This window comes from Dipodomys merriami, unplaced genomic scaffold, assembly GCF_024711535.1.
Source record: "Dipodomys merriami isolate MVZ:Mamm:240054 unplaced genomic scaffold, mDipMer1.0.p SCAF_39, whole genome shotgun sequence".
Taxonomy (NCBI): Eukaryota; Metazoa; Chordata; class Mammalia; order Rodentia; family Heteromyidae; genus Dipodomys; species Dipodomys merriami.
In genome coordinates, this window is record NW_027205492.1 from 4,857,225 (window position 1) to 4,918,172 (window position 60,948).

General features: G+C 46.9%; 3 protein-coding genes across 9 annotated transcripts; 2 read left to right on the plus strand and 1 right to left on the minus strand.

The window, feature by feature from the left end:
* Nucleotides 1-19,274: 19,274 nt before the first annotated feature.
* On the minus strand, nucleotides 19,275-35,964 carry Wfdc3 (WAP four-disulfide core domain 3). 6 transcript variants are annotated; one of them, XM_069989861.1, is made up of 7 exons: nucleotides 35,949-35,964; nucleotides 32,175-32,759; nucleotides 29,518-29,649; nucleotides 28,006-28,152; nucleotides 21,139-21,270; nucleotides 20,511-20,696; nucleotides 19,275-19,511 (listed from the first exon to the last, which is right to left on the minus strand). In XM_069989861.1, exons 2-7 carry the CDS (start codon nucleotides 32,266-32,268, stop codon nucleotides 19,495-19,497), a joined length of 708 nt encoding a protein of 235 aa, XP_069845962.1. In that variant the 5' UTR covers nucleotides 32,269-32,759; nucleotides 35,949-35,964; the 3' UTR covers nucleotides 19,275-19,494. The 6 variants fall into 6 exon arrangements, with proteins under 6 accessions (XP_069845962.1, XP_069845961.1, XP_069845963.1 ...); XM_069989860.1 differs by lacking the exon at nucleotides 35,949-35,964 and adding an exon at nucleotides 35,805-35,942; XM_069989862.1 differs by lacking the exons at nucleotides 32,175-32,759; nucleotides 35,949-35,964 and adding an exon at nucleotides 35,810-35,942.
* Nucleotides 35,965-36,153: 189 nt separating this feature from the next.
* On the plus strand, nucleotides 36,154-54,671 carry Dnttip1 (deoxynucleotidyltransferase terminal interacting protein 1). 2 transcript variants are annotated; one of them, XM_069989857.1, is made up of 13 exons: nucleotides 36,154-36,319; nucleotides 36,871-36,941; nucleotides 38,805-38,901; nucleotides 41,180-41,278; nucleotides 48,676-48,744; nucleotides 48,983-49,039; nucleotides 49,303-49,361; nucleotides 50,519-50,567; nucleotides 52,085-52,143; nucleotides 52,236-52,296; nucleotides 52,977-53,048; nucleotides 54,163-54,218; nucleotides 54,329-54,671. In XM_069989857.1, exons 1-13 carry the CDS (start codon nucleotides 36,215-36,217, stop codon nucleotides 54,465-54,467), a joined length of 993 nt encoding a protein of 330 aa, XP_069845958.1. In that variant the 5' UTR covers nucleotides 36,154-36,214; the 3' UTR covers nucleotides 54,468-54,671. The 2 variants fall into 2 exon arrangements, with proteins under 2 accessions (XP_069845958.1, XP_069845959.1); XM_069989858.1 differs by having other exon boundaries at nucleotides 36,155-36,319; nucleotides 50,522-50,567.
* Nucleotides 54,672-55,655: 984 nt separating this feature from the next.
* On the plus strand, nucleotides 55,656-59,476 carry Ube2c (ubiquitin conjugating enzyme E2 C). The gene is made up of 6 exons (XM_069990124.1): nucleotides 55,656-55,811; nucleotides 56,085-56,112; nucleotides 56,666-56,752; nucleotides 58,554-58,758; nucleotides 58,863-58,922; nucleotides 59,229-59,476. The coding sequence occupies exons 1-6, from the start codon at nucleotides 55,711-55,713 to the stop codon at nucleotides 59,285-59,287; spliced, it is 540 nt and encodes a 179-aa protein (XP_069846225.1). The 5' UTR covers nucleotides 55,656-55,710; the 3' UTR covers nucleotides 59,288-59,476.
* The last annotated feature ends 1,472 nt before the right edge of the window (nucleotides 59,477-60,948 follow it).

The following is a 60,948-nucleotide window of genomic DNA, read 5'->3' on the forward strand; positions in this document are numbered from 1 at the left end:
TGACAGTGCAGTAGTTTGAATTTGAGGAAGCTCAGCAAGAGAATTTTCTTAGAAGGCAGACATAGATGCCTTGGTGGGGATGTAGGGCTCAGCTTCTAGGAGATGCTGTTAAATTTACGAAGGGCCTCTCTTCCTGTGGCTGGCTGGGGGACCTTGTCAGCTTCTTATGGTCTCATCTCAATTGCAGGGGGTAAATTCATCGAGCAGTGCTGGAAACACCCAAAGGTGGATGAATGTTCCCAGGAGTGTTCTAGGACCTTTCGATGTTTCCTCAAAACTCATGTGTGCTGCTGGACCGATTGTGGTTTCATCTGTTTATATAACGAGGTAAGATGGACGAGTTTGCACGAGGCTGTAGCTTCATAGATGTTTGTCCTCTACACAGAGACTATTCCTAAATAGAAGCCTGAGGTTTTTCAAATCCAAGAGACAAAAATGAACAGAAAACGACTGACTCTCCAAACCTCGAAAAATTTCCTGGCAAATAAAACCAAGACATCAGCTTAGAGCCTCCAATTGCTGTCATAACACAGTGAATGTTCGCATTGTCCTTTTTGCATAGTAGTTAAGTACTATGAAAAGTATATAGTACTTTCATAGTTTGCTATTTTCCTAACTTTTGTCCATATTGCTAAATACTGCCTCCATAGTCAAATTTTTTTTATGGGCCCATTCGGCTCTGCCAGGTCATTTAATGAATCAACTATTCCCTCGCTCAGAACCAGACAACATATGTTGGTGCATTAAAATATTTCTTTTTTTTTTTTTTTTTTTTTGTCCATGATGGGGCTTGAACTCTGGGCCTGGGTGCTTTCCCTGAGCTCTTCAGCTCAAAGAGAGAGCTCTACCACTTGAACCACAGGACCACTTCCAGTTTTCTAGTGGTTAATTTGAGATAAGAGTCTCACAGACTTTCCGGCCCTGGCTGGCTTTGAACATGAGCCTCAGATCTCAGCCTCCTGAGTAGCTAGGATGACAGGTGTGAGCCACCGGCTCCTGGCTCCATTAAGATATTTCTTCCTGGTTGGGCTGGTGGGTTGAATGTTTATTTCTCAAGAGCTCCCTGGTCTCTAAGACACCTACATGTTTTTTTCTCTTACAGAGACCTTCCACAAAAAAATTGCATAGACTCCACTCTTCGAAAAAAGAATGACACAAACAGGAAGAAAAGTGTATCTCAGACTAGGTGAACAGTGGTACTGACGTTGCAACAGAAGCTTTCCACAGCTGCCATCTTGAGGGAGAAGAATACCAAGATTTGAGTCAGGTGGCTTTTTGACTCCATCCTATCTACCAAGCCATTAGAGTGTCTGCCTGTTCTAAATGGGCTATTATAGATTCAGAGTAGACACAATTGGAGGTAGATATAGTTGTTGAGAAGTAATGTCCCAGAACTCAGAGGGAGACCAAATGCTTCTCAACATAGAAAGCTAGAACCCTAAATTCGCACTGAGCGACCACGTGTGGTAGCTGGGAGATGTTTAAGAACCATCAGAGCAGTTCTGTGGGTCTGCATTGGGGAACATTAGTCTATTTTTCCTGGAGGGAGGGACAGAGAGGACAGAAGAAAACCTTTGATAAATAAACTCATTTACCAACCATGGAGTCTGGCTTTTTTTTTGGGGGGGGGCGGGTAGGAAAGGGCAGTATTGGGGTTTGAATTCAGAATCTGAGTGCTGTCCTTGAGCTGCTTTTTGCCCAAGGCTGGCACTCTACCACTTGACCCACAGTTCCATTTCCTCCTTTTTTTTTTTTTTTTTTTGAAGACAAGAGTCTCATGGACTTTCCATATCTGCCACTGGCTTTGAACCACAATTTCCCCAATCCTCAGATCTCAGCCTTTTGAGTAGAATTACAGGCGTGAACCACTGAAACCTGGCTGGTTTTGTGTGTGTGTGTGTGTGTGTGTGTGTGTGTGTGTGTGTGTGTGTGTGTGTGTGTGTGTGTGTGTGTGTGTGTGTGTGTGTGTGTGTGTGTTTCTTTAATACTAATCCTTGATTGCTCTTGTTGAAACTCCTAATATTGTTTCCATCCTGCAATGTGTACAAGATTACAGTTTTTCTCATCCCTGGGAGTTCATTTCTCATGTATCATTTTAACGTGAAGACTGGCAAGCAGTCTTTTGCATTTCATTTCTAAAGAGCAGCCCTCTGGGAAAGGTGTTCCTTACTGGATGTATTTGTAACCATTCTAAAAGGACTTTACATGAACATGAGATTAATCTGTGAACAGCTGAGAGAGGAGAGGAGCTGAGGTTTTAGCTGGTGGTGGTGATACAATGATGTCACCTGTCAACCTCGGTAGCTCTGGGCTCCAGAGTTTCCTCAGTGCTGGCCAGCGCCAGGGACCTCAGGCTTCAGATGCCCCTCAGCACCAGGTTGTATAGCCCCACTCATTAGTCTGGCACCTGTGGACCTAGCCTTCAGATGTCCCATGCAGACACTTTCTGTAGGCCTATCCAGCAGGCCAAGACAGCTCCCTGTGGTCTTAGGCTGGGACCTTCAGACTGAGCCTCTAAATTTGTCCTGGAACCAGGTAGATACCTTAGCCTCCAGACCCAGGACTGTATTTCCAAATCTGCCTGGATAATTCCAGAGGCCTTGGGCTTTAGGCTGTGTCAGGCTGGCACCCAGAGAATCAGGTTCTAGGTCCATTAAAGGGCCCATCGGGTCCCTAAACCCAGGGCCTAAACTGTTCTCAACACTATATTGGTGTCCATAACCCCAGGCTGAAGGCCTACCTCAGAATCAGGCTTACCCTACTACTCCTAGTTATCAGGCTAATACTTAGGGTTACAGGCTAGCTCCTGCAGAGACAGGATACAGGCCCACATAGCTCTAAGCCATCACCAGTGGCCTGAGGTTGCAGCCTATCCCAGGCCGACTCAGTCCTCCAGGCCTGTCCAATGCTAGACCAGTACCTGTAGCCCAACCTTCCAGGCTGGTTCCTATAAGCATGTACTCCAATAGATGCAGCGTCTAACCCTGCCTGGAGACCCCAGAGCAGGACCCCAGCTCCACGACTACCCTGTGACTTCAAATCAGTCTGACTCCAGAGGCTCCTGCCATGATGGAATGACACCTCTGAAACTGAGATCCTCTGGATCAAAAGAAAAAAAGAGTGAGACTGTGAAGAAGAGGGCTGGGGACAGAGGAGACATTCAGCTCATGGAAGGCCCTGGGCAATCCAATGCCCACTCCCAACCCAGGCCCCACCATCAGAGTGGCCACTCTGAGCGGTGGTGGACAGGAGGAGGTGTAGGCAGGCTCTCACAAGCAGGCCCCAGGCCTCAGGCGATGGACACAGTGAGGAAACATCCTCCCCCGGGCACTCCAGTGCCACGCCACGTACACTTGGTTAAAACTTTTGGAATGAAAGGTTCTGGACAGGAGTGGAGCCTGGCATAGACTCAAGCCCCAGGCATCCCCCAGGAGTTGGTGGAGAACTGGATTCCCTAAAAAAGACAATCTGGTCAGAATTAACCCGTTGTTCTCTGAGAAAGAGAAGTTCCAGTGTGACTGCTGCTCACCACAGTGACCCAGGGCCCAGTGGCAGGATGCCTGCCCTGTGCCCTGACAAGTCCCACCTGGGAGAGCGTCTGTCCTGCCTCCAGGCCAATTCAGGCCTGCCATTGTGTACAACTCTTGTTTCCTCCTCTAACAAGCAGCTCAGTATCCAACCACTATGGGAACCCAGTCCGAGAGGCACAATGGAGAGGAAGCTGCCGAAGCAAGCGTTTGGAAAGGAGCAGAGATCACAGCAAGCAAAGCAGCCATGAAGATGTGTCTGCAAGGAGTCCTTAGCTGGGTTCAGCAAAGAGAAGCCAGCGCAGGTGGGCGGAGCACTTCCATAAAGCTGCCTGTGGTGGACAGATGGACTGATTTGACCTCGACAACAAAATAAGGGACTGCAAGTTCAATGAATAGTCTCTGGCCAGAGAAACAAGGTCAAACACTTAAGTTTCTTCATTTCCAGTGGTTCCTGGTATTTCCAGCTGAGTGGACATCTTTCTGTGACCAGTGGGTGCCACACCACCTTCTGCGGAGTCTGCGTGAGAGATTGTGTTGGACAAAGAGCTTCAAGGAAGCATGCCCCCAGGAAGGGGGTGTTGGTTCAAGGCTTCCCATACACTTGGCTGCACCTTTATAGCCTCTACCTTTATTCTTACTATATTCTTCTTGGCTGTACATTCGTTGTCTTTATTCTCATTTTGGCTATATTTCCATTGATCCGTGAACAGAGCATGTTGTATTTTTCCAGTCCAATAGAGATGGCTTCTCTAAAGTAATAAAGACTAAGGCCAAAGATTAAATGTGGGCAATCCCCCAATCAATCTATCATCTGATGTGACGTTGCCTCCAGAAACTCCTACAACTTCACAAGCGGTTTTGCAGCTCATAAATAGTAGATATAAAGACTTAAAATTTCTAGATATGTCTAATAGACAAAATCAATAAACTAAACTAAGTTAGAAAGAGTTATCCCAGTAGTTTAGAGAGTTCTAAAAAGAAGGGACCTCTGATTATAAAAGAAAAAGAAAGATTCTCCCAACAGTTATGATTAAGTTTAGTCCAACTTACATTATAGGGAATAGATGGTGTTTTCACACAAAATATAAAGTTAGTAACATATTTCCTGAACCAACCAAGAACCATTTCCTTATACAGGAGCTTATAAAGATGAAATTAGTTGGATAAAATTAAAAAGAGTATAATGTAAGTACAGCCCTGTCTTAGGTTTGTTAATTATTAAACATAAAAAAGGCTGAATAGATGACGTATTCTATTAAACAATATGCTAGACTTGTTTCGCACCACTTAGCTTAAACAGTTGGTGGGATAGTCATTAATTTTCATGTAATTCATCAATGCTTTGCCTTTTAAAAAATTGATTACGTGCTTAAATAAACAAAGAATCTATGTCACAATCACACACTGTATAAAAATGTTAATTCTCCTCAATAAAGATACACTCAGATGCAACTCTTTTGAGTCTATGTCTGTTTGTCACTTCGCCGACTCCTTTGCCCACCTATCCCGAGATCCCTGTCCCGTCGGTCCCAGTGCTCCGGCCGAGCTGGTCCGTCGCACTCCAGACTGATTCCCTTGCTTGTGGCCTTTAGAGCATCTCTGGACTTCCATGGGTTCCTGATGCTCCTTGGAACCAATCAGAGGCTCAGGAGCACATGTGGGAGAATAGAGTACTGAGGACCAGGGCCAAGTGCAGGGAGGTGGGGCAGGGACAACCCTAGGGGGCCTTCCACCCTGTGCTGCAGGATCTACCCTCACCACTCTCATGCTTGGCTGGGTCCTTCTGAGCAATGTTCTCCTGAGCTTTGTGCCCTGCTGTTAGTGGCAGTTTCCCCAGGGAGAGCTGGTTCAGAGAGCAGAGCCAGAGAATGGAGCCTCCTGGGGGCCGATGGGGTCATGGACCAAAGGGAGAAAGCAGAGAAATCTGGAGGGGGAAAGAGGAGGAGGGGGAAGGGGGAGGGAGGGAGGGAGGGGAGAGCAGGCTGAGGAGTGGGGGCCAGTGGGGAGCTGCGTGGGTCCTTTGATCACAAGCAGTGGGACTCACACAGGCCGCATCCCCGGGCATTTCATTCTGGTTTATTGGACAGGAACACAGGGTTTCCACAGAGAGAGGGCGTCTGTCCTGGTGATGTGGTGGGCCCTGCAGTGGACGTCTTCCTGCTTCCGCTGTGGGTGGGTTGGGGGCACTGCACCTTGGAATGGTGAACCTGGAGTCCCAGGAAGCTCAGCCCTGGCCACTCACAGGGTGTTGATGCACATGTTCCCACAGAAGGTGGAACAGCACACGTTGCTTGCCTCACAGTCTTCTTGGACTTCACAGGGGTATTTGCACAGATAGATGCTGGTGCGCTTCTCACACCTCTTGATTCCTGAGGAAGGCTCCTGGGTTTCTGAGCTGGTGGTTGTCTGGGTTTCTGGGAAGGGGTGGGAGTTGGGGGATGGGGCCCTCTGCCTGGACAGCATCCTCCTTCCACTGATGCTGCCCCAGCCCCCAGGATGCAGGTCCACTCACAGCACCCCACCACCCCCAGGGGATTCTTCTGGGCCCCTGGCCAAACCCTTGGCATGGGTGGTGTTTAGGTCCTAATGAGCCCTGCTGCCCTTCCTGGACTCTGTCCACACCCCTGTACCCGGGACCTGTCTTCCCTCGTAGACAAGGCCTGGTGAAGGCACCCTGCTCATTCTATACTCACAGCCTGAGAGCTCAGAGCACCCTGAGATGCCTCCCTCCCCCCGCCCAGCCCCATTCCACCTTCTGGACCTGTAGGGTGCGAGGGGAAGATGGACTCAGCATGGTCCTGTCTGCTCTCCGCACTGGCCTGGCCTCCGTGTGCCTGCTCAGCGTGCTCCCTCCCACGCCCTCCTGCTCCCCGCCGTGATGGCATCAGCTTGCCTCCCTATGTCATCCTTTTCCTGTCCAGTGCCCCTTCCCACACCCACAGCATTTCTACGCCTGTGTCTGCCCTGGGAGCCTCTGTGGCTGTTCATAAACCAGAGGACAGTTGTCTTCTTTCCCATCAGCCCTGCTCCATCCACCTCTCACCACAGCGTGTCACCCTTCATTTTGAGTCTCTGGCAGTGGCACAACCTGGAATCTGAACAATGCCATGGGAAATGCTCAGTGTGCAGAAAGGTACGCACTCCCAGGGCCTCCTTAGTCTGGGCTCAGCCCCTTCCTGTATGCCCATCCAGCCCATCATCTACCCTGCATCTGCTCTAATCATGGTGTCCTCTCTGGACCTGTCTAGAGTGGTGTGGTGACTAAAATGGTGAGTGGAGGTCTGGCAAAGGGGGCAAAGATTTTCCTGAGTAGGTGGATATGGAGAGGGATGGAAGAGAGTTTGACCTTAGCTCTTTGCTGCCTCTGCTGGCCAAGCCTAGAAAAAGTAAGAGCCTCCATGTTTCTTGCCCTTTGCCTCCTACTTAACCCCGCCCTGTTTTATGTGGAATTGATCTAAGAGTTGTCACCTCCTCTCTTGTTAACAGAAATTTTTCTGTGGGGCTGGGAAGGTGGCTCAGTGGTAGAGCGCTTGCCTTGCATGCATGAGGCCCTGGGTTCGATTCCTCAGCACCACGTAGGCAAAAAAAAAAAAAAAAAAAAAGCCAGAAGTGGCGCTGTGGCTCAAGTGGTAGAGTGCTGGCCGTGAGCTGAAGAGCTGAGGGACAGCACTCAGGCCCAGAGTTCAGGCCCCACGACCAACCAAAAAAAAAAAAAGAGGGCTGGGAATGTGGCTCAGTGGTAGAGTGCTTGCCTTGCATGCATGAGGCCCTGGGTTTGATTCCTCAGCACCACATAAGCAAGAAGAAAAAAGCCAGAAGTGATGCTGTGGCTCAAGTGGTAGAGTGCTATCCTTGAGCTGAAAAGCTGAGGGACAGCACCCAGGCCCAGAGTTCAGGCCCCACCACCGGACCCAAAAAAGATAAAAGAAAAAAGAAAATTTTTTGTGTGCCAGTAGTAGGGCTTAAACTCAGAGCCTGGGCATTGTCCCTGAGCTATTTTCACTTGAGGCTGATGCTCTGCTACTTGAGTCATACCACCATTATTTGGCTTTTTGATGGTTAATTGGCAATTAGAAATCTTGCAGACTTTTCTACTTTGGCTGGCTTTGAATCTCAATCTTCAAATGTTTGCTTCCTGAGTAGCTAGGATTACAGGTGTGAGCCCCTGTGTCTGACTCAAATAATCTAATTTTAATTGATGTAGACATCACTTCAAAAGCATATAAAAACTGGGCCTAGTTTATCTTACACAAAACTTTTATAAAAATTGATAAAGGGCTGATATTCAACACCATCTATGAAGACCATTACCAATTCTACTCAATGCCCCCAAGGGGTGGGATTGAGGGGGAGGGAAGGCTGGCCAGCATTAAGAATGGCATCAGAGGCTGGGAATGTGGCTCAGTGCTAGAGTGCTTGCCTAGCATGCATGAAGCCCTGGGTGCAGTTCCTTAGTACCATGTAAACAGAAAAAAGCCAGAAGTGGCTCTGTGGTTCAAATGGTAGAGCAAAAAGAAGCTCAGGGTCAATGAGTTCAAGGACCAGGACTGGCACACACACACACACACACACACACACACACACACACACACACACACACACACACAATGGCATCAGTGGCTCGTGCCTGTAATCCTAACTACTCAGGAGGCTAAGATCTGATGATCATGCTTTGAAGCCAGCCCAGGCAGCAAAGTCTGTGAGACTCTTAGGTCCAATAAACTACTCAGAAAAAGCCAGAAGTGACACTGTGGCTCAAGTGGCAGAGCACAAGCCTTCAGCTCAGCAACAGTGCCCAGGCCCTGAGTTTAAGCCCCAGGACTAGAAACAAAAAAAGGAGAATGGCATCAAGTTGAAGAGGAAAAGTACAAATTATTATTTACAGATGATAAGACCAGAAAACACACCAAAGAAATAATGCTCAGCAATGGGAAAGCTAACTAGGTAAAGACTGAGACCAAAAGACATGTGTGCTTCCTTTAGCAACAACCCAAAAGAAATAACCATGAAGTACCTGCCTGATGCACAAGGCTCTGGATTCCATTCCCAGTATAAGAGACAGACAGACAAGAGAGAGAGAGAGAGAGAGACCTCTATATTGATGAGAAACACAACAAGATCAAGATACCGATGGGTTTGGTAAGCCTACTGGGTCCGGTAGTGGACGTGGCTGGGAGGTGCTTGGGTTTCTTCCAGGCCCTCCTAGATCAGAACAGAGACAAAGGCCAACCCCCTCCTTGGCCCTGCACTGGGGCCTCTTCCCTCTCTCCTTCACACAGCCAGGCTTGGTCAAAGCCAGCACTTCTCAGCCAGGACTCAGCCACTCACCCTGATAGCACGATGATGCCCGTGCCATCTCTCCAGGTCCTGCTGGTGCTCAGCCTAACACCACAGCTGGTGCTTGGGAGTCTCAAGCTGTACTTTCTGAGTAGGTTCTGGGTCTGGGCCCAGGGGAAGGAAGCAGGCTCTGTGGAGAGAAGAGGATTCAATAGTCCAGAACATTTTGTTAGAAAAATAGAGAGTCAAAACCTGGGGCTAGGAAGGTGGCTCGGTGGTAGAGTTCAGGCTTCACAACCAACAACAACAACAAAAAAAAAGAGTCCAAAGCTTTATAGTCAGCAAGATTTAGGTCTGATTTAGAGCTGATGTTTGATAACTGCATAACTTTTGGCAAAGTGTCTGGGGCTTAGGTTTTAGCCTCATAATGGATAGAATGCTATGAAGATAGTTGGGAGAAGAACCGAATGATGTATATGGACATAGAGCACTCTTATAAGCCATGGTGAGTGCCTAGAAAGAATTACTGTAAATACTATCGGTTGTCAACAGGACTATTTTTATTTTTCTCTAACCATAGAAAGGAAGCGAGGCACTGGAGAATAAGGAAAACCTGAATCTTTATATCCCATTCTGAAATTCTTACCTTTCTCACGATGAAAGAGCCACTTGAAGAACTCACCTGTTGCTTTCTAACCTAGTGCCTTCAATTAGTTGTGTGGCTTGTGTGTGTGTGTGTGTGTGTGTGAGAGAGAGAGAGAGAGAGAGAGAGAGAGAGAGAGAGAGAGAGAGAGCTGATGTTGAGACTTGAACTCTAGGCCAGGATGCTGTCCCTTAGCTTTTTCGCTCAAGCCTGGCAATGACTGCAGCCACAACTCCACTTCCAGCTTTTTTCTGGATAATTAACAATAAGTCTCATGGACTTCCTGACTGGGCTGGTAGATCTCAGCCTCCTGAGTAGCTAGGATTACAGATGTGAGCCACTGGCTACTGGAGATCTTCATTGTTAACCAAAACTTCCCACTTCATTGTTAACCAAACCTCCCACTTCTTCCTATACACAAACAACCTAGGTTAAGTTGTCTGTAGGATAAATTATTACCAAGAGGCTGTAAGACTTGCTCAAGGCCACACTGTGAGTCAGTACTGACACACACACATACCATATCTACCCTTGAAATGGACCTAAATTCTACAGGGACGTAGCATCTGACCTACAAGGGTGGTGAATAGCCGATGGGTTCAGGATGCTGCTGTACTTTGATCAAGTACATAAATCCTGATGTTCTATTCAGAACTCATCGGAAGACAGTAGCTGAGAACAGAACAGAACAGGATTCTTCTCACTGGAACCACGTAGGGCAGTGTACAGGGAGGTGAGAGCAGTAGGTTCCAGGGCTTTGACTGTTGTTACTCCAGCCTGGTGTTTATGCCTTCACTTCCCTATTCTCCGTTCCAGGGCAGATTTTGGAACCTCCACCCTGCAGATCGAAACCGGAGAACTGTTTCCACTTCTGTACAACACAGGAGGAATGCCCAGAAAATCTTCAGTGCTGCTCTGCTTACTGTGGAATCGTCTGTTCATTAAATAAGTTCCAAGGAATCAAAAAGTGAGGAGCTTCCCCAATGTAGTCTTGATCACCAACTACTAGGATGGTTCTTTTGTCTTTATTGCTCTTGCAAGGTGATGGCATTTTCTAGCAAAGATACTTTCCCTCAGAAGTTCTGATTCAAAGAGCTCTCCTCCACTCCCAATCTACCTTGCACATTCTCTATCACCATGTCTGTGAATCTCCTCCTCTGTACACACCCACAAATGCTCCTCCCACTTCAACCCCACAATCTACCTTTACCCCTGGGCCTGCCTGGAACACTATATCTGGACATACAAGAGTCACCAAACCCCAAAGGAAATATCTGTCCTCTAGTCTTACTTGTTCTCGATTCACCAAGTGTTATCTAGAGCTCCCCAGTGTTCTTAGGATCTGGAAGTCCAGCTCCAGAGAAGCTGTGGCTGATTGTTTAGATATTGCCACTAACTCTGAGTCTTCTAAAGAGAGAGTACTCTGGGACAGAGAAAGACCATCTGAGGGCTGAGGAGATGTGTGGCCCCCAGTCTGGGGTGTGAGTACATCTTCCCATCACCTTTAGCCAGACAACTCCTGTCTTCTGCCTTTCTCTTTCTGATGAATTAAAATGGGAATGGTTTGTTCCTGCCTTTTGAAGCCCAGATAAATTGTCAGAAAATCCACAGCTGGAGATTCCTCCAAAGAGCTTCTTGAGAGTTTTAACTGTCTTGTTCTCTCTTGTAGTCCTTGCCCTGAGCAACAGAGTACCCTACATGTAAGAAAGATGTAGAGAACTGAGCACCGGTGGCTCATGCCTATAATCCTAGCTACTCAGGAGACTGAGATCTGAGGATCGGTTCAAAACCAGTCCAGGCAGGAATGTGCATGAGACTCTTATTTCCAATAAACTACTCATAAAACCAGAAGTGGCACTGTGGCTCAAGTGGTAGAGCACTTGCCTTGAGCTAAAGAGCTCAAGGTCAGAGCCCAGGCCCAGAGTTCAAGCCCCATGACAGACAAAAAAAAAAAAGAAAAAGAAAAATGTAGATGAGTGTGGGTCTAATGCTAACTTCCCAGACTCAAATCTTGGCTCTTCTAGTTTGTTGTTTTAGTTTTGTGTTTGACTCAGGGCCTCATGCTTATGAGGCAGCAACTCTACCACTTGAGCCTTGTCCCAAGTTTGTTTGTTTGTTTGTTTTTTGCTTTAACTTTCCAATAGGTTCTTCAGTTTCTTGTCCAAGGCTGGCCTTGGACTGTAATCCTCCTGCCTATGCCGATGGGTTAGCTTGGATTGCAGACACCGTGCTACCATGTCTGCCTTATTTGTTGAAATGGAGTCTCACTAAGTTTTTGGCTGGAATGACCTCAAACCAAAACCCTACTAATCTCTGCCTCTTGAGCAGCTGGGATTACAGGTGTGTACCACCATGACCAGCCCTCTGATTCTACCATTTCTTAGCTGAGTGACCTCACACAAATTAACCTCTCTGGGTACCAGCTTCCTCATCAAGAGGGAAACAGTAATAGTGAGGTTGAAATGAGCAGACCATAGAAGCTTTATTGTTTGTCCCATAGTAATTGATCAGTACATTTTAGTGGTTATACAAGCACTGCATTGGAAAGAAGAGGTAAAGGAAGATGACCCTCGGTTGTCAGTCCTCTTGAGGCTCTGCCTTCCAGGCTGCCAGAGGTTCCAGCCTCATAGTCTACTTTCAGTGGTGGGAGGAACATAAAGTAACAATTGTAACTCCAAGAATAAAATTGCTCTCGCTAACATTTGAAAATACTTTTCTTCTACAGGATCAAGCAAGAGAGATCCGGGAGGCATTACGTCTGACCACTGAGGCACATTCCCCCCAAGCCTGCTGTAAGTATGGGGTTCGCCTGGCTCTCTTGGTGTGAGGTCTCCTGGAGATGCTCCTTTTCCCCTTCCAGCTTCTCCAGGAACAACCCATGTCCACACAAGGTCAGATTCACTTTCCTGATGCACAGACTGCTCATCCTCCCTTATTTCCTTCCAGCTTCTGATTTTGCATCCCTGGGAAGGGCGCAGTCTAAGGGAGTGGTGGAACACAGAACAGAACAGGGAAGGGAAACAGAGCCATGGCCCGAGGGGAGCAGAGGGAAGGCTCTGACAAGGAACAATATCGTCCGGCCTCCAGGTTGACGTGCCCTGGAGGCAAATTAAGACCTTCATGCTCCGTGGGACCTTGGATAGCTCACTGTACCTGTCTGAGCAGCTAACTCCTGGGGTGAAAAGCAAAGAAACATCATGCCTTGGAGGGTCACAGGTGGAAGAACTTAGTCACTGCAAAGACTGGACCAAGATTAGAAGCTGCCAGCAACTCACATAATGACATCACTCTTTCCAGATTCCAGAAGTTTCTTCTTTCTTTAGAAGATTGGGGGGGGGCCTATTTTCTTACTTTATTGGGGTTACAAAAATGATAAACAGCCAGGTGCTGGTGCTTTACACCTGTAATCCTAGATACTCAGGAAGCTGAGATCTGAGGATAGAGGCTCAAAGACAGCCCTGGTAGAAGTCTGTAAGATTCTTTTTTCGAATGATAAAATTACCACCAATCAATACTCATTCCTCTCTTCTGTGATACTAATTTCCTCATGACCCCTGACCTGCCGCAGGAGGGACTATCCAGAAAAATCTACAAGCTCCAGAAACTGACCAAATGTGGTTCAAGTTTACCTGAATGAGGCTGCCCTCCTTCATACACACAGGTCAGTCTGTTCAAAATTCAGTCATCATGGCTGGGAAGGTGGCTCAGTGGTAGAGTGCTTGCCTTGCATGCCTGAGGCCCTGGGTTCGATTCCCCAGCGCCACATAAGCAAAAAGAAAAAAAGCTGGAAGTGGTGTTGTGGCTCAAGTGGTAGAGCGCTAGCCTTGAGCTGAAGAACTGAGGGACAGCACCCAAGCCCAGAGTTCAGGCCCCATGACCAGACCCAAAAAAAAAAAAAAAAATTCAGTCATCACTAGACACTGGTGGCTCATGCCTGTAATCCTAGCTACTTTGATCCTAGATCTGAGGATCATGGTTTAAAACTTGTCTGGACAGGAAAGACCAGGATACTCTTTTGTTGTTGTTGTTGTTGGTCATGGGGCTTGAACTCTGGGCCTGGGAGCTGTCCCTCAGCTCTTCAGCTCAAGGCTAGCGCTCTAACATACCCGCACCCAGCCAGGAAACTCTTATCTCCAAATTACCACCAAAAAACCAAAAGTAGAATTGTGGCTAAAGCAGTAAAGCATTACACTAGCCTTGAGCAAAAAGCTAAAGGAGAATACCTAGGTTTGAATTCAAACCCAGGACCAACACACACACACACACACACACACACACACACACACACACACACACACACACACAAACACACACACAAACACACACACACACACAGAGCCATGGAGATTTGATGTGTATTGGGGTGATACAGACCAGCTCCCCCTTCGTTAGACTTCCTGCTTATTAGAAGCTGCAGTTTTTTTTCAAAGACTGAACTGCAAGCACTCCCCTCCAAAATACTCTGGTCTCAAACTCAGCCCAAGAAACCTGCTATTTGCCAGAGATGGGGGGGGGGGACAAAAACCTGCTGCACTAACTCTACACACCTGGACTAAAACCTCAGTATGTGGCTCCAGGGAAAATCAAGACATGGCAAACTGGTGATCTATAAAAGAAATAAAGGGAGACGTTCCCACTCAGGGCAGCACAGTGGGGCCAATGTGTACTGTGAGCCCCGGAAGGCTGGCAGTCATCAGCAATATCACTGTCCATAGCCAGGAGCCAAGCAGCCGAGCAGCCGAGCAGCCAAGCAGCCAAACAAGGCTAAACCTGGGTCCCTCAACCACAGGCAAGATAGCACAAGACAATCCAGATTCCCTGTCCAGGTGAGGCCCCTCTGGCCTCACTATCCACAGAACACTGTCCACTGTCCACAGAACACCCAGCCACAATCACCTGAGACAAGGAGTTGTGACCCCACAAGAGGACGCATCCTCACCAGAGTGTAGCCTGACCTCTGGTGGTGCACAGAAGCTACCCACTCCCAGTTTTTGCCGCCCACAGGCCTGAAACAGGCCTGCCCACCTACCCACCCCCAGGAACTGGTATAGAGCACTAGCAGCCCCTTCCTGCCATAAGCAAAAATCAAACCAAGCAAAAAAAGCTAAGCAGAAGAATCTAATAGTGATCAAAACATTACATTTCAAGAAATAGCAATAGCAATCCAGCTGCAAGACAAGAAGGGACTGCAGAGGGCTGGGGTATAGCTTAGTGGCAAAGCCCTTGCCTAGCAAGTACAAAGTCGTGGGTTTGATCCCCAGTACCTCCCCCCCAAAAAAGAAGGACTGCAGAAAGAATGGAGGTCTTGTTCTCTGACAAAGATTAAAAGACTTTTGAAGCACTTGGCCAAGATCATAGAGAACAAGACAAACAACTATTACAGAGTTCCAGAGCCTAATTAAACTTAAAAAACATACGAATGAGTATTTAAGGAAATAGAATCCCTTTACAATTAAAGAAGAAAAAAAAAACTGTCCATACTGTATTGTTGAATGACAAGCAAAAGTCTATTATGGTTGGAGCTGGGAAGGTGGCTCAGTGGTAGAGTGCTTGCCTTGCATGCCTGAGGCCCTGGGTTCTATTCCTCAGCACCACATAAAGCAAAATGAAAAAAGCCGGAAGCGGCTCTGTGGCTCAAGTGGTAGAGCGTTAGCCTTGAGCTGAAGAGCTGAGGGACAGCGCCCAGGCCCAGAGTTCAGGCCCCATGACCGGAAAAAAAAAAAAAGAAAGAAAAAAGCCGGAAGTGGCGCTGTGGCTCAAGTGGTAGGGCACTAGCCTTGAACTGAAGAGCTGAGGGACAGTGCTCAGGCCCAGAGTTCAGGCTCCACAACTGGAAAAATTAAATATAAAAAAAAAAAAGTCTATTATGGAACAGTAGCAACAGAATGCCTCTGGGGATTTCTACCCATACCAACATCTGCATGGTAGGGTATCCCCTATCACCAGTTAAACACAGTTTGCACGTGTCTCAAGGCTCAATGTGTTACACTGAATCCCCATTATGAAGTATTAATAGAATAAAACTTAATCTATTGTTAGAAGTGGACCGCTGGGAGGTAAAGAGGATTACGTAAAGTCATTAGGGTAGATTCCACATGAATGAATCCCAGTGCCTTTATAAGACAAGAGAGATTCCGTACAGACACACAGACACATGTATGTTCTCTGTCTCTTGTTATGTGACACCTCAGGTCTCTGCCGGGAAGATAGCCATCATCAAATGTGGCCCTTTGACCCTCAGAATTATGTGCCAAAGCTGATGCTGCTTCTGTTTTTTCTGCTTTTTCTTCTTCTTCTTCTTCTTCTTCTTCTTTTCTTCTTCTTCTTCTTCTTCTTCTTCTTCTACTACTACTACTACTACTTTGGGTTTGTTGAGGGGCTTGAACTCTGTGCCTGGGCACTATCCCTCAGCTCTTCAGCTCAAGGCTAGCACTCTACCACTTGAGCCACAGCGCCACTTCCAGTTTTCTGGTGGTTAATTGGAGATAATAGTCTCAGACATTCCTGTCCAGGATGGCTTTGAATGGCAATCCTCAGATCTCAGCCTCTTAAGTAGCTAGAATTATAGGCTTGAGCTGCCAGTGCCTGGCTTTACTTTTCTTTATAAAGTAGCCTGCCTTTGGTTTTTTTCTTATAGTAATGAAAAATGGACTAATACATAGAACTGAAGAAATTCTGGAAAGATGCTCATTGGTCTGTTAACAATTTTTACCCGTTGCTGGAAAGATCTTTGAACTTTTCTGTATTGTTTAAATGCCTTAGCAATGGCTACACATCCTTTTTCAAAAAAATTAAACTGGAGGCTGGCAATGTGCTTAGTGGCAGAGTGCTTGCCTAGTAGCATGCATGAAGCCCTGGGTTCAATTCCTCAGTACCACATAAACAGAAAAAGCCAGAATTGGATCTATGGCTCAAGTGACAGAGTGCTAGCCTTGAGCAAAAAGAAGTTCAGGGACAGTGCCCAAGCCCTGAGTTCAAGCTCCAGGAGTGTGGGGAAAAAAACATAAAAACTGAAAAGTTAAAATGGTGAAGGAAGGTGGGCTGGGAAGGTGGCTCAGTGGTAGAGCACTTCCCTTGCATGCCTGAGGCCCTGGGTTCAATTCCTCAACACCACATAAGCAAAAAGAAAAAAGCCGGAAGTGGTGCTGTGGCTCAAGTGGTAGAGCGCTAGCCTTGAGCTGAAGAGCTGAGGGACAGCACCCAGGCCCAGAGTTCAGGCCCATGACCGGACCCCAAAAAAAAAAAATGGTGAAGGAAGAAAGAAAAAAATCTTCATGATTCAAAACATATAAACAGCTCTGAAATAAATAAATAAATAAATAAATAAATAAATAAAGCAAAAGAGGAATAAAGGAAAGGTAAAGAAAGGATAAACATAAAATTTAGGCTCCAGAATCTGTGTTCTTAGCTTAGTTACCAATACAAAGATAAAACCATCAGATCTAGAGAGCACCTACTACAGAGAGAGCAAGACAGGTGATTCTTATCTTCCCTGATTTTCCCTTCTCACCTTAGCTCATGGAACATGTTCATGCTCTTGAGTTCCACAAGTTCTTTCTGACCATGCAGACTGTATAAGAAACACAGCTACAACCTGAAGAATAATGTCCCCAAGATAGATATTACCAAAACCAGACACATGCCATGTGGAAAGAGAGGACATGATTCTTAGTTTATTAAATGTAATTCAGTAGGGAAATTCCAACAATACATGTTTAACTAGGCTCCAAGAATTTAATTTTAGGTTCTGGGAAGGTGGCTCAGTGGTAGAGTGCTTGACCCCATGCATGAGGCCCTGGGTTCAATTCCTCAGCACCACATAAGCAGAAAAAGCTGGAAGTGGTGCTGTGGCTCAAGTGGTAGAGCGCTAGCCTTGAGCTGAAGAGCTTAGCGACAGTGCCCAGGCCCAGAGTTCAGGCCCCACAACTGGCAAAAAAAAAAAAAAAGGAGGAGGAGGAGGAGGAGAAGGAGGAGGAGGAGGAGGAGGAGGAGGAGGAGGAGGAGGAGGAGGAGGAGGAGGAGGAGGAGGAGGAGGAGGAATTTAATTTTATTCACTGGTCAATGACTTAGAGGCTTCAAGCATTTAATTGTATTTACTGTATTGGTCTACAAGTTGGACCTCTGCTGCCCTCTGGTGGCTCTGAGAATAAGAGCCATTTGCATCCCAGTATGTAACAATTTCATTCATGGCTGAGCAAGATTCTGTGTGTATATGTACCACTTTGTTTATCCACTTATCTGTTGGTGGACATCTAGGCTGATTCTATAACTTGGTTATTGTGAACAGTGCTGTGATAAACTTCTGTATACAAGTACCTTTCCAATAAACCAACTTTGATTCTTCTGGGTATATACATATGGTAAGGCTGTATCACATAAAAATTCTAGCTACTCAGAAGGAGATTTAAGGATTGTGGTTTGAAGCCAGCCTGTAGAGGAAAGCCTTGAGACTCTTTTTTGTCGGTTGTGGGGCCTGAACTCTGGGCCTGGGCCCTGTCCCTCAGCTCTTCAGCTCAAGGCTAGTGCTCTACCACTTAAGTCACAGCGCCACTTCTAGATTTTTCTGCTTATGTGGTGTTGAGAAATCAAACCCAGGGTCTCATGCATGCAACGCAAGCACTCTACCACTGAGCCTCCTTTCCAGTCCAGCCATGAGACTTATTTTCTCCACTAAAGTACCAAAAAAAAAAAAAGCCAGAAGTGGCACTGTGCATCGAGTGGTAGAGCACTAGCCTTGAGAAAAAGAAGCTCAGGTCAGAGCCTCGGCTCTGAGCTCAAGCACTGTGACTGGTACAAAAATAAAAACTAAGAATTCTGTTTTCCGGTGCCAGTGGCTCATACCTATAAACTCAGCTACTCAGGTAGCTGAGATCTGAAGATCACAGTATAAAACAAGACGAGGACAGGCAACAGTGGCTCACACCTGTCATCCTAGCTACTCAGGAGGCTGAGATCTGAGGATCTCAGTTCAAAGCCACCTGGGCAGGAAAGTCTGTGAGACTCTTAATCTCCAATTAACCACCAGAAAACTGGAAGTGGCACTGTAGCTCAAATGTAGAGCACTTGCCTTGAGCTGAAATGCTCAAGGCCAGCACCCAGGCCCAGATTTCAAGCCCCACAAACGGGGGGCGAGGGGGAAACAGTCCAGAAATTTTTCAAAAATTAAAAAAAAAAATGTGGGACTGGGAATGTGACTTAGTGATTAGAGTACTTGCCTAGCATGCATGAAGCTCCAGGTTCGATTCCTCAGTACACATAAACGGAAAGGGCTGGAAGTGGCTCTGTGGCTCAAGTGGTAGAGTGCTAGCCTTGAGCAAAAGAAGATCAGAGACAGTGCCCAGGCCCTGAGTTCAAGCCCCAGGACTGGCAAAGACACACACACACACACACACACACACACACACACAGATGACACAAAAGATCTCCAAGATCTAGCATGAGACTTACCTGTGTATATAAAAGAAGAACCAAGGGCTAGTGCCTCCTGGGAAAACCTCCTGTCCTAGAACAAGGGCTGGCCCTCAGACTTCAAGGTACAAGCATTGCCACTCACGCTTGTGCCACCTCCAACTCATATTCTCCAATAAAAGAAAGTTATCAAGCCCAAAAAGAAGGCGCTCTCCCGGTACCCCTGGAGTTTTAGGAAGATCTGTGGCCAGTGACCCTAGGGCTAACTTCAATCCATCTCTCCTCATGGCCATCCCCCGCTTTCAGTGGGCTCAGAAAAAATGGATCACCCATCCTTGCTCAGTCTGTGTCAATCCCACAGCCTATGTAGACCCACCAGCTCCCACCTCACCCGTGCCCCCAGACCTCACAGAACAGAGAGTCCACATCAGTCTTTATTGGGAAAGAGAAGCATCAGCACCTACTGCAAATACCAGGCCACTTCCTGTGCTCCAGGCAACAGCAGGAAGGGAAGCAGGGCCAAGAAGACCATGAGTGCCCCCTGGGAGTGTCACAAGCCCTGGGACACCACCCTCTCCTGGCTGCCAGCACAGGACTTCTGGGGTCTCTACAGAAGACCCAGACAAGTCAGGACCACTAGGTTTCCCGGGCCTCTGCAAGTAGAAGAAACCTCATGTTACAACCATATCCTCCTGGCTCCATCCCTCCCACAGCCTTCCCCTCCACCCTGGAAAGCCCTGGTATGCATCTCTGTCAAAAGACTTGAATGGGCTGGGTGTCGGTGGCTCACGCCTGTAATCCTAGCTACTCAAGATGCTGAGATGTGAGGATCGCAGTTCAAAGCCAGCCCGGAAAGACTGTGAGACTCTTATCTCCAATAAACCACCAGAAAACTGGAAGTGGCGCTATGGCTCAAGATGATGGCTCAGCTGAAGGGCTGAGGCCCAGAGTTCAAGCTCCATGACCCACAAAAAAAAAAAAAGACTTGAGGGCTGGGAAGGTGGCTCAGTGGTAGAGCGCTTGCCTTGCATGCATGAGGCCCTGGGTTCAATTCCTCAGCACCACATAAGCAAAAAGAAAAAAGCCGGAAGTGGTGCTGTGGCTCAAGTGGTAGAGTGCTAGCCTTGAGCTGAAGAGCTGAGGGACAGCGCCCAGGCCCAGAGTTCAGGCCCCATGACCGGACCCAAAAAAAAAAAAAAAAAAAAAAAAAGACTTGAATGGCTGCCAGCTTCCTAAACTACCTGATCCAAACTGGCATTGAAAATCCTTGTCACCTAGAAGTCACCCTTCCCTCTCCTGATATAAAAACACAAGTGCGGCTGCCCCCTTCCATGCCCTGCCTCCATCCCTCCCTGTCCAAACATGTCACTTACACTCCTGTCTTCTGGGCCTTTGCTAACAATCACATGACCTGTCCTGCAGGTTCTCGGTGCTATCCCAGGATTACAATTAGTCTAGCTTACCCGCAAGTCGCACCCTCTTTAAACACGTCCAAGCCCATAGTGTCTATCTAATGGTTCTGATTTCCTCATAGGATCTTTGCCCTATACTAGACTCTCCTTGACCTTCAACATCCCCTTCTCCATACCTAAGCCAGCCCTGAGACCGGCCAACTCTAGATCTGGTTGGTGATGACAATGATCTATACCCACCGCGTTCCAAATCAGAGCTGATAGTCCCATTGGAGTCTACAGTCCCATTGGATGGCAGGGCCAGCGGGACACAGAAGCGGCCGCAGCCTGATTTGCAGCACTTTTCCCCGGGTTGGCAGTGTTCATCCATGAAGCAGCCAACAATACACAGGCCTACCAGAATGTTCGGACAAGCGCCATCTCGCCCTGTGGGGAAAACAGGCCTGGGTAAGCAGACAGGTCATTGGCCACATGTCCCAGGGATCCTGTGGAGAATGTAGACCCAGGAGTTCCAGGTGAGTCGATCTCTGACTCCTAACACAATCCTCACCAATCTATGGACATCCCCAAACCCCTGAACCAAGAGTTTTCAAAGGGTATCCCAAAGGGAACTCCCTAGAGGCGCTTCCAAGACTGCTAGCGCCCCAGGCTCAGGGGTAGAGCTAGGTTGAGAGAGGGGGCCAGGTCCTTCCCCTCTCCTCGGCTTAGACTGAGTGTCATTCGTACATCCGCTGCCCTACAGGTGGTCTTGCACCCTTCTCTGTGCTCCGTGACACCTTGCATGCATCTCCTCCCATCAAACCTTACAGGATGGTCCTTGGCTTGCAATGGAACAAGCGTGCTAGACACTCAGTGGAAGCCGACCTACCTCCTTTAATGTCCCCACGGCATGCCTGACCACAGCCAGTGCTGCAGCACTTGTGCCCCGGGGGGCAGGACTCATCTCTGTCACACAGCTCCTGACACGGAAGGGGGTCCGCAGGACATCCGCCACCAACCTCTGCCACAGAATCAAAATAAGAGGTGCAAATCCGCAAAGTGAAGTATATTTTTCGCATCTGATGTGTACGCAGATGTATAGCTTTCAAGTTCAATGTATAAGCAATGTACTCTGATATTTTCTATTCTTTTTTGTCTTCGTGTGTGTGTGTGTGTGTGTGTGTGTGTGTGTGTGTGTGTGTGTGTGTGTGTGTGTGTGTGTGTGTCAGTTCTAGGGCTTGAACTGAGGGTCTGGGCACCATCTCTGAGCTCTTTTGATAAAGGCTACCACTTTACTACTTGAGCCATAGCTCCACTTCTGGCTTTTTATGTTTCAGTGGAGATAAGAGTCTCATAGGCTTTCCTGCCACTCACAGCTTCAAACCACAATCCTCAGATCTCAGCCTCCAAAGTAGCTAGGATTATAGGTATGAGCCTCCAGCACCTGACTTTTCTATTTTAATGCTGGCCATGAACTACTAACTTATTTCTGTCCTCACATTTCAGAGCTAGGTGCTGGTGGTTCACACCTGCACTCCTAGTCCATGAAACTCTTATCTCCAATTAACCAGCAAAAACACAAGAGACGGAGCCCATGACTCATGTGGTAGAGTACCACACTTGGGTAAAAACAGCCTAGGGACAGTGCCCAGACCCTGAGTTCATGCCCAAGTACCAGTACACACACACACACACACACACACACACACACACACACACACACACACACACACGCAGAGGAACAGTTTCAGTTTCAGCTCTATCCCACTAGAGCAACCACCCTAATGCCAACTCCACATTTATTCTCTCTGACTGGCATTCTCCTGGGCTTCATGCCCTGATGAAGTCCTCTTTCATACTGTCTAACCCAGGGGCCACCGGCCACCATGAAGATGCCACAAAGCAGTTTCAGCTGGACTGTATAGATGATTCTCCATCTTCCTTGTGGCTGTGTGGGTTGCTGAGGCTCATCTGGGTATTCCAACGCCACTCAAGCCCCACTGGAGCTCCACGTCCAGAGCAGATGAGTGACTAGCAGATGAGTGACTAGCAGATGAGTGACTAGCTATACCATGTAGGAACATGGTCTGCCCCGCTGAGCCTAGGCAACCCACACAACTGCAAGCAAGAGAAAACCGTTGTTGTCTTAAGCCACAAAATGTGGGGATGTTTTCTTACGCAGCAATAGGTAGGTACATGGAACCGTTATGAACAGAACCCCAGGTTTGTTCTGAGAGACAATGATTCCAGCTAAAATGGGGATTCACTTCCTCATAATTCCCTACAACCAGGGGCAACCAAGGACCAAGACACTGGGGAGATTTTTGCATTCCCCTCCCTCTTCCTTCTTCTAGTACAAAGGTGGACTTACTATGGAAAGGCAGAACAGCAGGGCGTGGTTGGGAAGGTGGCTCAGTGGTAGAGTGCTTGCCTAGCATGCATGAAGCCTTGGGTTCAATTCCTCAGTATCACATACACAGAAAAATCCAGAAGTGGTGCTATAGCTCAAAGTGGTAGAATGCTAGCTTTGAGCAAAAGCAGCTCCGAAACAGTGCCCAGGCCCTACAACCAATACTAAAAAAAAAAAAAGAAAAAAGGAAGGGAGGGAGGAAGGGAGGGAGGGAGGGAGGGAGGGAGGGAGGGAGGGAGGGAGGAAGGGAGGGAGGAAGGAAGGAAGGGAAGGAGGGACGGAGACAGGGAGGGAGGGAAAGAAAGAGCAGCCTTCATTGAGCCAGGAATCACTCAGTATGAGGACAAAAGAATGAGTAAGGCAAAAGAAAGGGCTTCATCTTTGTTAGCATCATTGTTCGCAAAATGAGCTCCCTTCCCATAGCTTAGCACGCTCCTTCACCTTTCCACAGGTTAGCATGCTCCCTTCCTAGGCAACACTAGGCCCATGTAGTAAAGGCTGTAAATAATCAGCCTCCAACCCCCTTTACCTTGGGATGGCACTCCTCTGGGGCAGCTAACACCATATAAGGCAACAAGAGCCCCTTAGAGTGATCTTCAGGTCTGGGCAGCTGTGGCCCCTTATTGACTATTTGGACAGCAGCCATAAATCCTAGTCTACCATGGCAGAACTCCTGGCCTTCAGCTCCACCGTGGTCTCCACCCCCTAGCCCCTTCTAGCCGCTCCTAAACCTCCTAGGTCATATAGGTCAACTGAGACAATGGCTGGTGCTTCTTCTTTCTTGTGAGAAGAGGTCTTGCCGGCCCCTTTCCTGGTAAGAAACCTTTCCTTTGTTCTCTGTACCTGGATGTCTGCATGGTTTTCTGGCAAAGTCCAAATAATCTAACAATCCTAGAGCTGCCACGACAGTCCTGATTCCAACTTCAGGGTTTCTTGTTATGTGAGAACAATGAAACCTTCATTGATTAATTTCTTCACACAGCCAAACACATTCCAGATGTGCCTGCTCACCATCCCCAAGAAGATAAAGAAACCCAGAGGAAAGCAGAACTGTCCCAGAACTAGAGTGAGGCAATGGCACGGCAGGGCAAAACGCCTTCTGATCTACAATGAAGCACTTTCTACTATACCATCCTTAGAACACACTCAGGAGCAGGCACACCCACAGACAGCACACTCAAAACACCTCCCACCTTGAGTCACTGTCTCAGTGTTGATTTCAAGAGGTGATAGGCAATTAAAAGTTTGGTAGAAAACAAAAACCAGAACTGGTCTAGTGCCTCTCAGGAACAATCTAAGAATGAGGCCCTATGACTGGCTCCAGGAAGTCTACCATGATGGAAAATTCAAGTGTTCAAGACTCTAATGAGACGCGTGCAGCTGGACAGGAATAACCTGGCATCCTGGGTTTTCCTGTGCTGGCATGTCTTCAATATTCTGTCATTGTGAGATCACATCCAAACCATGTGTCCTGAATTCTTATTTGGAAAATGTAGTCACTGCAACCACTTGCAGTGGTATCCCCTGTACCGCTTCATCTGCTTGAAAAATACTGATATACATTTGACAAAGAACACTGTGTGTGTGTGTGTGTGTGTGTGTGCACGCGCGCACACACACACACCTTATGAATAACAAATGGGAGGAGGGGGCAGAAAGTCCCTCCCAACTGTCTACCTGCCACCCAAGTAGGTTCAGAGACCACACAGCCAACAAGCAGAAAAGCTAAGACTCAGACCACCATTCAGACCAGAGCTTCCTCCTGAGCCAGATCCCAGTGTAAGCACTGACTATAGCAAACCTCTGGCAATGTCAGAGGTTACAGAGAATAGTAACTGTTCATAGCCCAGGAAGAAGAGATTCCTAGCAATCAGTCCCATTGAGTGGGTGCCAGCCCTTTCTTAGGACTGGAGCTATAGAAACTGTAGCAGTAGTTAACTACTAAGTGCTATTATTGCCAGTCTCATCTCTCACCAGGCTAGGGATCCTGTTCTGCCAGTGAGCTCCAAGAGATCTACCGGACATCACTAACCCTCCATGCTGCCTAACCCAGCTCCCAGGGAAAGTTCCATCTGGGCTGGCCAGGAGCCAGAGCAGCTCACAAAGATTCTGTGCCTGGTGCCAACCTCACCCTCAGCCTCCACAGTTCAGCCATCCTCTTCAAACAATGGGAAGACTGTACTAGGCACAAAAACATGGTGAGTGACTGCCTGAGACAGATTCTCAGGCTTTGGTTCCAGAATCCCGCCTCAAGAGTCCTGGCAGAAGTACAACCTGCTATTCTCTCTGAGCACAGGCTGCCCCAGTCTGGCACAGCCAGCCCCTGTGGGTACTGGGAAGAGGCATGCCATCTGTGGAGGCCTGTCTGGAAGACAAAAGGTTGTTTTGGGCTGTGGAGTTTCAGAAATTAGATGATCAGTGAGGAGAAAAAAATTCTGGTTCTTAGGCAGGTACCGTTGGCTCATGTCTGTAATCCTAGCTACTCAGGAGGCTGAGATCTGAGGATTGCAGTTCAAAGACAGCCTGGGCAGGAAAGTCCGTGAAACTCTTATCTCCAATAAACCACCAGAAAACCGGAAGTGGCGCTGTAGCTCAAGTGGTAGAGCGCTTGCCTTGAGCTGAAGAGCTGAGGGACAGTGCTCAGGCCCAGAGTTCAAGGCCCACAACTGACAAAAAAAAAAAAAAGAATTCTGGATCTGAATTTAAAGGATTGAGCCAGTTGTCATAATCCCCGCACTCTGGACATCAAGAAAGGAAGATCAGGAGTTCAAGACCAGCTTAGATTATCAGCCAGTCCTGCTCTCAAGTAAAAGAGAAAAGAACAAAATTATACTCCTGATGCCTCCGTCTTAGAAAGAGGGAATAAGCTAATGTATATTGATATTTTCTGGGGTGACTCTTTCCACCTCACAGGATGGAGCCAGAGAGCCATACCCAGGAACCTTCTGGAATCTCAGGCTGGAACCCACATCTCAGACCCACGCTTCTCTACTCTGGCATACAGCCACATAGACTGAGATGACAGGACAGCTACAGTTGCTTCAGAAAACAGAATGGAAGCTGAGCACTGATGGCTCACACCTGTCATCCTGGCTACTTAGGAGGCTTGAGAGCTGAGGATCATGGTCCAAAGCCAGCCCACGCAGCAAAGTCCTTGACACTCTTATCTCCAGTTGGTTATTGGTTAGCTTTACTTTATTTTGACAAACAATAATTAAGTGCCTGCTATCTCTGAAGAAAAAAAAAATACACAAATTGACTATGGTAGCTCAGGCCTGTAATCCTAGTGACTTGAAAGACTATTAGGAGAAACACAATTCAAAGCTAGCCTGGGCATAAGTTTGCAGGACCCCATCTCAACCAATAAAAAGCTAGGCACAGTTGTATGTGCCTGACATTCCAGCTATGACAGGATACATAAATAGGTGGATTGTGGTCCAGGCCTACCAAAAAGCTGAAAGTACAGGTATGGCTCAAGGGGTAGAGCAATAGTCTTGAGCAAAAAAGCCAAGTGAACACATGAGGCTCTGAGTTCACCCCAGTACTGGCACACACACAAAAGTTATTTCTCCCTCTAGACAACGAGATCACAAAAGCAGGGACAGGAACTACTGTGTCACCACAGCGTTCCCATAGCTCATTACTGCATCTGGCATAGAGTAAGAACCCAGTACATACTTGGTGAAAAAATAAAACTTTTACATGGACAATCAGGTCATGAGGACTCTGAGAGAAAAAAAGAAGTAATGTCTTTAAATGCCTCTCTACCCAAGTCCATTTCCACCACACAAGTGGCCATCTTGGGTGTATATAGAAGCTCCAGAATGGCAGAAGCTGGTGAATGGGGATGGTTCTATTTTCACATCTCCTTGCATATTCTTGTGCTATGACTTTAATGGAGGTATTGCAACGGACAGTGAGGATTGGGAACAGCCCACTAACTTTCAAACCTGCTGACATTCTCTTCTACTACATGCCACAAATCAACCTAATCTGATGTATTCTTTCCATGTTGTCCTCTTCTTTCTCCTCCTCCTCCCCCTCCTCTTCCTTCCTCTTCATTCCCCCCTTCTCTTCTTCCTCCTCCTCCTCTTCTTCCTCTTCCTCCTCCTTTTCTTCCCCCTCCTCTGGTCTCCCCCCTCCTCCTCCTCCTCCTCCTCCTCCTCCTCCTCCTCCTCCTCCTCCTCCTCCTCCTCCTCCTCCTCCTCCTCCTCCTCCTCCTCCTCCTCCTCCTCCTCCTCCTCCTCCTCCTCCTCCTCCTCCTCCTCCTCCTCCTCCTCCTCCTCCTCCTCCTCCTCCTCCTCCTCCTCCTCCTCCTCCTCCTCCTCCTCCTCCTCCTCCTCCTCCTCCTCCTCCTCCTCCTCCTCCGCCTCCTCCGCCTCCTCCGCCTCCTCCGCCTCCGCCTCCTTCTTCCAGTTCTGGAATTTGAACTAAATACCTTGTGCTTGCTAGGCAGGCATCTTTACCACTTAAACCCTACCCCATCCCTATTGCCTTCCTTTTTGCCTGTCCTGGGGCTTGACCTCAGGGCCTGGACTCTGTCCCTCAGCCTCTTTGTACTCAAGGTTATCCACTCTACCATTGGAGCCACAGCTCCACTTCTGGTTTTTAGGTAGTTAATTGGAGCTAGGAGTCTGGCAATCTTTCCTGCCTGGACTGGCTTTGAACTGTAATCCTCAGATCTCAGATCTCAGCCTCCTGAGCCACCAGTGCCCAGCTCCTTTAAATAGTGTCTCACTTCCTTCCTGGGCAGGCCTGAACCATAATCCACCTATTTACATATCCTGTCATAGCTGGAATGTCAGGCACATACAACTGTGCCTAGCTTTTTATTGGTTGAGATAGGGTCCTGCAAACTTATGCCCAGGCTAGCTTTGAATTGTGTTTCTCCTAATAGTCTTCCATGTCACTAGGATTACAGGCCTGAGCTACTATAGTCAACTTGTATATTTTTTTTTCTCAGAAGATAGCAGGCACTGAATTATTGTTTCTCAAAATAAGGTAAAGCCGGGCTGGGAAGGTAGCTCAGTGGTAGAATGCTTGCCTTGCATGCCTGAGGCCCTAGGTTCAATTCCTCAGCACCACATAAGCAAAAAAAGAAAAAAGCCGGAAGTGACGCTATGGCTCAAGTGGTAGAGCGCTAGCCTTGAGCTGACGAGCTGAGGGACAGCACCCAGGCCCAGAGTTCAGGCCCCACGACCGGACCCAAAAACATAAATAAATAAATAAAAAGAAAGTAAAGCCAACCAACAGAGCATGGTTTGCTGACCTGGCACAAAATAGCTTCTTTCTTTCTCAAATATACAAGCAAATTAGACTACGGAGTGCAGGGATGAGGTTTCTTACCTGGTTTCTGTTTGAAGACTGGCATTACACATCTCTTATTGCAACCAAAAGTGCAACATTTTTTTCTACCTGGGCATGTCTCATCAGTGGTACACACTTTAGAACAGGATGGTTTTTGAATGACCTTAGGACACTCTCCTTTCTTCCCTATTACAAAAACAAAGACAGCAACAGAAAGGAGATAGCAGTACCAGGTGCCAGAGAACCCACTGACAGACAAGAGAGAATCAGGGAAGCAAGCCCTAGATACACTTAGCCTCCAACCCTAGGGCTAAAGCCGAAGCCATGGTAACAGTAATAGTCAACATTTATCATTACATTTACAATGTTTATCTTTTTGTAAGAACATCTCAACTTGATCCTCACAAATATCTTTATTTTATGTAAGAGGAAATTTAAGCTAAAAACTTAGGATTTGAACTAGATGTAGCTCAGTGGTAGAGTGCTGTCTATCATGAATAAGAAGATAGATTCAATCCCTACAGCGTAAGAGGAAAAAAAAAAAGAATTTGGGTGAATCATGCCAGAGTGCCGAAGAAAAGCATCTCACAGCACCATTTTAAAAAATTAAATTAAAGATTCAGATGGGTGCTGGTGGCTTGCTGAGATCTGAAGATCAAGGTTTGAAGCCAGCCACAGCAGGAAAGCCCATGAGACTCTTATTTCTAATTAACCAGCAAAAAACAGAAAGCAGAGGTACAGCTTAAGAGGTAGAGAATAAACCTTGAGGAAAAATAGCTAAAGGGCAGCACCCAGACCCTGACTTTCAGCCCCAATACAAACACATAAATAAATAAATAAATAAATAGATAAGATTTTAAAAGAGCTGTTTAAAAAAAGGAAAGAGCTATTTGAGGCCAGGTGCCAGTTGTCCACACCTGTAATCCGAGCTACTCAGTAGGCTGAGACCTAAGGATCACAGTTCAAAACCGGCGTGGGCAGAAAAGTTCAAAAGAATCTTTTTTTCAGTTAACCAGCATAAAGCCAGATGTGGCTCAAGTGGTAGAGCGCCATCCTTGAGCAAAAAGCTAAGGCCCAGTCCCTGAGTTCAAGCCCCAGTACTGGTGTGCACGCACGCATATATAGACATACGTGCGTGTGCGCACGCGCGCACACACACACACAGATTTAAGAAATGATGTTTAAGGGTAAAATTTTACCTGGTCTAAGCTATTTCCCTTCTTCCCTCCTCCTCCCTGAGCTGGGGTTGAATCTCAGGGTTCACACATGTTAGACAAGCACTCTGCTGAAACATATGTATAACCTGCTGACTTAAACAGGGTTCCATAGCTCCCAGGCCCCATCTTCAAGCCCCATGACCAACATAAATAAATAAATAAATACCAAAAAGAAAAAAAGAAAGAAAGAAGAAGACGCCTCAAAAGGGAAAAAGAAGAACTGCTCTAGGTAAGCTGAATTCAAAGGCCGAACTAGGAAATAGAGAGCTCTCTGGTTCTACCTAAAGACAAGGACAGAGTGCATGCTGGGATTCTGGTTCTTATGCCAACATACCCTTGGGAATATCTCCTCGGCAGACCCAGCCACAGCCTGTGCTGCAGCACTTCTGCCCAGCAGGACACCAGTCATCGCCACGGCACAGCTGTTCGCATGGATTCTTATCAGGAGGGCATTCTCCCTCTTTCACTACAAGAGATATCACAAAAGATTAGCATGATTGGCTAGACAGTCAAAAAATGGAGGACAAATAAACTTCAAGGACCTCAAATATCCTACAACCTCTTTCTCCTACCACAACCCATCAACTACTGCAGAACCAGCATGTTTCAAATGCAGAGAGGGCAGGGATACGAGGATCCTCTTCTCATTTAATGAGCTCTAAAGAATAGTTGCAAACTCTATCTAGTAAGTCCTGTCTCCTCAGCCAGAGAGGAAGGCTAAAGTCAAGATTACCCTGGCAGCATGAACTTAAGAAACTCCTGTAGGGCTGGGAAGGTGGCTCAGTGGTAGAGTGCTTGCCTTGCATGCATGAGGCCCTGGGTTCGATTCCTCAACAACACATAAGCAGGAAAAAAAAGCCAGAAGTGGTGCTGTGGCTCAAGTGGTAGAGTGCTAGCCTTGAGCTGAAGAGCTGAAGGACAGCACCCAGGCCCAGAGTTCAGGCCCTCAACCAGACCCCCCCCCCCAAAAAAAAAAAAGAAAGAAAAAGAAAAGAAACTTCTGTAGCCGGGCGCCGGTGGCTCACACCTGTAATCCTAGCTACTCAGGAGGCTGAGATCTGAGGATTGCAGTTCAAAGCCAACCCGGGCCGAAAAGTCCATGAGATTCCTTTCTCCAATAAACCACTCAGAAAAGCAGAAGTGGCACAGTCGCCCAAGTGGTAGAGCACTCGCCTTGAGCTGAAGAGCTGAGGGACAACGTTCAGGCCCAGAGTTCAAGCCCCATGACCAACAAAAAAGGAAAGAAAAGAAACTCCTTCTGTAAGGAGCACTGAAACAGCCAGGCCCCAATGGCTAATGCCTGTAATCCTAACTACTTAGGAGGTTGAGTAGCTGAGGGTTGAGGTTCAAAGCCAGACCTGGCAGAAAAGTCTGTGAAACTCATCTCCAGTTAACCACTAAAAAGCCAGAAGTGGAGTTGAGGCTAAAGTGGTATAGTACCAGCCAAAAGCAAAACGAAACAAACAACACACACACAAAAAAAAAAAACTAAGCAAATGCAAGAAGCCCAGAGTGTTAATCCCTAGTATCAGCACAAAAACAAAAAACAAAAACAAAACAAAAAACACCAAAAACAAAACCAAAACCAAAACCCTAACTCCTCAACTCCTCACTCAGACCCGTAAGTTAACTAAAAGGAGGAGGTATCCTGGCCCCCTCCTTGTTTGTTTGTTTTTTTCACTCAGAACATTTTTAATAATGCACATTTAAAAAAAGTATTCATCATTCAAATTGTTCTGCAATCCAAAACATTTTAGAAAACAAAAGCCAATGTAAAAAGACAGATTAAAACAAGTAGAACAGTACAGGTTTTATATGGCTCAGATTTTACAGGTTTCTTACTGCATCATCAGTGTCAGAAATCTGTTCCTTCAGGTGCCTCCATTGCTCCGGATTTAAAGAAATACCTTTTCTTCCTGGCTTCATTTTGCCTTCTTGATCCATCCAATATTCTCTAATATCAATTAGAACTTTCCCTTTAAAGTCCCGAACACTTAACGTATCTCATTTTCCCAATCGGAAACATGTTATCATCTCTGCTGCTGCTGCTCTGCTTAGAAGATGCCAGAGCTCTCAAAGTCTCACCTGTCTTTTGCTTTTTTATGGGCTTTTCTGTAGTAACTTGCTTTTTCCTCTTTAACGTTTTGTCAACTTCACTGTTAGAATCACTGCCAGAAGAGCTTGAAGAAACAAGTTCCTTTGATTTAGGCATTGCTCCGCTCTGGCACACCGACAGGCTCCAGCTCACTCCACCCCGTTTTGTATCTGTCTCCTTTGTTTTTTTGTTTTGTTTTGTTTTGTTTTGTTTTGCGATTAGGATTTCTTTTTTATTATTATTAAATATATTTTTTTATTGTAAAGATACTGTACAGAGGGGGTCTCCTTTGTTTTGAGTCTCCCGTTTCTACTGTCACTTCGAGTTCCAGGACTAATCAATACCATCTTTATGACCGGGACCAAAACTACCCCCAAAGCCCCGCAGGATAGATCACCTCAAAATGGGAACAATTACTTACAATAATGAGGCTGAATCTTGGGAGCAAGGTACCAGATTGCTCCCCTCAAGTGGTAACAGTAGCAAGTTCTGTGGAACCCCCTTTACAGGATCAGAGTCAAGCTAATGCTCAAGCAGGCCATACTTGGCTAAAGACTGTTAAATTATATGTACTCCTGGCCCTCTGCCCCACTTCTTCCTCTGTTTAAACCTGAAGTTCATGTCAGACGGGTTGACATTTTTACCTCCCCTCTTCCCACACAGAGCCAGTCTGTACCTTAATAGATCTCCTTTCTCTCACTTTCTCCAAGACTTATCTCAAATCGGCATATTGGGGCAAGTAATGATGCTGACATGTTGGGACCCTGGGCCTCTGGCCTAGGTCTCTGGTTACCCTGAGAATCTATTCCTGCAATCCTCTTATAGAGATGGTCACTCCCCCCCCCCCCCAGCAACTTTCTGTTACTGTTACCCAGAGAGGATAAATGATAGCTTACCATGCTCTCCTGCAGCTACCCAGGATGCCAGGGACCCAAGAGCAAGAGCCTTCAGAAGGAAGAGGCAGCTTAACATCCTGATGATACTGAGCATTGAGATGAGGGCTCAGTTCAGGCCAGAGCTGGACACCTTGTCCACAGTATCACTCGAGGAAAAGGCAGGACTGGAGATTACCTTAAACCAGTCCTAAAGGCTTCCCTTATGCAACTGTCTCCAATAATGCCTTCTCTCTTGTCAAGAAGAGTGATTGGTTGCTGGTGTGTGGGAAAATTCCTGGCACTACCAGAAGGATAGGAGGGGTCAAACTCTAATGTAATATATATGTAACACTGTTGGATAATGATGAGAAACTTTGTGCAAAGCTGGAAACATTAAGATAACCATTGGACAAAGGATCAGAGAGAGAGAGAGAGAGAGAGAGAGAGAGAGAAAGAGAGAGAGAACGTGCAATAAAGGCCTTTGGAGGGATTCAGATACAGCCAAAAGGACAGTGGGAAGGGCTAGACATACAAGTTTATAAGAAAAAAAATAAGCTAATAAAATAACCAAAGTACAACATTGCAACTTCTGCTCAACCTGGCAACCTAGAAAAGACAGGAGGGATCACTTAGAGACTATTACACACACATACACACACACACACACACACACACACACACACACACACACGTTAGGGTTTTTCAGAATCAATACAAATGTACCAAAAACCTACATCTGTCCCTTTTAGATTACAAGAGCTATAAATCAAATAGTCTTATCCATATATGTACCACTTTATCTATTCTTCCTCTTTTTATTTATCTCTTCTGCTCATGTCCTTGGTCGGCTATGATATTTAATGGTGTCCGCTGGGACTGCTGAGATTAAAGAGCCAGGTATATTCCAAGCATAAGGCTAAAGTCTCCATAAAACAGCAGAGTTTGGTGCTAGAAAGTTGACCACAATGTCATAAGGCTAATGTTGAAGCATGGAGATAATATTTGTTGATTGCCTAATACATGTTTTATAAACATTCTTCTAACCCATACAATAATCTCTATCTTTACATGACACTATGTTAAAAACGAACTTTAAAATGTTGGTGGGGGAGAAAGGGATGGTAGGGGAAAAAACAAAAGAGGAGGCAACAATGCTTGATAGGAAATGTACTCATTACCTTATTCATGTAACTGTAACCCGTCTGTACAATATTTTTACAATAGGGCTGGGAAGGTGGCTCAGTGGTAGAGTGCTTGCCTTGCATGCATGAGGCCCTGGGTTCAATTCCTCAGCACCACATAAGCAGAAAAAACTGGAAGTGGCGCTGTGGCTCAAATGGTAGAGCACTAGACTTGAGCTGAAGAACTGAGGGACAGCGCCCAGGCCCAAAGTTCAGGCCCCACAACCGACAAAAATATATACATATTTTTTAACAATAAAAAGCATAAAAAATAATCTGGGCCTGGGAGTGCTTGCCTTGTATGCGTGAGGCCCTGGGTTCGATTCCTTAGAACCACATAAGCAGAAAAAACTAGAGGTGATACTGTGGCTCAAGTGCTAGCCTTGAGCTGAAGAGCTGAGGGACAGCGCCCAGGCCCAGAGTTCAGGCCCCACGACTGACAAAAAAATAATAATAATAATCTCTATCTTTTATTCCATTGGTTGTAGGGTTTGAACTCAGGGCTTGGGCACTGAGCTTGTTTGCTTAAGGCTAGTGCTCTACCACATTGAACCACAGCTCCACTTCTGGTTTTTGAGTGATTAACTGAAGAGTCTCTCAGGAGCCTGGCATTGGTGGCTCATGCCTGTAATCCTAGCTACTCAGGAGGCTGAGATCTGAGGATCAGGGTTCAAAGACAGCCTGGGCAGGAAAGTCCGTGAGACTCTTATCTCCAGTTAACAATCAGAAAACCGGAAGTGGTGCTGTGGCTCAAGTGGTAGAGCGCTGGCCTTGAGGTGAAGAGCTGGGGGACAGCACCTAGGCCCAGAGTTCAAGCCCCATGACTGACAAAAAAAGAACAAGAAGAAGAAGTTAATAATAACAACAACAATAAAAAAAAAGATGATGCCGGGCGCTGGTGGCTCACGCCTGTAATCCTAGCTACTCAGGAGGCTGAGATCTGAGGATCGTGGTTCAAAGCCAGCACGGGCAGGAGAGACCGTGAGACTCCTATCTCCAATAAACCACCAGAAAACCGGAAGTGGCGCTGTAGCTCAAGTGGTAGAGCGCTTGCCTTGAGCTGAAGAGCTGAGGGACAGCACCCAGGCCCAGAGTTCAAGCCCCACGGCCGACAAAAAAAAAAAAAAAAAAAAAAAAAAAAAAAGATGACATTGATCAAAATGCATTGTACTCATAATCTGACTTGTGGAATTGAAACCTCTTTGTACTACTTAAAATAAATTTAAATTTAAAAAATAAAAAATGAGGGTCTGGGAAGGTGGCTCAGTGGTAGAGTGCTTGCCTTGCATGCATGAGGCCCTGGGTTCGATTCCTCAGCACCACATAAGCAGAGAAAACCAGAAGTGGGGCTGAGGCTCAAGTGGTACAGCGGTAGTCTACAGCTGAAGAGCTGAAGCACAGCGCCCAGGCCCAGAGTTCAGAACCTACGAACCACAAAAAAAAAAAAAAAAAAAAAAAGAATGCCCATAAGTGGCGACCACTGGAAGTTACTGTTACAGTAGCAAGATACTATTATTTGAGGTTTTATTTGTGCCATGGTTTTAAGCATGAGTTAACTCACTGTAATACTATCAACCAGGATTTCTATTTATAGTTGGGGAAACTGAGGCACAGAAAATCTAAGAAACCTGACTCAAGGCACACAGCTATTAAGTAGTGAAAACAAATGCGGGTGACCCAGTTCCATAGATCATGTTTTTATTTTTGCAATGCTGGGATCCAACCTTTGTGCATGCTGGACAAGTGGCCTGCACTAAGCTATACCCCCAGTTCTTAGCTTTAAGACAGTTTCTCCTTATGTAGCTCAGGCTGACTTTGAACTCTCTATTCCCTCCGTATCCCCTTCCCTAGAACTACAGTACCACCTGTTCTTAGCCACCATATCATATCTTTCCAACTGCAGAACTTGCTACTATCAATTATGAACTGCTAGGAGTAACTAACTCAACCACCCATAAATGAATCTAACTCTATTCAAGGACATCTTAGCTCTGAGAGAAGGCAGAAAAGGGGAACTCTGGGGACCACCACAGTTGTTAACCTTTCAGCACTAGCCCAGCCACAATCACCCATCTAGGTAAGTAACCCCAATTCCCAAGGAGCAAGGCAAGTTCCCCAACCAAGATCCAAGCTTCATTCTGATGTCTTCAGAAACAAGAGGCAGCACCCAAGAGCCTTGAGAGGCAGGTAGGTCATAGGTGGTTCACACCTGTAATTCTAGCTACTTAGGAGGCTTAGATCTGAGGATCACAACTGGAAGCCAGGGAGAGCCAGGGCTTGAGCAGGAAAGTCCGGGAGACTCTTTTCCCCCGATTAATTGCCAAGAAGGCCCGAAGTGAGCCTGTGGCTCAAGTGGTGGGGTGCTAACCTGGAGCAAAAAGCTAAGGGAGAGCGCTCAGGCCCTGAGTTCAAACCCCAGGACCAACACACACACACTCAGCCCTGAGAGCCCGTTCAGGATGGTACAGACCGGACCTCCCCTTGTTGGATCTCCTGTGGATTCGAAACTGCAGTTTTCAAATGATTGAACTGCTGACATTCCCATCCAAAATACTCTGGTCCCTCACAGGGCCCGAGGAAACCTGTTGTTCCTCCTCGCCATACAGAAATTTACCGCGGGGCCTTGAGCCTGGCCGGGAACAGCCGGGTACGCAGCCATGCCAAACACCCCAGCTCCGCCCCCAAGGCGCCGCCCTCCTGGGAGGAAGCCCCAACCACCTACTCACACCCAAGCGAGCAGAGGCGGTTCGGTTCCCATGGTAACGCCGCAGCTCTCCGCGTCGCGCTTCCGGGCCGAGGAGAGGCGCGCCCCGATGACGTCACTGCGCCACTTTCCGGCCGGTGGCAGAGTCGAGCTGAAGTTGTGGGGTCGAGGACGCCATGGGGGCCACGGGCGACGCTGAGCAGCCGCGGGGACCCGGCGGGACAGAGCGGGGCAGCCTCGAGCTGGGGGATGCGGGCGCAGCCGGGCAGCTGGTTCTCACGGTGAGGGCGCCCCCGGTGAGACCTGGGCTCGGGCCGGGCAGGGCCTCGGGGCTCCCGGGACCCTGGCCCGCGGGCGAAAGAACGCGGCGGCTGCTGCGGCGGCTGCCGCCCAAGGATTGCGGTTTTCGCAGTCCGACGACCCGGGTGCAGATTCTGGTGTCGAATTCCCGGCTAAGTGGTGTGGGCCTGCCCCGACCAGCCCTGAACTCCAGGTTTCTTATCTCTAAAACGGAGATGATTAACACCCATCTCACGAAATTGTAGGGATAGGGTAATACACACCGGTAAAGCTCTCGGTACATCACCTGCCACAGAATAGACCACTGCTAATCATTGGTTCCCTTCCTCCTGCCAGTCCAGAAAAGGCAGGAAAAGTCCTCATTTCCTCCTCCCTGGCAAGGCCTTCAAACCTCTGTTTTCCCGGTTATCCCAATGTAGGAGAGGTGGCAAAGATCTGGGAAGCGGGAATGCCAAGGTTTAACCCATAGCCACTCTCCGTCCCACCCCAGGGTCACGGGCCTCGGTGACCTTTGCTGTCTTGATCCCCACAGAACCCTTGGAACATAATGATAAAGCACCGACAGGTGCAGCGAAGGGGCCGCCGCTCACAGATGACGACCAGGTAAGGCTGGCCCCGAGTGGGACTTATATCTCAGACATTGACTTGGATTGGAGTTTTGCAGCCCCACTATGCAAGGCTGAGATCGGCAGCCCAGAGGGAGCACTGGACTGAAATAGAGAGAGAGAGACGACTCAGGTTCTGTAACTTCATGTGACAGTGAGCAAGTCACCTACCCTTATGAACTACTCATCTACAAAATTGGGGTAGTGGTAGATTTAACAATATGAAAAATCCCTAACTGTGGGAGAGCTATAATCAATAACCAAGGTGGAACTAAAGCCCTCTATGAACAAGAGCCTTGGAAAAGTTCAAATCTGAACATCCTCATACACTGCATACAAAATAGCGTAGTGAGCATGAGGAAGTGCCAGTGTTCATGCTTTCCTTCCATTCCCCTTAAGCATTCTTCAAGGAAATAAGGAGGATTCGGTCTAATTAGGAAGGAAACACCGTGTGACCCTACTTCCGACTGCTTACTTCATTGTTACCCTTGGCTTGTTAGTCAAGGCTAATAAAAGCAAGGTGGCTGTAATGCTTGGGACTTTCCCAGCATAACAGTCTGCAGGGCCACTCATGTATCCCACACCTAACATCTGCTGGCTCTGCAGTGTGGAGATTAAGAGTATCCTTGGAGTCAGACAGCTGTAAGTTGTTTGGTTTGGCTTGGTCTTGTGATACTGGGATTTCAACTCATGGCTTACTAGGCAGGGGCTCTCCCACTTGAGACATGTTCCCATCCCTCAGATAGTCATCTTCTAATATAGAAGATTTATTAACAAGTTCTTTAACCTCTCTGAGCCTCTGTTTTCTCAGCTGCAAAATGGGGCTAATAATAATAACCAGCTTAGGGAGGGGAGAGAGCATAAAAAAATAGGCCTTTGGGCAGAGTGTTGATGGCTCACGTCTGTAATCCTAGCTTCTGAGGATGCTAAGATAAAAGTGTGAAACCAGCCCAGGCAGACAAATCCAAGAGATTCTTATCTCCTACTAGCCAGCAAAAAGCCAGAAGTAGAAATTTGGCTCAAATAGTAGAACAGCAGCATTAAGTAATAAAGCCAAGCAATTGTGCAAAGCCTTGAGTTCGAGCTCCAGTATTGGCTGGTTATATTTAATCAGGATAAGGATTAAATGAATGTTCACTGTAAATATTAAAATATAGTTTTCTGTAAAAATACATTTCATAAAACTAAAAATAATAGTTACTTCATAAGAGAATAGTGATTTGCATAAAAAGTTAGCACATAGCCAGTTTTTAGTGAAAATTGTCTGGTATTACTGTTAAAAAAATCCTGTGTCAGGGCTGGCAACGTGGCTCAGTGATAAAGTGCTTGCCTTGCACGCATAAGGCCCTGGGTTTGATTCCTCAGCACCACATAATCAGAAAAAGCCAGAAGTGGCACTGTGGCTCAAGTGGTAGAGTGCTAGACTTGAACTGAAGAGCTGAGGGACAGAGCCCAAGCCCAGAGTTCCGGCCCCACGACCAGCCAAAAAAAAAAAAAAAAAAAAAATCCTGTGTCAATAATTGAGCAAAGTCAGGTGCCAGTGGCTCACACCTGTGATCCTAGCTACTCAGGAGGCTGAGATCTGAGGATCCCAGCTCAATGCCAAACTGGGCAGGAAAGACTGTGAGACTCTTACCACCAAAAAACCACCAGAAAACCAGAAGTGGCACTGTGGCTCAAGTGGTAGAGTGCTTGCCTTGAGCTGAAGAGCTCAGGAACAGTGCCCAGGCCCATAGTTCAAGCACCACAACCAACATAATAATAATAATAATAATAATAGTAATATAATAATAATAATAGAGCAAATTGGGAAAGGATATGTTTGAGATACGTCCCCTGATTCTGTCTCCTTGTTGACCAGTTTCACAGATCCTGCCATCTCCATGGATCTCCTCCGAGCTGTCCTGCAGCCTAGTATCAATGAAGAGATCCAGACTGTCTTCAACAAGTACATGAAGGTAAGAGGGCCATAGAACTAAAAACGAACGTGAATTTGAGATTTGATCTCCAGCACTGGGGGAGGGGATGGAGGAAGCTAAGGGATAGCTCCTAAGCCCTGAGTTAAAGCCCCAGTAATGGAAAAAAAAATTTTTTTAAATTAAAAAGCAAGCCACGGGCTGGGAAGGTGGCTCAGTGGTAGAGCGCTTGCCTTGCATGCATGAGGCCCTGGGTTCAATTCCTCAGCACCACATAAGCAGGGGGAAAAAAGCCAGAAGTGGTGCTGTGGCTCAAGTGGTAGAGTGCTAGCCTTGAGGTGAAGAGCTAAGGGACAGCGCCCAGGCCCAGAGTTCAGGCCCCACAACTGGACCCAAAAAAAAAAAAAGCAAGCCAGCACTGAAACTTGTTAAAATTGGTTTGGGAAACAGGGAAGGGAGAGTGATAGATGGGGTGAGATTAATGAGAATGTATTACAAATATATGGAAATACAACAATGAAATCCTCTTCTGTATAACTAATATAAGCTAATTTTTAAAACTTGGTGTGACAGTAACCCCTATAATCCAGCTACTAAGGAGGTAGAGAAATGCAATTTTGCAATTTGAGGTAAGTCCTGGGAAAGTTAGCACAAGGCCATAAATGCAAAACAAAACTAAAAATGAACAGGGACTAGTGCTGACTCAAGTGTTAGTATCGCTTGTGTGGCAATAAAGATTTTTTTTGTTGGTCATGGGGCCTGAACTCTGCCTGGGCACTGTCCTTTAGCTCTTCAGCTCAAGGCTATGGCTCTACCACTTGAGCCACAGCGCCACTTCCAGCTTTTTCTGCTTATGTGGTGCTGTAGAATCAAACCCAGGGCCTCATACATGCAAGGCAAGTACTCTACCACTGACCCACTTTCCTAGTCCCATAAAGAATTTTTTTAAGCTGGGCGCCGGTGACTCATGCCTGTAATCCTAGCTACTGAGGAGGCTAAGATGTGAGGATCACGGTTCAAAGCCAGCCTAGGCAGAAAAGTCTGTGAGACTCTTACCTCCAATTAACCACTAGAAAACTGGAAGTGGTGCTGTGGCTCAAGTGGTAGAGTACTTGCTTTGAGCTGAAGAGTATAGAGATAGCGCCCAAGCCCAGAGTTCAAGCCCCACGACTGACAAAAAAAGAAAGAAAAAAGAATGTTCTTTAATACAGATTGTTTCAAAAATCAGAGCTAAACGTCATTAAAATTCATTTTCCAGAAATACCACTGTTAGCAGTTACTATTAGTCCAGCAGAATTGTGTTAGCATGCATATGTGTTTGTTTTTTAAGATTATTTTACACATACTGTTTCGCAACTTAATTTATTTCAGTTAATATATTTTTGTCGTGTTTCTAGTTCACATCATAATGGCTCATCCTGTCTCATTTATAGTAGTTACAGAGTAGTATGTTTTATGGATGTACATGTACCATCTAGTACCTGGGACATTCAGACTGTCTCCAGTTTTTCTCCATTACAAACAATTCTACAGTGAATGCTATAAATGTGCATCTTTGTTCACTTGTGCAGATATTTCTGGAAGATAATTCCTTGAAGTGGGATTAGCGGGTAACAGGAAAACGAAATATTCTGCAGGAAGTTTGTGTTGGTTTACATTTCTACAACAGTGTTAGAAAACGTTTTATTCATGATCGGACTTCATTCTTGGATCTAATAACTTAATCACCAGTGCAATATTCCTATGCTATCCTTACTATAGTGTGTTTTTATACCTGTGCATATGTGTGTGCACATGCACTGATACTAGGGTTTGAATTCAAAGCCTTGTGCTCTTACTTGGTTTTTTTGCCCAAGGCTGGAGCTCTACTATTTGAACCACAACTCCACTTCTAGCTTCTTGGCAGTTAATTGGAAATAAGCATTTGGGGCTGGGAAGGTGGCTCAGTGGTAGAGTGCTTGCCTAGCATGCATGAAACCCTGGGTTCAATTCCTCAGCACCGCATAAATCAAAAGGCCAGAAGTGGCACTGTGGCTCACATGGTAGAGCACTAGCCTTGAATTGAAGAGCTGAGGCACAGTGCCCAAGCCCAAAACTCAGCCTGGGCACTGTCCCTCAGCTCTTCAGCTCAAGGCAAGCACTCTACCACTTAAGCCACAGTGCCACTTCCAACTTTTTCTGCTTATGTGGTGCTGAGGAATCAAACCCAGGGCCTCATACATGCAAGACAAGCACTCTACCACTGAGCCACCTTCCCAGTCCCTTGGTTTTTTTCTTTTGATTGATGCAAATGACCTTATCCTCTTGTTTACTTCCCTAGTTCTTCCAGAAGGCGGCACTGAATGTGCGAGACAATGTTGGAGAAGAGGTTGACACAGAGCAGCTGATCCAGGAAGCCTGTCGGAGCTGCCTGGAGCAGGTGAGACCAAAGGAATCAGCAGACATAGACCTAAAGCTAAGAAAGGTGATCCAGCAGTTTATACACTAAGATTGGAAGGCAAACAAATTCATGAAGCAGTCCCTATTTAAAAAAAAAGAAGAAGAAGAAAAGAAAGAGAAAGAAATTTGATCTTTTCGTCATTGTTATTTGGAGGACTGCCCAGCAGGCTTGGGCTGCTTGCTGACAGAGAACCAAAGATAAGTAACTATTGTGAGCTAGGAATGGTGATAAATGCAATATTTATATCTCAAAAAAAAAAAAAATCCATAGGCCAGGCACCAGTGGCTCATGCCTGTATTCCTAGCTACTCAGGAGGCTGAGATCTGAGGATCGCAGTTCAAAGCCAGCCCAGGCAGGAAAGTCCATGAGACTGTTATCTCCAATTAACCACCAGAAAACTGGAAGTGGTGCTGTAGCTCAAGTGGTAGAGTGCTCGTCTTGACCTGAAGAGCGCCCAGGCCCAGAGTTCAAGCCCCACGACCAACAATAAAAAAATCCATGGCCAGGGCTGGGAAGGTGGCTCAGTGGTAGAGCACTTGCCTTGCATGCATGAGGCCCTGGATTCAATTCCTCAGCACCACATAAGCAAAAAGAAAAAAGCTGGAAGTGGCACTGTGGCTCAAGTGGTAGAGTGCTAGCCTTGAGCTGAAGAGCTGAGGGACAGAGCCCAGGCCCAGAGTTCAGGCCCCACGACCAGACCGAAAAAAAAAAAATCCATGGCCAGGCACTTGTGGTTTTATACCTGTAAGCCTAGCTACTCAGGAGGCTGAGACATTTCATAGCCAGCTCAGAAAGGAAAGTGCATGAGATTAACCACTTGAAAACCAGAAGTGGCGCTGTTGCTCAAAGTGGCAGAGTACTAGCCTTGAGCAAAATTGCTGGGAAAGCACCTAGGCTCCAAGTTCAAGCCCCACAATGGAAAAAATAAAGCCAGGATGTAGCTCAGCGCTTGCCTAGCAAGTGCATCATCCTGGTTTCAATCCCCAGTACCAAAGAAGAAAAGACAAAAAAAATAATAATCCAGTTAAGGAAAAAAAATTATGCAGCTTGGCTCTATTACAGATTCATATCTATAATCCTACCTACTCAGGAGACAGAGATCTGAGGAATCACAGTTTTAAGCCAGCCGGGGAAATAACTCTGTAAGACTTTTTTGTATATGTGTTTGTCTATGTGCTAGTACTAGGACTTGAATTCAGGGCCTGGGCACTGAGCTTTTTCACTTAAAGCTGATGGTAAACTACTTGAGCCACAGCTCCACTTCATGCTAATTGGAGATAAAAATTCTTGTGAACTTTTTTGCCCTGGCTAGTGTTAGCCTTAAGCAGAAGAGCTAAGGAACAGTGCCCAGGTCCTGAGTTCAAGCACACACAGTCACACAGAAGCAAAAATTTTGTTCATAATAATAGATCATAAGTACACACACACACACACACACACACACACACACACACACACACACACACACACACACACACACACACACGGAGAGGCAACTATATAATATGAATGTACTGATTAAACTCATCAAAATGTATGCATACATACATCAGATCATCACATTGTCTTAAAATATACGGTTTCGGGGCCTGGGAAGGTGGCTCATTGGTAGACTGCTTGCCTTGTACCACATAAGCAGAAAAAGCCAGAAGTAGAGCTATGGCTCAAGTGGTAGAGTGCTAGCCTTGAGCTGAAGAACTGAGAGACAGCACCCAGACCTAGAGTTCAGGCCCCACAACCAACAAAACAAAACAAATATATATATATAAAACTAGAAAAAAATAAAAATTAAAGTAGCAGACCAAAAAAGAAAAAAGTTATTGACTCAAAAGCTGAGATCTGTCTCACTTCTGCAAGTGCTTAGAATCACCTTCAGTTAGTCACAGTTCCTTTGATGTCATGGGGACCAGCACCCTTGCTGCCTGCCTGATGGTCAGGTGTAGTCAGAAAGCATGACATCAAGTCTATAAATGACTGTTCCTGAGACAGTGGAGAACCTGTTTGATGTGTCAGCTGCTGTTATTAATAGGATTGTTGGTATCACCCAAATTGTTTGCTTGACTTTGAAACCATTAGCTGTCAACGATGGAAATTTCTTACCAGGTGCAATGGTGCACGCCTATAATCCCAGCACTTGGGGCTTAGGCACAAGGATCATGAGTGCAAGGCTAGTCTGGACAATACAGAAAAGAATTCTTCGGTATACCATGAGATTTGGAAGGGTACTTAGAAGACCAATGAGATGGAGTAAAAGGTAAAGAAGAAGTTAAAGCTAAGTAACTTGCTCAGTGAATGGTTGTACCTTTCCAGTATCCTGATCCTCCCACCCAGTGTCTACTAGGTAGTGGCCCCTTAGCAATACTGATGTAACTAAGAAGCCAGAGTATGGAACACAGAAGGTTGGTGCTCGGAATCAGAGCACAGGGGGGTAAAAGCCCAAAGAGTTTTGTCCTCATCCATTATGAAACCAATAAAACAAAAAATTTAGAGCAAATTTTTTTGTTGTTGTTCATGTAGGTCACAGGGCTTGAACTCAGGGCCTAGGCACTGCCTGTGAGCTTTTTTGCTCAAGGCTAGCTCTCTACCATTTTGAGCCACAGCTCCACTCTGGTTTTCTGGTGGTTAATTGGAGATAAGAGTTGGGGATGGGGGAGGACTCTCCCACCCAGTCTTTGAACTGAGATCCTCTGATCTCAGCTTCCTGAATAGCCACATCTGTAATCCTAGCTATTCAGGAGACTAAGATCTAAGGATCACAGTTCAAAGCCAGCCCCAGCAGAGAAGACTGTGAGATTCTTATCTCCACTAGAAAACTGGAGTGGTGCTGTTGCTCAAAGTGGTAGAGCACTAGCCTTGAAGACAAAAGCAGAGGGATAGTGTCCAGGCCCCGAGTTCAAGTCCCACGACTGACAACAAGTGTGTGTGTGTATGTGTGTGTGTTCTGTCGCCAACTCTTTAAGTGTTGGTATCTCCGAAGTACAGCCCTCATTTCCCTTCTCTTCTGTGGCTCACACTCCTGAGTTCATTTAGTCCTTTGGCTTAAAAACCAATTTAATTGTTGATACTCATAAATTGATATGGTGGTCCTGAGCTCTGTCTACTCTCCTGATCCATTCTTCTCCCAGCAGTCAAACTAATTTCTGAAAAAATGAGATTGTTTGATCTGGGAAGGTGGCTCAGTTGGTAGAGTGCTTGACTTGCATGCATGAGGCCCTGGGCTTGATTCCTCAGCACCATATAAGCAGAAAAAACTGGAAGTGGCGCTGTGGCTCAAGTGGTAGAGTGCTAGCCTTAAGCTGAAGAGGTGAGGGACAGCACCTAGACCCAGAATTCAGGTCCCATGACTGACCAAAAAGAGAGAGAGAGAGAGGTTATATCATTCTAAAACCCTCCAGTAACTTCCCATTGCAGACAGAATAAAATGCTGAGGCCCCACTTTGATGCTCTGAACCCTGCCTGAACCATCTGCCTGCCTCTAACGACTTCCTTGCAGCCTGCCACTTCATTGTTAGTTATTTCAGCCATTGTAGACTTGTTTCTGCAACTGCAGCACACCTTGTGTAGGGCCCTCACACTGTGTCATCATCTTACATCTAAAGCAGCTCCTAGCCAGGCTCAGGGCCTGTAATCCTAGCTACTCAGGAGGCTGAGATCTGAGGATGGCAGTTCAAAGCCAGCCCAAGGCAGAAAAGTTCAATGTGGCGCTGAGTTCAAGCCCCATGACTGGCAAAAAAAAAATAAAATAAAGTGGCTCCTCACCTTACTCCCTTCCCTGCCTCTGACACTTCCTTATTTCTGTCATTTCTTTCAACCTAATGTTAGGGCAGTTACTTTTTGCCTCCCTCCCACTCCTACAACAGTTGAGGTCTGATTTTGCTCACCACTGTATTCCCAGCCCTGGAATATGACTAATCTGCAGTGTTTGCTGAGTGGTTAAATAAATGAATGCACAAACAAATAGGCTACCTGCTCTTAGAAGCTCCATCTTCACTGGACAGACAGGTAGGGACCAAATCGCCATCCTCATTAAAAAGGAAAAAAATTGCCAGTTGCCAGTGGCTCATGCCTGTAATCCTAGCTACTCAGGAGGCTTCGATCTGAGGATCGCAGTTCAAAGCCAGCCCAGGCAGAAAAGTCCATGAGACTCTGATCTCCAATAAACCACTAGAAAACCAGAAGTGGCACTGTGGCTCAAGCAGTAGAGCGCTCACCTTGACCTGAAGAGTGCAGTGACAGCACCCAAGCCCAGAGTTCAAGCCTCACGACCAACAAAAAAAAATAAAATAAGGAACAAAGTTTAGAAGATAAGATTGTAAGTTCAATTTTATTTAACAACTCATTAAGTTTGACCGGTAAAACTAGAGCTCCTTTTCAGCTAGAACTGATAATTTTTAAAAAGCCATATATTGCTGGGTGCCAGTATCTCACACCTGTAATCCTAGCTATTCAGGAGGCTAAGAACTAAGGATCACAGTTCAAAGCCAGCCTGGGCAGGAAAGGCCATGAAACTCTGATCTCTAGTAATCCACCAGAAAACCAGAAGTGGCGCTGTAGCTCAAGTGGTAGAATGCTCACCTTGAGCTGAAGAGCTGAGGTTCAGTGCTCAGGCCCAGAGTTCAAGCCCCATGACCAAACAAAACAAAATAGATGTTGATCACTTACACCTGTAATCCTAGCTACACTGCTGAGAGGATCACAGTTCAAAACCAGCCAAGGCAGGAAAGTCCATGAGACTCTTAGATCCAGTTAAACCAGCAAAACACTGGAAGTGGTAGTATGGCTCAAGTGATAGGCAGCATTAAGCCAAAAAAGCCACATGAGAGCATGAGGCCCTGAGTTCAGGCCCCAATACAGACATAAACTAACAAATAAGACTTTGACAAGAAGTGTACTTGTTACCTTACTCATGTAACTGTAACTGTAACTTCTCTTTACAGCATCTTTACTATATATAGATATAAATATCTATATATAGTTTTGGGTTGTTTTTATTTATTTATTTTTTTGGTTGTGGGGCTTGAACTCTTGAGTCTAGGCACTGTCCCTGAGCTCTTCAGCTCAAGGTGTGTGCTCTACCACTTGAGCCACAGCACCACTTCTGGTTTTCTGGTGGTTTATTAGAGATAATAGTCTCAGGAACTTTCCTGCCTGGGCTGGCTTAGAACTGCAGTCCTCAGATCTCAGCCTTCTGAGTAGCTAGGATTATAGGCCACCAGTGCCTGGCTACAATAATAATTTTTTTTTTTTTTTTTGGTCCGGTTGTGGGGCCTGAACTCTGGGCCTGGGCACTGTCCCTCAGCTCTTCAGCTCAAGGCTAGCGCTCTACCACTTGCACCACAGTGCCACTTCTACCTTTTTTCTTTTTGCTTATGTGGTGCTGAGGAATCGAACCCAGGGCCTCATGCGTACAAGGCAAGCGCTCTACCACTGAGCCACCTTCCCAGCCCCTAGAATAATAAAACTTTTAAAAATAAGATTAAGTAAAAAAAAATTATGAAGGCTGGGTATGGTATATGCTGTAGTAATCCCAACACTCAGGAGACTGAGAAGAATCTAAGGTGGATAGTTTAGATGGATGAGGAGAGAGAGAGAGAGAGAGAGAGAGAGAGAGGGAGGGAGAGGGAGAATCAGTTTGTAAATGTTAATTGAAACTGAAGGAAGATGAAAGCAGATACCATGTCTAATGAGAGAGGAGGGAATAAGAGTAAGAACCAGACTGAGAAGAAGCCAGCAAAGAGGACTGAGTGGCCAGGGAAAGCCTGTGGAAAGAATGTGTCCAGTAGGGGGAGCACTCAGCACTGTAGAAACCCTTCCCATGACCCTGAAATGCCCTGATCAGCAAAGCCTTTGCCACCTTACCTTACCACCTGTCCACCTTACCTCCACCAAGTGCCTTGCTCCTCACATGCTGCTCTCCCTTCCCTTTGCCCATTAGTTTCCAGGCCATTCTTTCTTACTCATACAAGCCAAGTGTTCCTCCTGGGACTTTTGCACCCCTCTCCATTGCTGAAACATACCTCTGCTCAACTTCTCTTTCCTGTGTTTGTTTGTTTTCCTGAGTGGGAGTTACTATTCTATCCCAAGCTTATTTCAAACTCCAGGCTTGAAGCAGTCCTCTTTCCTCAGTCTCCTGGGTAGCTGGGTCCACAGGCATGCACCATCACGTCTGTTCTACTCAGCTGGTCCTGTAGTATCCTCTGTCTCAGCTCAGGCTCTCCTCAGCCCTCCCACTTAAAGAGCCTGCCCTCTTTAGGATTATCACAAATACTTGAATTTTTTTTCTTCTTTGCATTTATCATGATCTGCAATTATCTTTTTTTTTTTTTTTTTTTTTTTTTTTTTTTTTGCCAGTCCTGGGTCCTGAATGCGAGGCCTGGGCACTGTCCCTGAGCTGCTTTTGCTCAAGGCTAGCACTCAACCACTTGAGCCACAGCACCACGTCTGGCTTTTTCTGTGTATATGGTACTGAGGAGTCAACCCAGGGCTTCATGCATGCTAGGCAAGCACTCTACCACTAAGCCACATTCCCAGCCCCTGAAATTATCTTGTATGAATGCTTACAAGCTCATTCTCCAGTCCACTCACAGGACATAAGCTCCACAGGACTTAGGAGCTCCAAACCTGCTGTCATGCCCATTTATGTTCCAGGAGCTCCATAGGTATACTAAGGGAAAACAGTTAACAGGAATATGTATGATATTAATGGATGATATATATTGATACGGAAAAGTAGGGAATAACCTGCATTGAAACACCAACAGTAGTTTTCTGTGGGTAATCAAATTTCAGGTTTAATTTCTTAGTTTTGTTTATTTACTATCTTTTCAAGAATAATCATTAATTTTTTGTTTTGGTCGGTTGTGAGGCTGGAACTCAAGGCCTGGGCACTGTTGCTGAGCCTCTTTGTGCTCAAGGTTGGCACTCTACCACTTGAGCCACAGCACCACTTCCAGTTTTCTAGTGATTAATTGGAGATAAGAATCTCACAGACTTTCTTGCCAGGGCTGGCTTTGAAGTGAGATCTCAGCTTCCTGAATAGCTAAGATGACAGGCGTGAGCCACCGGTGTCTGGCTTCATGAATTTTTTAAGATGGATGGATGGATGCCTCACACAGACCCCCCCTCCCTTTTCCTCCAGCTTTATGAGCAGGCAGAAGAGGAATGTGCCCACTAAGGAAGCCCACATCTTTGTAAATGAATTCATGTTCTATGCCTTTCCATCTTACTCACTGAAAGAAAAGTATATACATCCATTCCTTTTTATTACCTGTAGAGAGGCTTTAACCCAGTTTGGAGTTGTGTTTACAAAAATGAGTAGGCCAAGGGTATGTTTACCTACCAAAAGTGAGTGTTAACTCTCATTTGTTTCCTTTCAGGCCAAGTTACTCTTTTCAGATGGAGAAAAAGTAATACCTAGATTGGCCCATGAACTTCCAGGGATAAAGGTCAGAGTCACTGTGGCCTGGGATATTGGGTGGGGGGAGAGCAGTCAGGCTGGGACACAGGTGAATATGGAGGCCAAGGAGTTTCATGTACCACCCCTTGGTGGGACCAGGTCCAGTTAGCCTCATACTAGATGGGCTTCTGAGGCCTGGGACTGCAGCTTTGTCTCCTGCAACCCCCAAAAGACTTGCTGCTCCCAGGTACTGGCCTTCCACCGACTCTCCTGCCTTTTCCCTACAGCGTGGGCGGCAGACAGAAGAAGAGTGTGCCCATCGAGGAAGCCCCATTCCCAAAAAGGTGAATAAGTCATTTCTCTATTTGATTTTTCTAACTGGGAAAAGACGCTTCCACTGAAGAGGAAGGCAGTGGGCTTCCTCATGCGCCTTGGGGTTGGGTCTCCCAGGAGCCCCAGAGAAGCCATATTCTCCCTGCTGGTCCCTCCCAAGCATTATTTGGTCTCTTTGGAAAACCATCTTCACCAATGACCCCGAACCTGAACGTGGGCAGTGAGCAGTAGGCAAGTATTCCCACAGAGAACTAATAGCTCTTCTTTGTGGCAGAGGAAAGGACGGCCTCCTGGACACATCCTGTCAAATGACCGGGCAGCCTCTGGCATGGTGTGAGTAGAGGCCAACAGTGTGGTGAGAGCTGAAGGGAACAGAGGGAAAGAGGCCCCAAGGGAAGGATCCCCAATTGCATCCAGTGAAACCAGGTCCATCGCTTATGCCACCGTGAAAGAAGGTTACTAGGGCATTGAGAACAAAATGTTTTATCCAGTTTTGCTCCAGAACAGTTGAGTCCAGCTTGACTAAACACCAGACTTGTTCCATTTTTTGTATATACTGGACACTATAGCTGACCAAATACTAAATAGACTACTTCTTAGTCCTAATAGCACCCTCTAGAGAAGGTATTCCTTTGGCAGATAAAGGAACACACTCGGAATTATTCGCCAAAGATCATAAGATTAATAAGGGGCAAAACAAATACTGCATTACCTACAGGATGGTCATTTTCAGAGTTCTGATAGTCCTTCCACTCCCTGCCAGTACACATGCACAGCTTCCTACTAGCGGTGTCAGGCAGCAGAGCAGTAATACATCTATTACATTTGGTGGATCTGCCTGACATCCTCTGCACTCAGAACTAATGGTTCATATGGCGTTGCACATGCTGAGTTTGGATAAATGTGTAATGACATGTATCTTAACTATTATGGTATCACACAGAAAACTTTCACTGTGCCAAATATCTTCTGTACCCCTCCTACTCATCCCTTCTCTTCACCCTGGGTTTACAGGGTTGAAGCAGCAGAATCCTTTTCAAACAAAACTTTATACAGAAGACCAGTATATAAAACAGAAAAGTCTACATAGATCTCGCTAAAGGGGAAGGGAATAGTTTCAGATGACTGGCTCAGATGAAGTAGTATTACCCATCACCTCTCAAGTTTGTCTCCCTCCTGAAACACTTTGGTTCCTCATGAATTGTCACAAGATGGAGAGGGCTGTTTTCCTATGCAACTGCCACCTCTGGACAGATAAGAAGCTGCACCTAGCCTTGGGGCAAGCCAATGCTAGGGCATATCAGAGCCAGTACTAGAATGGCTTCTGGAGCAGTGCTTCTTTCCCTTTGCTTCTACTGAGTTACCAGAAAAAGTGCCCAGAGACTAAAGTGAGCGTATTTGAAGGGCTTCCACCGCAGCTGCTGCTTCCTCCCCCTCTTGGGCATTGCCTTCACCCTTAGAAAATTCACCTGTCTTCTTCCCTTCCTAAGCAGATGGAAGCCAAAATCCTGTGAACCAATTCGCCGAGAAGGCCCCAAGGTATGCTTCTATGATCATGGCAGTGACTGTTACCTCAAAGAGACAACTAAGGCTCTGGGGCCTCCCCACCAGGGAAAGCAGTTGGGGAGATACAGGATGTGTTCACACTATTCCAGAGCCATTTTCCCTATCTTCCTCCAGCTACCCTGCCTCCAGAGAGGATAACGTGTAGGAATTATAATGAGAAGGAAAACCAAGAGCCCAGCTGGAGATGTAGCCCAGTGACATAGCGCTTTCCTAACAAAATGTCTACTGAGAGCTGAGGCCTTTGATTTACTAACACTTTACTCATTAGTTAATATATGACAGGCACTGTCCTAGGTGGATTTTCCTCACTTAATCTTTGTAACAAAGTTAATTTGATTCTGTTCCTATTCTTTAGTTGAGACAATCACCCCTACAGGCAAAAATTACCTCATTTTCTGTAGTTGTCTTACACCCTCCACACACTTGAGACTAGGAAGTGACAGAGCCAAATCTCAGACCCAAAGTTTGTTGACACCATTAAGCTCTGTTGCATGCACAACAATCATTTGCAAGCTTTTTTAACAGAACACACTCCTCAAATAACTGCCCTGTGTGAATGTGAAGCCCAGTAAAGTAGATAAAAGTACCCTGTCACTGGAATTATGTCCAGAAGAGGTCAGGGCTACCTCTTGCCCTCTAGCCTTCTCTGGTCATTGTGCTTTTCTTCTAAAACTTCTGCCTTTAAGCTGGTGACTGTTTTCCTGGATCCTTCTGTTCTTTTTTTTTTTTTTTTGGATCCTTCTGTTCTATCCAAACTTTCCTTCTTTGTCTTGTGAGTTTTTCTTCCTCAGCAATGACTCATGTAATAGGTGCTCACCAGAATTCTCTCTTCAGTCTAGTTCCCTTAAAGCTTCTCTGAGTGATCTCAAAAAAAAATCCACTTTATGGTTTTGAGGACTGCCACATGCTACAGCTCCTTAGTCTTTATCACACACTTCTGTGGTTTAAAACTTATGTCTCTTCCTATCTGCTAGACCTCTCTGCCTATAAGTTCCACAGGCATTTCAAACACAGCAGGGTCCAGAACTAAAGTCAGAATCTTTCCTTAGAGACCTTTTCTACTCCTTACCTTAATCATCTTTGCCAGTTCCTTTCCCTACCTCCCTGTATCCAAGCAAGTCCTCAGTGATTCCACCTCCCAGATACACGGCAGTTCCTCCTTCCTCCTGCTTCTCACTGCTGCCTTCGTCATCTTCAAGGGAGACTTCCTGGCTGTGCCATCCCGTTTGGCACTTCTCCCACCCTGCACTCAGCCTTGTCATTGCCCCCTGGCACAGTGGTCTGGTCATATCTATGTCTGGGGCTCGTGGAAAACACAGACTGCACCTTATCTTTATCCGCAGCATCTAGCACAGAGCCTAGCATGTCGCAAATACTCTGTCCTGAATAAACTGATGAGTAATGTATACAGATGATGATGGGAAAAGGTCAGGAATGATTCTAGCCTCCACCATTAAACCTCAGCCTCACCAGCCTCTGTTTTTGCATAGTGGGACCCAGCTCGGCTGAATGAATCTACAACCTTTGTATTGGGATCCCGAGCCAACAAGTAAGCCAGTGAGCTTCGGTGCTGATGGAGGGGGCAGGTCAAGGGTCCACTACTTGGCGCTGCCCCTTACCATTTTGTTTTTTACTTTGTAGGGCCTTGGGGATGGGGGGCACCAGAGGAAGAATTTACATCAAGCACCCACACCTCTTTAAGGTAGGTGAGTGCCAGGTTCTAGTCACTCTTGTACCTCACACTTTTACCTTTCATGATGTACTCAACACTTCTGTACTTTAGTACTAACAGCTATTTCCCACACATTGTGTCCCAAACACAGTTTGAAGAGCTACTGTTTGAAAATAATAGGAAATTTTAAATTTCCTATTATTAAATTTAAATTTTAAATTTCTACTCCCCACTTAGATGAATGTCTATTTTATCAGTCACAAAAGCATTTAAATGGTCTAATTCCATCAGAACAGTAATGCACTTAGTTGTGTGTTTTGCATCTATGCATCAGGCTTGGTGCCCCTTGCCAGAACCACACAGCCAATTTTGTGGTTCCAGCATCAGAGGCTAGATCTGCCACTTTCTGTGCAGGTTCCCAAGTGCTTCAAAAAGGGAGGGAGGCAAGGAGGGAAGGCTGAAATCCTAATTAACCAGTCCCACTAATTGCCAGAGATGGTGTGTTTTAAGGAATGAAGGGGTTGGGAATAGAAGTATATCGCATCTCTGAGAATCGTGTCAGAGTCCTGTTCCCCTGGGCTCCACTCGGCTTGCTCTGAAGAGATCAGTGAGCACTCTGCATCCGCCAGGGTAGGACACAGTTTGGTTCTTACTAAGAGGAAAGCCCCTCCCACCAGGCTAATGTTTGCTGGTGACTTCATCCCTCACAGTATGCAGCTGACCCCCAGGACAAGCACTGGCTGGCTGAGCAGCATCATATGCGGGCAACTGGTGGGAAGATGGTAAGCACTGTTCATATGTACCACTGCCAGGGACCCACCCAGCCCATGGACCAGGATTCTGGCTGTTGATGACAGTTCACTTTGAAATCTGGGAAACTCTCTAAGCCCAAAGAATGTGAGAAGGGAATCTTGTGGAAGCCATCGCTTCATTCTTACAGAGAACATTGAAATCCACAGATTTCAGTTTCCCATGTCTACAGCTTCCGCTCTGTCCTCACCCTCCCTCCTCATTTCCCCAAAACCACATCTTTGCATTGCATTAGCTGTGCCTAGGCATGGCAGTTACATTTAATGCTACTTTTCCTTCATGGACCGTGGATAGAGTTTTCCACTGATGGCAACGCTCTTCTTCTGACACAGCTGTAGACTCTTTTCTCAACACAGTTCTGCAGGCTGCCCCTTGTCAATAGGAGTCAGCGTGTGCGGTGGAATGTGTTTGCTATACATGGCAGCGCCTCCCACACTCACTTGTACTTCCCCAGCTCTTAACAGCAGCAACCTTAGAAAACACATATTTTCTAAGGTATGTGTTCCAAAATTGCCATGGAGGGCTTTCCCACCCAAGGACTCATCCTACTGCTATAACTGCTCCACATGTCCTTGCAAACTGGCAGTGAGAGCTCTCTCTCATTACTTTATTATTCTATGTCCGTGCTTTATTTATCTATTTTACAAAATATTTCAGGAGCTTACCACTGGTAACAGGAAAAACAACATAAATTAGAAAGGTGTGGCTGGAGGTGTGGCTCTGTGGTAAGAGTGCCAATCATGAGCAAGCAAAAGCAAGCCCAGACAGCTTGAGGCCTTCTGTTCAAGCCCTGATAGGAGGGGGGTTAGCCAGGAGCCCTTATCTCACACTTGTAATTCTAGCTCTGCAGGAGGCTGAGATTTGAGAATCAAGGTTCAGAGGCAGTCCCTGCTATCCTTCCCATAGGTTGCTATTTAAAAGATTTTTCTCAAGGAAGTATTCCCCAGTTTCTCTCTACTTTATTCTTCCCTGCTAAACATCTCTCTCCTACCTAAAGTAAGTAGCCTTACTTAAAACAGATCTTTAAGAAAGTCTGGACTGCAGTGAATGAGGAGCAGTGACCCCTCTCCCTTGCTCCCACTGCAGGCCTACCTTCTCATTGAGGAGGACATCCGTGACCTTGCTGCCAGCGATGACTACAGGTAAATCCAGTGAACCTCCTGCCCCTTACACGAACCACTCTCTGCCCCTGAGACGAGACTGGGCCTACTTCCTTCCTTGTTCTTAACTTCCATTCCAATGCCTGTTCTAGAGGGTGCCTGGACTTGAAGTTAGAGGAGCTAAAATCTTTTGTCCTACCCTCCTGGATGGTTGAGAAGATGCGAAAGTACATGGAGACACTACGGACAGAGAATGAGCATCGTGCTGTTGAAGCGCCTCCACAGACCTGAGGGGTCTCCTCTGTACACTGGGCAGCACCTCCGAGACCCTCTTCACCCAGCATGGCTGAGGCCATTCCTGAGACTGCTTCTCAATGGATCTCAGCAGCGTTGAGCTGTGCATGGGCGAGTTTGTAGAGCATCCCAGGACTGGCAAATTGGTTCGATATTTGTAAAGTTATTGGAATAAGAAGCAATTAAACAGTTTTTAATAAATGCCCTTGGAGAGCCTGATCTACAACCTATCTTGTGGGGGCTGACAGAACATCAAGGATTCCAGAAGCAGGTGCCCTCCCCGCCATCTCATAAACCCAGGCTTTAGGGATCCAAGCTGGGAACACCATGAAGGACAGGGATGTTCCCTGGAGATTTGATGACAGACCAAAGGAAAGTCTCTGTTTGCTTTTTGTTGTTGTTGTTAGTCATGGGGCTCAAACTCAGGACCTGGGTGCTGTCCCTGAGCTCTTTAGCTCAATCTAGCATCCTACCACTTTGAGCCACGGCTTCACTTCCAGTTTCCTAGTAGTTAACTGGAGGTAAGTCTCATGGACTTTCTTGCCCAGGCTGGCTTTGAACCGCGAACTCAGATCTCAGCCTCCTGAGTAGCTATGATTACAGGTGTGAGCCACCCAGCGCCTGCCACTGTTTGTTATTACCCCATTTTACAGGTTAAAGCACTAGCTGACCTGATCAGTCATAAAGTAAACCGGTTGGAGAGGGATGATAGGGGGTCTACTGCTCTGATCATCACCCCCTACCCATCCAGATACTTGGGACCCCAACATAGATACCAGAGCCCTTGGAATATGGAGAGAAGCTAAGCTTCTGGTTTGGGACGTCGGTGCTGCCAGATTAGGGAGGCTCCCTTTCCAGGAAGAAGTGATCTAGGCAGGGCGTGCCAGGAGCCTGGAAGATAGCACGGCCTTGGGCCTTCAGGAGCACGTGGACGGTTTCTAGGCCCTTTAATGGTCGGCGTCTTCCAAAGGCCACCTATCCGCTGCACCTCGCTAGTTAGTGGCAGCAGCTCTTTCCAATCGGGGGCCCGCAGTAGGCCCGCACCGCCCAATAGCGGCGCGCCGGTGGGTGGCCCGGCAGCTGCGCGGCAACGGGGCTCTCGCATTGGCTGGATCAAACCCAAGCGAGCCTGCGATTGGCTGACGCTGCCGGAGGGTTACGATTCAAACGCGGGCGGGCGGCCCGCAGCCCAGCAGTTCCCCCGGTGTGGACTTTCTGTCTCCTTGCCAGCGCCGCCCCGATGGCCTCCCAAAACCGCGACCCAGCCGCCGCCAGCGTCGCCGCCTCCCGCAAAGGAGCCGAGCCGAGCGGGGGCGCTGCCCGGGGCCCCGTGGGCAAGCGGTGAGTGGTGCGGACCGAGGGACGCTCGGGGAGCGCGGAAGGGTGGAGACGCTGCCGGGGTCCCCCGGAAGACGCCGGAGGACACCGGGGAGCCGAGAAGGCGCCAGGAACTGGGGAGGGGGACAGTGCACTCGGGGCCTCCCGCACAGAAGAGGAGTGTGGCCTTGGAAAAGGGAGCCCCTCCGCGACAGACCCTTAGGAGAGATTCGGGGGGACGGAGGTGCCCCACCTGACCACCACAGACTCCCAGGTGACTCTCAGTTCTCTTTGCAGGCTACAGCAGGAGCTGATGACCCTCATGGTGAGTGGCCCAGTTTTCTCAGATCTCAGTTGATCCATCCTCCACCTTCCACCCAATTATCAGCACCCTCTTTTCCTACATCAGGCTCCCTGCTAGACACGGGTGGGAAAGTCAGTATAATTTACTCAATTCTGAGAAATCACTCCTCCCACCCATACCTAAACAGTCTCTACCCCCCAGTTCCTTCCATCCCCTCCCCCCATGAAGCTCTTTCTAGAACGGTTCCCGGAAGTCATCCTAAGCCTGCCCTGCCCTGTCCACCCTGGCTTCCTAACCCCAAGTTTTACCCATGACCAATTCCTTGCTTTCTTGATGTTGAAATCTTTGCTTCCTAATCATCTTTTGCTGAATTATCCCTAAATTAAGTACAAATCCTTCAGTGCCATATGGCATAATTGAATTCCTGACACCTGATAAGATTATGGGTGTCCGGCTGCCTTCTGTGTCCCCACACAACCCCTTTCTCCTTCATCTGGTGATGAGACTGTCAGTGGGTTGCTTTATTTGGGCTCAGGCTGTAATGACACCGGGGTTGCTGTATTTCTTCCTCTAGATGTCTGGTGACAAAGGAATTTCTGCCTTCCCTGAATCAGACAACCTTTTCAAATGGGTAGGGACTATCCATGGAGCAGCTGGCACAGTAAGTGTAGGATGGGGTGGGAGAGTATCGCTGTGCAGAGTTTAGGAGGTGGAGGGATGAGATCCAAGTTGCCAGGTCTGCTTCATTTCACTGTTGGCTTCGTAATACAGTCCCAATACCTGTTCACACCTCGCTTGTCCTTTCCTTTTGCTCAGTGAAAGGGTGGGTTTCAGGCTGAGTGTGTCAAGCCTATTATAATTCTAGCTATTCAAGACGCTGAGATTTGAGGATTGTAGCTCAAAGCCAGCCAGGACAACAAAGACTGGGAGACTCTTGGCTCCAATTAACCACCAAAGAGCTGGAAGTGAAAGGACAGCACCCAGGCTCAGAGTTCAAGTCCCCTCCCCACCCCACCCCCTACACACACACACCAAGACACCAAGATAGGTTTAAAGCAGACTACAGGACACACACACACACAGGACACACACACACACACACACACACACACACACACACACACACACACACACACACACACACACACACACACACACACACACACACACACACACACACACACACACACACACACACACACACACACACACACACACGTTTAAAGCAGACTACAGGACCAGACCAGACCACAGTGAGGTGAAGAGGTGAAGAGAATAAGTTTTGGGCACAAAGTCTCAAAACAGCCGCTTCTCTCATTGCTGTAGGCCTGGTTTAAGTAACAAATCCAGACCTGTCGAATCTAATCTTTTTCTTCCTATTGGTGCTTTGGCTCAAGTGGTAGAGCACTAGCCTTGAGCACAAAAACTCAGGGACAACGCCCAGGCCCTGAGTTCAAGCCCACAACCAACAAAAACAAACAGCATAGCCTAGTAGCTCTCCAGGTACCAATTTATAGTCATTAGATCAAAGAGTTACTGATCTCTCTACCAGATTAGAGGGAAGCAGCTGGACTAGCTCAATAAACACCCAGTCCACTTTATTCTCAGACCAGCTCAAAAATTCCAACCACTGGTGGGGGCTCCTGCTTTTAATCCTAACCACACCTGAAGGAAGCTGAGTTGGAGGATCAAGTTTGGAGACCAGGCCAGAAAGTCCAAAAGCTCTTATCTTCTATTAACTAGCAAAAATAAATAAATAAAAAGCTGGAACTGGAGGTGTGGCATAAGGTATAGCTTAGCCTTGAGCAAAAAGGATAAGAACCAGTGGCTCTTGCCAGTACTCCACACTTGTAATCCTAGCTACTCTGGAGGCTGAGATCTGAGGATCAGTTTTGGTTTTGGTTGGTTGTGAGGCCTGAACTCTGGCCTGGCCCCTGTCCCTTAACTCTTCAGCTCAATGCTAGCACTCTACCACTTGAGCCACAGCGCCACTACCAGCTTTATTTGCTTACGTGTTGCTGAGGAATCAAACCCAGGGCCTCATGCATACAAGGCAAACACTACCACTGAGCTACCTTCCCAGCCCTGAGGATCACAGTTAAAAGCAAGCCCAGGCAGGAAAAAGTCTTGAGAATCTTATCTCCAGTTACCCATCAGAAAACCAGAAGTGGAGCAGTGGCTCAAGTGGTAGAGCCCTTGTTTTGAGCAAAAAAGCTCAGGGACAGTAACCAAGCCCTATAACTAACCAGAGAGAGAGAGAGAAACGTGAGTGATCCCAAGGCCCTGAATGCAAGCCCCAGTACTAGCACCAAAATAAATTCTATATAACATACATTATATATTTTTATGGGGTGTGTGTGTGTATCACCTGATATCATCTGTAATCCCCACTTGTGGGGCTTGGGTGGGGATATGGGGCTGAGGGGAGGGACTTACTTACTTCCCGCCTCTCTAAATACCAGGTATATGAAGACCTAAGGTATAAGCTCTCCCTGGAGTTCCCTAGTGGCTACCCTTACAACGCACCCACGGTGAAATTCCTCACGCCTTGCTACCATCCCAACGTGGACACCCAGGGGAACATCTGCCTGGACATCCTCAAAGACAAGTGGTCGGCCCTGTATGACGTCAGGACCATCCTGCTGTCTATCCAGAGCCTACTAGGAGGTGACTTCGGAGGCCACCCCATCTCTCACACCATGGAGATTAGTCAGGAATCCGCTAGGTTAACCGTCTCCACCCCCTTGACTCTTCTGTCTTTCCTCCCACAGAGCCCAACATCGAAAGCCCTTTGAACACACATGCTGCTGAGCTCTGGAAAAACCCCACAGGTGGGTCCCTCTCCAGCTTAAGGTGATCCCTTCCTTTGAGCTAAGTGGGGAATGGCCACTTCTCTGCCTTCCATATTTTCTAAGGGGGCTTTGGATAAAATGCATTCCCCCCCACCCCAATTCACTGGAAGCAAGGCTGTAAGGATCCTGATTGCCTTGATAGCAAAGGGGAATCAACACACACACACCCCTGTGCCCGCCCCTTCCCAACCTTGCACCCCTGTGTTCAGGAAGCCCTCTTGCCCACCTTCATGAACTCCTGACCCCATCACTCACCTGAGACTCCCCCCCCCCGTTCTCTTTCAGCTTTTAAGAAGTACCTTCAAGAAACCTACTCAAAACAAGTCTCCAGCCAAGAGCCTTGACCTGAACTGTCCAGCTTCTCCTGTGTTGTCTGTTTTTTCCTTAGTCTACCTGTCCTTTTCCTTGACTTCTGTACAGGACTCTTATCTTGAGCTGTGGTGTTGTTTTTGTTATGTTTTCTGTTTTTTAAATTAAGATTTAAGTCCTTGCAATGTATATTAAATAAATAACATTTGGGTTGTTTTTGTAAATGTTACTGCCTTGCAGTTATTCTCAGGTCAGAGGTGTTTGAGATAGAGAGAGGTCTGGCTTACCCTCTGGTTCTGTGTTGGTTTGTTCCGTTTTGTGGTACTGAGGATGGGACCCAGGGCATTGTGCTTCCTAGGCAAGTGCTTTGCCTCTTTGGTCTCTAAAGGAGTGGAAAAGCCCTGTTGACAGTGAGGCCGCGTGCTGGCTGATCATTCTGTATCAGTTTTCTTCACAATAATAATGCCTGTTTGGCTTGGGTACAATCCCCAGCACCAAAAATAACGATTCTACACAGTTAGGACACATAGTAGGACTGTTAGTGAATGTTGGCATGACTGCAGCTATATTTCACCTGGAGGTGAGCCAAACCTGAGGATGAGGAGGAGTGTGTATTACATGAGAGAGGGGATGGCTAGTCACTACTTTCTGGCAGAAAGAAGGCCACCCTACAGCAGGCCCAGGCTGTAGAGGAAGCCCCTCTGTCTGAACCCTCAAGACCGAGCTCTGAGACCATCCCTGCTGCCACAATGCTTCCTCCAGCTGCAGCCCCCATTGGGCCAGTTTTCCGCTGGCCTGCATGTTGGGGAGCCCCTGGAAAGAGCAGGATGAGGTGATGGGTCCTGCCCATCACCTACAGGAAGCACCGCACCCAGGTGTGCTCCATCACCCGCCCATGTCTCTGCCTCGGAACAACCTAGTCAGCTCTGCCAGCGGCTGACCGTGGAGAAGCAGGAGAGGGTCAAAATGTTCTCACAAGCCCCTTTCTATCGTGTTATCCCAATCCCTCTCCTTTCTCCTAAGCCACCCACCAAGCAATCACATGTGAAAAGGACTGGAAATGTCCAGTCTGGGATTGGAACATGGGTGTTTTTGTCTAAAGTGGGCTCTCAAGCAGGCGCTGGTGGTTCACACCTGTAATCCTAGCTACTCAGAAGGCTGAGGTCTGAGGATTGGGGTTCCAAGCCAGCCCTAGCAGAACAGTCTGTGAGACTTTTTATCTCCAATTAACCTCCAGAAAACCAGAAGTGGCACCGTGGCTCAAAATGATAGAATGCTAACCTTGAGCAAAAGCTCAGGGACAGACAGCACCCAGGCCCTGAGTTCAAGCCCCATGACCCACCATAAACAAAATGGGCTCTCCGTTCTCTCTTGAGCATAGTCTATTTCTCAATCTAATATGCATATGTAAGACCCACCTGAGAGCTGTTGCTATTTCTTTTCCTGTCTGTTTAAAGCAAGCAGAGCAAAGTTCATTCGAAAGTGAAAAAGCCACCAAACAGAGGAACCCAAAAGAAGAGTCCCAGGATGTCATTTCTGATGTGGGATGGAGGGCAGCATTGCCTTTCTTGTCAGTTCCCAGGTGATGAGGGTCTAGTTATGTGTGAGCTAGGCCTCCTGATGGTTCATGTTGAAATCCAGCCCTGGGAGGCAGGGGCAATGTGGTCTGGTTCTTGCTACCACACTAGATACCACC

Excerpts from the sequence above, each read along its gene's own strand:
- Ube2c (XM_069990124.1), top strand. The coding sequence starts at position 55,711 with ATGGCCTCCCAAAACCGCGACCCAGCCGCCGCCAGCGTCGCCGCCTCC. Across the intron at positions 56,113-56,665 it reads AGGAGCTGATGACCCTCATG|ATGTCTGGTGACAAAGGAAT; the intron begins GTGAGTGGCCCA and ends TTCTTCCTCTAG. Across the intron at positions 58,923-59,228 it reads GCTCTGGAAAAACCCCACAG|CTTTTAAGAAGTACCTTCAA; the intron begins GTGGGTCCCTCT and ends GTTCTCTTTCAG.
- Wfdc3 (XM_069989859.1), bottom strand. The coding sequence starts at position 31,395 with ATGCCTAAATCAAAGGAACTTGTTTCTTCAAGCTCTTCTGGCAGTGAT. Across the intron at positions 28,153-29,517 it reads CCGAGGAGATATTCCCAAGG|GGAAGAAAGGAGAGTGTCCT; the intron begins GTATGTTGGCAT and ends TTTTTGTAATAG. Across the intron at positions 21,271-28,005 it reads AGTCTTCAAACAGAAACCAG|AGGTTGGTGGCGGATGTCCT; the intron begins GTAAGAAACCTC and ends ATTCTGTGGCAG.
- Dnttip1 (XM_069989857.1), top strand. The coding sequence starts at position 36,215 with ATGGGGGCCACGGGCGACGCTGAGCAGCCGCGGGGACCCGGCGGGACA. Across the intron at positions 48,745-48,982 it reads ATGAACTTCCAGGGATAAAG|CGTGGGCGGCAGACAGAAGA; the intron begins GTCAGAGTCACT and ends TTTTCCCTACAG. Across the intron at positions 52,144-52,235 it reads TTGGGATCCCGAGCCAACAA|GGCCTTGGGGATGGGGGGCA; the intron begins GTAAGCCAGTGA and ends TTTACTTTGTAG.